General features: G+C 35.3%; 3 protein-coding genes and 1 long non-coding RNA gene across 4 annotated transcripts; all 4 read left to right on the forward strand.

Annotated features, from left to right (window-relative positions):
• Positions 1–4,550: 4,550 nt before the first annotated feature.
• On the forward strand, positions 4,551–9,667 carry LOC111987408 (UDP-glycosyltransferase 87A1). The gene is made up of 2 exons (XM_024019124.2): positions 4,551–5,167; positions 8,647–9,667. Exons 1-2 carry the CDS (start codon positions 4,675–4,677, stop codon positions 9,537–9,539), a joined length of 1,386 nt encoding a protein of 461 aa, XP_023874892.1. The 5' UTR covers positions 4,551–4,674; the 3' UTR covers positions 9,540–9,667.
• Positions 9,668–20,246: 10,579 nt separating this feature from the next.
• Positions 20,247–23,008, forward strand: LOC111987445 (UDP-glycosyltransferase 87A1). The gene is made up of 2 exons (XM_024019158.2): positions 20,247–20,745; positions 21,972–23,008. The coding sequence occupies exons 1-2, from the start codon at positions 20,253–20,255 to the stop codon at positions 22,862–22,864; spliced, it is 1,386 nt and encodes a 461-aa protein (XP_023874926.1). The 5' UTR covers positions 20,247–20,252; the 3' UTR covers positions 22,865–23,008.
• A 110-nt stretch (positions 23,009–23,118) lies between these two features.
• Positions 23,119–24,721, forward strand: LOC111987446 (auxin-binding protein ABP19a). The gene has a single exon (XM_024019159.2). It carries the CDS (start codon positions 23,771–23,773, stop codon positions 24,407–24,409), a length of 639 nt encoding a protein of 212 aa, XP_023874927.1. The 5' UTR covers positions 23,119–23,770; the 3' UTR covers positions 24,410–24,721.
• A 15,361-nt stretch (positions 24,722–40,082) lies between these two features.
• On the forward strand, positions 40,083–43,810 carry LOC111987423 (uncharacterized). The gene is made up of 2 exons (XR_010624558.1): positions 40,083–40,231; positions 42,823–43,810. It is a non-coding gene; the product is annotated as an uncharacterized LOC111987423 (long non-coding RNA).
• Positions 43,811–72,089: the final 28,279 nt, after the last annotated feature.

Below are 72,089 nucleotides of genomic sequence, written 5' to 3' on the forward strand. Positions count from 1 at the left end.
TGCTACAGTGCACATCTAAAAATAGATGTGCACTGTAGCTCACATCTAAAAAAAAATGTTATTTTATTTTGTGTTCACACTAGGATTAGAATTTTTTATTTATTTTTTCTTCCTCCTTCTTCCCCACTTCAACCCGTTGCTCCTCTCCTCCTTTGCCATTTTTTTTTCTTTTTCCTCCTTCCTCCACTCGCCGCCGACCCAAGCGCTTGCCCAACGCCAATTGCCTCAGACCCAAGCGTCGACCCAAGCCCCTGCCCAACGACGATCACCTCAGACCCAAGCCCCTACCCAGCGCTAATCGCCTCAAACCCACGCCGCCGATCGCCTCCAGCCTCGTGGATCGAAGTGGCTTCCCTTACCTCCACTCCACTGCTGGGTCGTGGTTGTGCTCTGGTGTGCATTGGCTGTGGCTGATGGTAGAGTGGGTTTGTTTTATGGTGCTGTGAGTTTTTTTTTTTTTTTTTTTTCCTGCTGTGGACTGGTGGTGGTGGTGTGGTTGTGGGTGTGGCTGATGGTAGAGTGGGTTTGTTTTGTGGTGTTGTGTTGGCGGTGGTTGTGTCGTGTTTTGTGGTGCTGTGGGTTTTTTTTTTTTTTTTTTCTTGCTGTGGTGTGTGGTGGTGGTGGTGTGTGGTGTTGTGGTTGTGGCTGTGGCTGTGCTGATGAGGTGGTTGTGGTTGGTCTTGTGGTTGTTTTTTTTGGGTAGGGATATATTATTTTATATTGTAGTAGTTATATTATTTTATTGTGTTAAAAGTTAAAATAGATCCATTACTGTATGTGTGTAGCTAAAATAGATAAAGTGACTTTTTGTGTAGCTAAATAGCTAAAATTTTGCCTTCGCTGCTATGAATGCTCTTATAAACATATAAGATGGTTCATCTCTAACTAATGTGGGATAAACAACATAAGGCAAAGTATTTTCGACACACGCACCCACACCAACAAGCTACACTGGTCACCTCCTCCTAACCATTTTTTATGTTACCAAAAAAAAGAAAAAAAGAAAAAACCAATTAGAATCAATGTAGAAAATGGATGATAAAATAGTGCTTGCTGAGAGACTTTTCTTTTTTTGGTTTAATGTCAAAACTTTCCCTTTATCCCAATTCGACATTTAACGTTTGTCCCATGGTATTTATGCATTTCCTAATTACTAATATAGCTAAGAGTGTGATGATACCTAGCACCGCACACATACACACAAATTAATGATTTCAATACTTTTTTTTTTGTGTGTGTGTGTGTGTGTGTGTGTGTGTGTGCGCTAGGTATCGTTACATCCCTAGCTATGTTGGTGACTTGGCAAATACACAAATATCATTGGATAAATGAATAAGCTTCAAATTGGGATGATGGGAAAGTTTTAACGTTAAACCAAAAAAAAAAAAAAAAACCTCTAAGCATGTGCATGTGCGTGAATGAGTTAGTATATAAATTAATTTCTTCATGTGCATTTTCGCCAAAAGTTTACTTCAATTTTATTCTAAAACTAAATAATATATATAAATTAATGTCATACATGTGCAAGGAGAATTTTGTCATATAGCCTCATCGTACGCACTATGCGTGTGCTTAGAAGTTTTTCAGTGCTTTCATTTGGTAAATCCTAAATTAGCACTAGTCTTAGGTTTATCAAGGTCACTTTATTTCTTAGCATTTTCAGTTCTTTTAGTTGAAACACACACACACACACACATATATATATATGCAAACAACAATGTGAAAGGATGTTATTGTCTTTATAGAGAGTTTTTGGTCCAAACAAAGTACTAGAAAATTTTTGATAGAAAAGTTGAACGGATTGACGAAAAGTGGAACATGGGGAAGTAGAGGAAGTTTGAATAAGAGAGAATTCTTTTTGTTTTTATTTTTATTTTTATAAGTAATAAGAAAGAATCATAAGCATTTTTAGACTTTTATTTAAATGAAAAAGAAAAAAGAAAAAAGAGAAGAAGGTAAGATAAGAATAAGAAGTTAAGAGCAATTAAAGTTGAATTGAAGTTGAAAAAAAAAAAAAAAAAAAAAAGAAGAAGTTTGAATTCATATGGAAGAACATGTGTTTTTGTGGTGGGAAGTTTGTGTTTACAAGGTAAGCTAAGTGTGGGTTTGGATTCACGTCCACAGCCACATTTTGCTTCTTTGCGCGTTTTCAACTTCTTTTTTATTTTTTATTTATTTTATTTTTTGTTTTCACGCGTTATGCGGCTACTGTTCATGCACTATTCATGAACAGGAGCCGCAAAGGTTGACTTTTCAACTGTGAATAGTGATCCGTGCACTGTTCACGGACCCACAAATATCAATTTTCAAACTTTTTCATTAAAAATGGATCCACAATACTATTCACACATTTAAAAATTATTTACTATAGTGTTTTCAGTTTTCAGTTTTAGCAAAATAAGTTCAATCCAAACGGACCCTAAATATTAGAAAAATGAGGCCAATTTTGTATTTTAATTTTACACAGAATTTTTAAATGACTTTTATATCCTCACTTATTTATTTTTTGAAATAATGTTAGCTAACTATTAAGAATGGTTTAGAGAATTCAAACATGTTCAATTCTCTTAATATATAAAATAATTTTTTATTTTTTTGAGAAAACTAAGTTTTTTTTTTTTTAAAAAAATGAGAAACCTAAGTGTATATTTGTTATTTTGTTTGGAGGTGAAATAGGGTGGATAGAAAATTTTGGAGAAAAAATAGGAGAGAAAACTTTTTTGGAGTGTATTTATTGGGTGGAAAGGAAGAAAATAAATAGTGGGGCTTAGAATTTTCTCCCGGGCCCACCAAAATGTTTTCTTGCCAAAATAAGAGAAAACTGAGTAAGAATGAATTTTTTTTTATTGACAAAAATGCTATGTGCATATGCACATGGACTTCTTCAAGTTGTCTTTATTATTATTTTTTTCTTCTTCTCATCAATAACGTTGCCTTTGGCTTATGTTTTTTTCTTTTTTTTTTTTTTTTTTCCTTTTTTGGGCAACGTTGCCTCTTTTTTTTCCTTTTTTCTTTTTTTTTGATTTTCTAAGCCTGCCTTTTTTCTTCTTCTGGGCAGCAACATTGTCTTTTTTCTTTTTTTTCTTTTTTTTTTTTTTTTTTTTTTTTTTTTTTAATTTTAGGCCTGGGCGTGCCATTTTTTTTATTTTTTTTTTCAGGGTAGTAATGTTGCCTTTTCTTTTCTTTTTTTCCCATTTTTTTTCTTTTGATTTTCTAGGGCCCGAGCATGTTTTTTAACTAGACGTGATTTTTTTTTTTGGAATATAATTTTTTTTTTAATAGATTTGGGTGATTTCTCTTTTTTTGTGGTTATTTATCACTTTTTTGTTTTAATTGGGCATTATTTTTTAACAAGAGTATATGAGTAAATTTATTTTTTCCATCCCTCCGCCTTTCTACTTTAAACCAAACAAATAGAAGAAAAAATAAAATCTTTTATATCCTCTTACCTTCCCATCCTCCCACCAATTTCCATCTTCCAATTTTTCCACTCTTCCAACCAAACCAATCAGATTTTAAATATTTTAACACACACAGGATGGGAGAAAAAGTCTTCTAGAAATAATACTTATTATTTAGGGTCCGTTTGACCCCACGTTTTAAAAATAAAAATGGGAATTGCAGCCCGTTTGGCTATGCATGTTCTAACTTTTGTGATTTTAAAATGCACAATTTCAAAGCAAAACTATTTATAGCAAATTTGAAAACACCATTCTAAGGGGTTGTAAAACGCATTTTTAAAAATACAATTTACCACAAATACCCCCATCAAACTTGGACAAAGAACGCAGATAAATTTTTCTCATTTTTTCCTCCATCATACCTTCGCTTCTGCTTCGTCTTCCATTTTGTTTTCGCCCTTCTCTTACTCTTGCCATAGGGCCTGCTAAATCTTCAATAAGCTGGAGCACTCATATTCACCTTCTTTCTTTTCTTCAAGACTCAAATGGAAAGTATCATGGACAACAAAAGAATGGGTATTTGATCATTGAGGATAGCTGCTAGTGTTACTGGAGGATAAGTGCAGAAGTAGGACTATAAGAGTAAAATGAAATTGGTAAAGTGAAAGGTGCGCAGGTAATAGGGAATCTTTGTTGGGTGAAGTACTTCACGTGAAGTGGTGTCTTCACCCTCCACGTGTAGTTTATTTATTTATTTTATAAATAGAATACTTTATTTATTTATTTATTTATTTATTTTTGAGAACTGAATACTTTAGTTTTATATATAAGATTGAATTTAATAAATGGAATACTTTAATTTTATGTATAAGATTGAATTTTAAAATGTTGGTGTATATAGGTCTTTTTGGTAATTTGTAGTTAAAACAACAATTGAAAATCACACTTTTACAAATTTTGTCGGACACTCTAAAATTGCATTTTCAAAACGCATGTTTTAAGACTATAACTTTTTCAAAAACGCATTTTTACAAATAGTTTATCCAAACAAACTCTTAATTTCAATACGTCACAGACTCATACATGTTTAACGAGAATTTCGTCATATACCTTTCGAAAAATGAAATTTGTCATATAGGCTGCTGTAAATATAAATGAAGTAGCATTGTAGAAGTGTTATCTTAATACCAGCAGCTTGTCAACTCGTTGACTTCCTGTTCTTCAATCTTAGGCGAAAGATTAAACCGGATTCATCAAAATACATCCATTCAGTATGGATCCCACCGGTGCTGAACTAACCTCCGTACACCACGTGGTGGCGATGCCTTTCCCATTACAAGGCCACATCAACGCCATGATGAGCTTGTGCAAGTTATTATCTTCAAGAAAACACAACCTTCTCATCACCTTCGTTGTCACTGAAGAGTGGCTACACTGCATCGGCTCCGAGCCCAAGCCAGATAAGATCCGCTTCGCCTCTATCCCTACAGTCATCGAGCGTGCAAAAGCCGTTGACTTTTGTGGCTTCTACGAAGTGATCAAGACCAAGATGGAAGCTCCCTTTGAGCAGCTCCTCGATCAGCTTCAGCCACCGGTGGATAGAATCATAGCTGACTTTGAGCTGCAGTGGCCATTCGGCTTCAGAACTCGAAGGAATATTCCATTGGCCTCGCTTTGGACCATGTCTGCATCTTTTTTCTCAGCGCTCCATCATTATCATGTTTTCACACAAGCTCAACCTGAACATTTGCCGCTTCACCTTATAGGTTAGCACACTGCTACTACTAGTATTTTTTTTATCTGCTACTACTAGTAATAAATTTGTTTTCCTTCAATTATTGACTACATATTATTGAACTTGTTTTGGGAGAAAAGCCATATCATGGCTTCAAAAATAAATAAATACTTATAATTAATATATACACACACGTGTGTGTGTGTGTGTGGGAGTTCCAAGTTACATGTAACTTTGCAAAATTTGCACATTTTTTAGGCATTAATTTTTATTACATCCAATGGTTAAAAACACACTAGTAACCATGTTATGATCAGTTTTCTTGAAATAAGTAACAGCATTAAATGAGTCTTTCCACTCTCCTATTCCAACTTGTCTTTTTTACTTAACTCAAATATGATAGATTGTAAATAGTAAAAAAAAGAAAAATATAAATTCATATGAAAGTAATAATCCACTGCATATAGTTGATAACTTTAACAATTTATGATAGAGGTTGCGGCAATGACTATGATAGATGGAATATTTGACTTTCTTAATAGTGATAAACAATGATGGCATCAAAGATCCAATTTTGATCCTTAAGAATATTCATTTAGCACTCACATATATAATAATGATATCCTATGGATAACATATGACTACTTCAAAATGATTATAATGCAATGTGAACTTTATTAAATTAATAAGAGTATTAGTATCCGGTTCTTAAAAAATATCTCATTTTACCATCTCAAAAGTTACTTTATCTATTATACAATCTCATTTTACAATTTACCCAACATCCTAACTTTTATTTTCCTATATAACACATTAAAATAATATATCTACACAATAAAATATATAACCCAAAACCATCTCTCTCCTCTCATTAATTTCTCTCTCTCTCTCTCTCTCTCTCTCTCTCTCTCTCTCCACTGTGAACAAACCCAAAGCTCAACACAACCACCATCCAAATCCAACCACCCCACCATTGCTGCACCACCTACCAATCATCAACAACACAACCTACCACCACCATTGATAGGCTACAAACTGAATTGACCTCTTGTGATAGAAATTAATTAATTAATTAGTCAAATTATTAATTAATCAATTTAACATGCAAACGCGTGGTAGCACAAACAAATCACCAAATAACTAAATATGCAGCGGAAATTAAATGACATGGTGATTTGTTTACGAATTGGGAAAAACCTGTGGGCAAAAATCCCACCGGGTGATTTTCAGGTCACCACTCCCGAAACTTCACTATTATCATGACAAGTGGTTACAAGTAAGAGAATCCCAAGTACCTTACCAACCTACAGTTGAGCATTTACCCCAATACCCAATTGGACTTGTTCTGTAGTGACAGTTCCTACCTTTTGATGCACGGCTCCTAAGTACGTGACTAACTAATTGCGCAGATCCCAGTACGCGACTTCAACACCAACTTGAAGGAGAGGTTGGCTGGAAAGTTCTTCAGTTCATCCTACACGATGAAGATCAAGAAGATGTTTAGTCACAAAACCCTTTGGTGCAAATACACAACAACTTCTTCAGAAGAGATGAACTAGAGCAAGAACTTCGTCTTTGATCATAAGTTGCTTGAACAAAGTTTGCTCAATGCTTGTGCAACTTGTGTCTACTTTGACGGCCCTAAAAACTATCTTTTTTTATTTCTAGGGTTAGGAGAAAAGAAGGTCCAAAGACACATTCACGGATCCCAAGAAATCAGATCAGAAAATTGATTTTATAAATCTCGACAAATAGCAAGGTGTCGAGGAGCTATCGAGCAGGTGTCGAGTTTTAATGAATTTGAACTTTTTCAGCTTGTTTCTTGGATAGACTTGATGACTTCAACACTTGATCTTGAAATCTTATTTCTTGAAGTATTAAAAACACCTAGAACTACCCAATTACAAATAAAGTGCGTTTTGTCAAAGTATTAGCCAATATACATAAAAGAATGACATGTGTTCTTTAACAAGTGAAACCACATATGTCCTAACAACCATTATCAACAACATAACCCACCACCATCATCAACAACACATCATGCGACCACCATCATCAACAACATAACCACCACCCAAACCCAAAACTTTTAAATCACTTTTCGCAACATCATCTCAGCTAAACCCACAACCCCACCATTGCTACACCACCCACAACACCACCAGCAACCCACATCAATAGAAATCATATCAAACCCATAAACTCGTATCAATAGAAATCAGATCAAACCAAACACATAAACACAAATCAAATCATAAACCCATAAAACCAACAAAAACCCACCAAATCTAAATATGAAAATGGAGCTATCCATGGCCACTCAAGTGATTGGTTGGAGGAGAGAGCAATGAGTCCAGCCATCGTGGCTTAGTGATGGTGGGTCTAGCCATGGTGGCTATGAAGAGAAGAGAGACAATTTAGGGGTTGGAGAAAACAAGCAAGCCACCACCATGAGTGGTGGTGGCGACAAAGAGAGCAATGAGTCCAGCCTGGCTTGGTGATGGTGGGTCTGTCCATGGTGGCTTTGAAGAGAGGAGAGAGAGTTTAGGGGTTGGTGAGAACAAGCAAGCCACCATTGTGAGTGGTGGTGGCGACAGAGATAAAGCAACGAGTTCAGCTTGGCTTGGTGATGGTGGTCCAACCACGGTGACTTTGAAGAGAGAGAGAGAGAGAGAAAGAGAGAGAGAGATATGAGAGATTGAAGAGAGAGAAAAATGCATATATTTTAGAAAATAAAATATATTATTTAGGTTAAAACATTGTTACAATACCATCATAAATTTAGGATGGTACTGTACGTAGCAAATTTGTAAATTTATTTAGAATTGCAAGTTTGGATAATGCATCTTTTATGGGGTTTGATGCTTAATTTTAATATATCTGGATTTTTACAACTCCAGGCGCTGATGCTCAATTGTAGAATAGATCTACACAGCCTGATTGAATTATTGCTTATGTTACAAGGACATTAGATCTTGTCTATCTTTTTCTTCTCTTTCTGTGGTGGTAATAGTACCGAGGAAAAAATAAAATAAAATAAACAAAACAAAACAAACTCTATGTCTATACATATCAACCACAATTTTAATTCATCTGTGTTGTGTGCTATGGAATTCTCTCACAATTTGATTTAGTAACAAATGCCCCAATAATTGAAGGTGGGTTGAATTAATGCGGTTCTATATATGCATGTTAAAGTAAGAAAATATATGCATGAATGTATAACTATCATGAATCACGGTTCCCTACTGGACTAATAGTATATAAGCTTGTTGGAATCCTCTATTGAGTTGTCAAATTGTTTTTACCAACACTTCAAACATTGGTAAATTTGAATATAGTATATATATATATATATATACGTACACACACACACATGGGAGCAACTCTCAATCTAATTTCATGTTTTCCTAACTAACCACTCTTTGTTTTTTCACTAAGCTAACCTATATATGAAATGCAAACAATTGATTTGCGATTGGTGCATATTTGCTTAATTTGGTGTGATAGATCACGGAGACGACATACCAGGAATTCCTTCAACACATGTAGAAGACCTGCGAACTGTGTTTCATGAAAATGACCCACGGGGAATGGAAATGGTCCTGGAATGCATTTCAAAGGGGTCCAAAGCACAATATCTTCTAATTAATTCTGTTTATGAGCTTGAACCTCATGCCTTCAACTCTTTGAAAGCAAAATTCCCTTTCCCTGTGTACCCTATAGGCCCTGCCATACGTTACTTGGAATTTAAAGTTGAACATAGTTCCTCTACAACTACAACTGGTGACAACAGACCTGACTATTTAAAATGGTTGGATCTGCAGTCTGCAGGCTCTGTCTTGTATATTTCATTGGGAAGTTTTTTTGTGGTCTCCAACACCCAAATGGATGAGTTTGCAACTGCACTTCGTATTAGTGGTGTTCGGTTCTTGTGGGTGGCTCGTGGAGAAGCTTCTTGGCTAAAAGAAAATTGTGGTGATAAAGGGTTGGTATTGCCTTGGTGTGACCAATTGAAAGTCTTGTGCCATCCTTCTCTAGGGGGGTTTTGGTCCCATTGCGGTTGGAATTCCACTCAAGAAGCTGTTTATGCAGGCATTCCTATGCTTACTTTCCCCTTATTTTTGGATCAAGTTCCTAATAGTAGGCAAATTGTGGAAGATTGGAAGATTGGGTGGACGGTAAAGAGATCAGAATTGGGAAATGAAATTTTGGTGGCAAAAGAAGATATATTACAACTCATAAAAAGATTTATGGATCTTGAAAGCTTTGAAGTAAAAAATGCTAGGAAAAGAGCAGGAGAACTAAAAGACATTTGTCATCAAGCGATTACTGAAGGTGGATCATCTCATTCTCACTTGGATGCATTTGTTAATGACTTTTTAAAAGGCAATAACCATTAAAAAGTTTCGTTATTTGTTGTTAGTGACTAAACGAGTTGTAGTCATTGAACGATTGTTCTTAATTTATGTTCATTAATGCCTGTTTGAATATTTGGATTAATTTTTTATGAAAGTTTTTGCTTGTTGAACATGTGGAATATTATTAATTTTTATTGGGTTATTTCTTTGAGTTTTTTTTTAATTTTTTTATTATATATATATATATATATATATATTTGTTTATACCAATTTAATTTTGTTTGTGTTTTACTTTTGCTGGATTCGCTTTAAATTTTCAGCAGCCAATTTTAAATTTTAAATGAAAATTCTAAAATTTCAAGGGGGGCAGTGAATATATTTTTGTATAATTTATATTAAAAAAAAATTACTAGGTTCTAAAGGAAAAATTAAAATGCTAAGTGGGCCGTGGCTCTCCGGCCCCCTAGCCCTGCCTCTGCCTGTGATGCCCCACTAGCCTCCACTCCTTGGGTATTATAATTTTGGGCTTGACTTCTCCCATTATCATCACACTTATTGAACTTGAGGGGATGTTTGGGCTTATTTTCTCTATTTTAGCCATTTCACAAGTCATCTCAACATTTTTTATTCTTAAAGGCCGTCTAGGGTTTGCCCACACAATTTCTATAACAGGGCAACGTGCAAAGTTGTGGTGATAAAGGGTTGGTATAATGGTATTGGCTTGGTATTGAGTATTGACATACCAAGCATCATTGCTCTTGTACCTATATCTCTGTAGTAGCCCTTCTCTCTCGTCCAAAATTTCTTGATTTTTTTCTTTTTGTCAAGGTCTAAAATCTTCTAATTCAAGAATTCAGGGTCATCCCATATGTTGAAGTGTCACCACTCCCCACTTTATAACAAATTTCCCTTTTTAACCTCAAATACTTATGCTCCATTTATTTTGAAATAAAATATTTTCAAATGTAAAATTTTACATGTAAAAACATTTTCAGATGTTTGGTATGACAAATAAAATTTCTCAAGCAAACCACTAAAACCAATAATTCAACACCAAAGTTGTTGGTGCCAGAAGTTTGATGAACGAACCGCTGGTACTAGTAGCCAAAAGTAGCTTCGGTGACTGGAATGCTGGAACCAGCAGTTAGAGTGGTGGCTCTGACAACTAGATTGCCGACGATTACCATTAAAGTGATATCTTCAGTGACCAGACCACCAACACCAGTCAACATTACAAAACGATGTTTTCAGTTATCGAACCTCCGACACCAGTTGTGATATAGTGTCTCTGGCCACCGAACCGCTAACTCTGGTCACCGGTGGTGTGTCTCTGACCATTGAAACCACCAACACCGATTACCGATGAGATGTCTTTGTTAGGAACCTAGTGGTTCCTAAAGGGGATTGATAGGAATTGTAAGGGAATGAATGGGAATGGTGGGAAAATTGACTTAATTCGAGGTAGTCACTCTCTATAGAGAAAGAAAGAGATAAAGAGAGAAAGATGCACCGATGCTCTAAGCAATTGGTTTATTCTTCAATGATGAAAATGTGATTACAAGTAGGTATTTATAAAATCATAAAACTATTTTATTGGCCCACATGATCTTATCCTAGTGGTCCTATTATTTCCCATGTGCATTAATAATTCTAACATTTGTTAAATGTGATGAATATACTTGGAATTGTGACTAACTAAATGGAATATTACAACAATTATTATCTATATACCTATAGGAGTTCCTAATAGTTTCCTACCACTAGACTATTAAGACTGGTCATCGGAGTTAAGCCTCTAAACATCAAACCGCTAGCCTGATCACCAGAACAAAGTCTCTGACCACCAAATCACTAGAGTGATGTCTCTGGCCACCGGATTAATGACCTTGCAACTAGATGGGAGAATTGAAGCCACTATATGCTTTTGAAAAATGTTTTACCAAATTTTTTAAGATAAAACATTTTACAACTTTTTATAAATGATTTTACGGATAACGAAAAATATTTTACAAGTTTGACTATATTACCCATAAACAAGCACTTGAAAATGAGGAAAAATTTTCTAAATAATATTTTACTTCAAAACAAACAGAATATATAAATATATATATGTCATGTCATCATCCTAGAAATAGTGGCTTCATAGCATTGTCATGGCAAATTAATTAAATAACTCAATGTCTCTCTCTTCCTTACGATGTCACTCTTCTTATTAAAAAAAAAAAAAAGTAATGTTACGGCTACAAACTATTTTACAACATTTTTACAAATTATTGATGTGATAAATTCTTATTAATTCTAATATGAGTCCACTACTAACATCACATTTATATTTACTAATAATTATTGTGTATGTAGCGTTACTAAAAAAAAAGTGACACCTTCAGTTCCTTAGTGCCATCAAACCATGTAGAAAGTCCAGCCGAGATAAAACATTTATATAATAATGAAAGGTCTCCGGTAAACCATGGTGGAAGATAAAGTTTGAAAATAAAAAGGAAAAACTGAATAAAATCGCAAAGGGTGAAAGAAACAAATTTACAGAAAAATAGCAGGCACTCTATGGAGTAGTCTGCTGGTGATTGAAAAGAACTTAGGTTTTAAGGAAGCTAATGTGTGGGATGATTTCTGATTTGCATATATAATAAATAAAGCAGTAAAGATGGTTACCATGGGTTTTGGAGTTTAGGACTAGAAGTTAAGAAATTAACTTAATTACATTCAAATCCAGAACTTTTTGATCCCCAAAACTCTATTTTTTAAAGACATCCAGGAACTTCTCTTATGCCAATTGCCAAGTCTAAATTGTTGAAAAATACGAAAGCAAATACTAACTTTGAGCCTTTAACAAAAGACAAGGTGACTGCAGTGTGGACCTAGAGCACAATACAAGCTGGAAATTTGGTTTGATACACGTAGAGAAGTTTGAATTTTTTTTTTTTAATTTTTTTATTTTAGAAGTTTGAATTCTATTCCTTAGTAAAACTAGCCAGCTCATCTCATGGATGTATGCCATTTGAGAATTTAGTTAAAAATTGATAGAGGTTTTAATTAGGAGAAAAAAAAAAAACGAATGGTTGAGGCAACAGTAGAGAGTGGAAGAAACAGTAGCTGTTCTTCCTAGTTCGAGTTTATGTTAATAAAATAGCAATGGTTCACTTGGGTGATGGACTATTAGTTCAGATGGTTATTATTATTGGGTTTGTCTTTTTTCCTATTGTTAAAATAAAATTTTAAATAATTTTTTTTTTGATAATTAATAAAATTTTAAATAAGAAACAAGAAAAAAGAAGCAATCGGGTTGTACAATGTCTACACGTGTGTGATATTGTGGGTGTAGCTTAACCAAACCAGTTGACCCGGTGTGAGTAACTCACACCAGAACAAACAATCAATAATTTTTTTTTTTTTTTTTTTAAGGAGTTTCAATTTATGAGGTTCATTCTTAATGATATCTCTTTATCATCAGATCAAAACACTAATTGGTTTTTTGTGTAGGCGGGAATTAAATCATAAATCTCTTATTCAACTATAAGAGATTTTACCAATAATTTAAACTAAACAAATAAATTAAGCACTCAGTAACTCACATACTGATACCTCACATAGCAAAACCAGAAAAGAGAGAGAGAGAGAGAGAGAGAGAGAGAGAGAACAGGTCATGTCAGAGAAGTAAATAAAGATCTATAACTATATGTCAATCAGATTGATTTATGTATGAGTGTGGACGGTGGACAAGACCAGAGAGGTGGTGATAAGGACGGACTCAGGTGAAAGCCCAAGGGGCCCAGCCACCCTTGGTTCAATTTAATAAGTCTTTTAATTGGATACTTGCTAGTTGCAGAGAGCTAAGGTTTCGGAAGGGAGGCAATTACAAAAATAATATATATATATATATATATTATTTGGTGGATTCTACTTTATCACCTCGTGGATTCAAGAAACTCCTCATAGATTTGAGATTTACTATCAAAGAGTATCGTATGTGCTTTCTTTAGAGCATCGCGAAAGTATGAAGAAAGCACACGATACTCTCTTAATGAAATAGAAACTAAACTGTTAATTTCTAGTAGTAAACCTCAAATACATGAAAAGTTCCTTCAATCTACAAGGTAATAAATTGGAATCCGCGAAAAGAAGAATTCAACAAAAAGTTTGTATTTTTAATAATTATTTAGAGGCCTATTTAAGAGCTCCGTAAAACTTGACAGACAACAAAAACATATTATAAAATAAGTCCTAATTAATACCTAACCATAACATAAATCAAATTTGACCTAAAAAGTATTAAAAAAAAAACCTAAAAACAAGAAAATAAATGCCCTAAACCTAAAAGAACAAAAATTACATAAAAATACCAAAAATAATAAATTACAGAAATTAATTTGAAGATTGTGTCCTACATCATATAAACTTATCAATTTGAGCTAAGGTACGGAACTAAATCCGCTATCCTAAAGAAGCAATTTCATCAGACCAAAACACCAATTAGTTTTTTGTGTAGGCGGGAATTAAACCATAAATCTCTTATTCAACTATAAGAGATTTTACCAATAATTTAAACTAAACAAATAAATTAAGCACTCAGTAACTCACATACCGATACCTCACATAGCAAAACCAAAAGAGAGAGAGAGAGAGAGAGAACAGCTCATGTCAGAGAAGTAAATAAAGATCTATAACCATATGTCAATCAGTTTGATTTATGTATGAGTGTGGACAGTGGACAAGATCGGAGATGTGGAGATAAGGACGGACTCAGGTGAAAGCCCAAGGGGCCCAGCCACCCATGGTTCAATTTAATAAGTTTTTTAATTGGATAGTTGCTAGTTGCAAAGAGCTAAGGTTTCGGAAGGGAGGCAATTACAAAAATAATATACATATATATATATATATATGTATATTATTTGGTGGATTCCACTTTATCACTTTGGGGATTCAAGAAACTCCTCATAGATTCGAGATTTACTACCGAAGAGTATCGTATGTGCTTTCTTTAGAGCATCGCAAAAGCATGAAGAAAGCACATATGATACTCTTCGGTAGTAAAAGAAAGCACACGATACTCTCTTAATGGAATAGAAACTAAACTGTTAGTTTCTAGTAGTAAACTTCAAATCCACAAGAAGTTCCTTGAATCTCCAAGGTAATAAATTGGAATCCACGAAAGAAAGAATTCGACAAAACGTTTGTATTTTTAATAATTATTTAGAGGCCTATTTAAGAACTCCGTAAAACTTGACAGACAAGAAAAACATATTATAAAATAAGTTCTAATTAATACCTAACTGTAACAGAAATCAAATTTGACCTAAGCATTAAAACAAACCTAAAAACAAGAAAATAAATGCCCTAAACCTAAAATAACAAAAATTACATAAAAATACCAAAAAAAATAAATTACAAAAATTAATTTGAAGATTGTATCGTACATCATATAAACTTATCGATTTGAGCTGAGGTACGGAACTAAATCCGCTATCCTAAAGAAGCAATTTCACCCCACTGGAACGACTCTGTCAGTGCAAATGACGCAGGTGGTTGCTATCCAAGATATAACGGCAGCTCTATTAGTGTGCATTCACAAACAGAACTTCAAACTTGTCATTGAATGCTCAATATAAAGATTAAAGAAAGATAGAGGAAATAGTGTATTAGAATAAACTTATCGATTTGAGCTGAGGTACGGAACTAAATCCGCTATCCTAAAGAAGCAATTTCACCCCACTGGAACGACTCTGTCAGTGCAAATGACGCAGGTGGTTGCTATCCAAGATATAACGGCAGCTCTATTAGTGTGCATTCACAAACAGAACTTCAAACTTGTCATTGAATGCTCAATATAAAGATTAAAGAAAGATAGAGGAAATAGTGTATTAGATAAACTCTTTTTCCCCCTATTTTTCACATACTTGAAAGAAGAATAAGCTTTTGTTTATATAGAAGAGTCAGTGGAATATTTTTCATGAAAGAGTTGAAAAAATCCAACACAAAGTTTAAGAATCTGTCGTGATATGAACTAGATTTTCACGGACACTTCATTTAGAGTGCCATACTCGTGTTGTATCCATGTCATAACGGTATTTAATATGCCGTATCATGTTATAATTTTTCAAAAATTACTCGTGCCGCAATTTCATACCATACCCGTATCCGTATCCGTGTCCATGTCCACGCCCGTGCATCCTAAGATATGAGCACTCCATAATTATCCCTTAGATTTCCTTCAACATGTACTAATATTATAAAGATATTTGCTAGGGATTTGAACTGGTTAAGGCAAGATAGGTGTAAGTAAGAAAGGAAGTGATGATATTGTGGAGAAGTCGATTTTTTTTTTTTTTTTTTAAATGGGGTGGAGAGGCTGATTTTGTTTATGAATAAAGAGAGAACCGTGAGTATGGGGTAATCTAATGTTGGGGTTGGTGAGCTTAATTCTCACCAACAAGGTTTTCAAACCCAGATCGGACTGTACGGTCCGACCCGGATAACCAGGAACCTCTCACTAACACAGTTCTTTTAACCACCAGAACTGTTCTATGCACAAAAAGCACAAAACCGTTCAAGCCGCGATTGAACCACTCAAATTTGAGAACCATGAACTGTTCTCACAGTTCAGATCAACGCTTTAAAAAAAAAATTAAAAAAAATTAGAAGCTCATATCACCTTATCACCATGGTTGAAGCTTCAACCACTATGAGATGCTGTCAAATATTGAAAATATTGAGATCCCATCATCTTTATCTCGCTAGCTCTGTCTCTCGTTTGTTCTCTGTCCAGAACTTTTTTTCTTAATCTTCTTCTCGTTCTCTCCCTGTCTTGTTTTCCTACCTCTACTCCATCTAGATGTTGCATAAACTAGTTTAAGAAAACTAAAGAAATGTAAAAAAAAGAAAAGGTATGAACTGGGAAGTTAGAGCATCCACAGCAGCTGTGGCATAATTTATGTCATTTTGCCACACCAGAAGCCTACTTTATTATTTTACCACATCATTTTACAACATCCCATTTATCAGATGTTTTATCATTCAATTCTATACATTAAAATAAAATTTACTACACATTAAAATAATATTTATAACTCATCAAACACAATCAACAGCCACCATAGTGCTGCCAACAACCAACAGCCACCACCACACAACCACCGTCTTCATCCACAACCCAAAACACAATTCAAAACAAACCCATAGCCCACCAACACCAAATCGGAAGCCCCACCACCACCTCAACCATAAACCCCGTCAAACCCACCGCCTCCACACCCTCACCCACACCCACACCCGTACCCACACCCACTTCCAAACCCAAAACCTTCATAATCCAAGTCAACCCAGACTCCAAACCCACCATCTTCATCGCCGTCATCGACACTGACATTACTCCTAACCACAAAAGCTTCAACGACCAACATAACAGACCCATACCCACCCACCGTCGACCCATCCATCTGAACCCATAGCATAGCCCATTCGAACCCACCCACCTCTGTTGGAACCGAACCCAGCCAACACAATCTAAACCCACACATCACTATCTAAACCCACCCATCGCCTAACCCACCCATCAAACCACAACTTTAAAAAAAAAAAAAAAAAAAAAAAAAATTAAATGCTGGATGTGGATGGTGAGCAAAGTTTTCAGGCCCAGACAGTTCATTAAATAGTAAAACTGAGAGGTTCAAGGTTTCTAAGGCCGAACCGAATTCAAACCGAGGTCATGATGATTCATAATTAATTTAATAATTATTTTAAATATGTATAAAAACATTAAATTAATAAAAAAATAGAAAAATTAACTAAAATAGTCTAATTCATTTAGAGAATTAAAATTACTTTAAATATTAATCTAATACAAGAATTTATTGCATAAATATCATAAAAATATTAAGTAAAAATATCATTACGTTAATTTCTAATCGAGAATATCTACATCCGTAATATTTTTACAACAAATTATAAGTTGGTTCAAATTTAAACGTATTATTAGGATTATTTTTTTGTTCTAAAAATAATAACCAATAAAACCCACCACTTAAAATTTATTGTAAAAATATCGTACGCATAACCTTTATCTTTCTAACCTAATACAAATTTAAAATATTTTTCTTTTTATTCCCTCCATTCACCTACCACTCCATGACAACACATCACGTATGGATCAGGACATCAACTTTACCTTATTTATTTATTTATTTGATTTCCCCAAGGCTTCCATTTCCCAAGGTTTAATCTACACCATACCTTTAAAAAAAAAACAAAGCCTTTACTTCAACATATTTTTCCCTTTGTTTGTCTTCTTAAGAGATCTGCACTAAATGTGCTAATGTGCCAAATGCCAAATATTTGGCACATTAGCAATCAAACACCAAAAACCCCTTTTTACCAGATGTTCCAAATCCTATAAAATTTGGACATGCTACAATATCCTCACAAATTTCCACGGTACGGACAGATGTGGCATATGCTTTTATTATTATTTTTTATTCCTCTTTCTCTCTCATCTCTTTGTCAATCTCACCCTAAACCCCAATCCTCTCCTCTTCTCACCCTAATCCTCTCCTCTCAAACCCTAACCCTCACAACTCTTCCACGCCCATGCACACGCCGACGATCACTTCCATGTCGATCTTCATGTCGATCTTCTTTGCAATGGNGGTTCAGTTTTGGCAGCCTCCATTTCTCGGAATTTGATGGAAACTTTTTTTTTTTTTTAATATAAAAAGTGAATTATATTGAATGAAGATCAGAGATAGATGAGGGATAAGCCAGAATTAGGGCTTGATCCAGCAAAATTTACATTAACAAATGAAGGAAGAGACCATTTTGAAGGAATCTGATCAGGGCCGGCTCTTCTATTGAAGCAAATGATGCCGTGTCTGAGGCCCCAACTAGAAAAAGATTCCCAAATTTTAACCAATAGTTGAATTTTCTTTATTGTAAAAGTGTTAATTAAACTCAAATGGCTAATAAATAAAATAATAATTTTTTATCAAATGAAAAACAAGGAAAGAAAAGAGAAATGCTACAAACACAATATTTTTCATAATAAATTTTAAGTGATAAATTGTTATTAGTTGCTATATTTTTTTGTTATTGATTTTTTTTTTTTTCTAAGAACTGTTATTGGCTATTTTTGGTTAGTAAAAAAGTAATTTTAGTAGTAAGTTAAAATTAGTACTAGTAATAACTTAATAGGAGTACTTAGGATTTGTTGTGAAAATATTGTAAAAAAAGGAGCAATACACAAAAAATTTTACAATATTTTTCACAACAGTTGAGTTGACAAATTTTTACTAGTTTTCATCTAAACTTACCACAAATATCATCTTTTTACTTAACACTACCAATCTGTTACATCAACAATTGTGAAAATTTTTGTCAATTTTTGTGTCTATAGATTTTTTGAAGAAAAGAAATTTATGTGGTTAATTAATAGTTATGCATCTAAAACAAGATAATAGAATTTAAGTAATATTAAAAAAATTTCTTAAAAAAATTCATATTTAAATATATAAAAAGCCTTAAATCAGTTTTCGCCTAAGGCTTCCAAATGCATTAAGCCACCCCTGAATCTGATTAAGTGTGAGTGTGAAAGGACTTGTAAACTTAAATGTTAACACGCAAAAGTGACAAAAAAATATATATTATAAATATACATTAATTTTATTAAATGCTGGATGTGGATGGTGAGCAAAGTTTTCAGGCCCAGACAGTTCATTAAATAGTAAAACTGAGAGGTTCAAGGTTTCTAAGGCCGAACCGAATTCAAACCGAGGTCATGATGATATCATAATTAATTTAATAATTATTTTAAATATGTATAAAAACATTAAACTAATAAAAAAATAGAAAAATTAACTAAAATAGTCTAATTCATTTAGAGAATTAAAATTACTTTAAATATTAATCTAATACAAGAATTTATTGCATAAATATCATAAAAATATTAAGTAAAAATATCATTACGTTAATTTCTAATCGAGAATGTGGGGGATAAAAGGATCAAGCCAAATTAACGGGCCGAACACCCACGAGAGAACTGTTTCACATCCGAAGAGAAGGATGAGTAGAATGCAAGGTCCAGATTGGAGCGGAATCCTCTGGGCAGAGGGTCATTGCTTTCCGAGGAGGATGTCTCCAGTCCGAGGAGGACATCTTCTGTCCGAGAAGGAAGTTTTACCCTGGTATGATAGCGGAGACTAATTGAGCCGGAGAAAGGCCTGGTTGATCGTCCGAGGAGCCCACCTGATCAAGATAAGCTCAAAGCACACTCAAAAACGATAAGGATGAAGAAATATCTGAGGGAAAGGCTGCTGCCACCGTATTCAATGCATTGCAACAGCTTTTCTGGCCGCATTATGAGAGACACCTGAACAGTGTTTCACTGACTCACCAACAAGATGAAAAGCAGCTGCTGACGTGACAGGTACTTGAGCACGTCCACGGATGGGGAGCAGTGGACGGTAGGGATGAGAGTGAGAGTGGCTATATAATAGAGGGTGAGGGTATGAAACGGGGCATGAAATGGGCGAAGCTGATCAAGAAATAAGAAAAGAAGGATAATCTTTTGCGGAAAAACTCTGTCACTATTCTAGTTCTTAACCCATACTCTACAAATTAATTGTCTTTGGGTTTACGTAGAGAAACGAGACCCTACAATGCGCCGTCTGTGGGAAGAGCTTGAGAGTAAGTTGGGGAACAGAGGTATGGAGTCAAAAAAATCATGGTACGGCCTCGCAGAAATCTGGAGAAATGGAGGCTGCCAAAACTGAACCAACCGCCGTCTGCCACGTGGTGGCGCTGCCCTATCCCGGTCGAGGCCACATCAACCCCATGATGAACCTTTGCAAGCAAGTGGTTTCAAAAGCCCCCGATATTCTCATCACCTTCATCATTACTGAAGAATGGCTCAGCTTCATCGGCTCAGACCCAAAGCCAAGTAATATAAGCTATGCCACCATACCAAACGTTATACCTTCGGAGCTGATTCGTGGTAAAGATTTTCCTGGGTTCGTAGAAGCCGTGGGTTCGAAGATGGGAGCGCCCGTTGAGGATGTTCTGGATCGGCTTGAGCCGCCGGTGACAGCCATCGTCATTGATCCTTTCCTTGTTTGGGCTGTCGGTTTGGGGAACCGAAGAAATATTCCGGTGGCCTCACTTTGGACTATGTCGCCCTCGGTGTTCTCAGTGTTTCATCATTTTGAGCTGCTCCATCAGAACGGCCAATTCCTTCTTGATTTTTCTGGTGCGTTACTCAAACCCTTCAACTTCAATCCTGTTTTTTCTTCATTTCAATCCTTTATTTTTTTTCCCCCTAGAAACAGTACTTTTTTTAAAATTTTTTTTATTATTAAGAAAGTAGAAACAATACCTTTAGTTGTAGAAATTTATTAATCTTCTAGACTTAGTATCTATAAAGAGCAAAACGGTGGAAGTACTAGAGAGTTTTAAGGAATTCTAGTTTAACTTGTCTATTTTTTAGTTTTGAGGGTTGTTTCATTGCTTCCTCACAAAATATATTACCTCCAACTAGCTTTGCGGCTTTGCCAAGACTTAATGTATTTTTTAATATTTCTGTATACTCAAGTTTTGGGATATAACATATAAGCTTGAGTATTTGTAATTATATTTTGTTGTATTAGATTGATCAAATTGGTCATGCGATTTTTCTTTGCACAATAGAGGGGTTTTCTCATAAATTTGATGTGTTCTTTTGTAGCTATTTTCAGTTTTTAGTGGAGAACTAGGATTTAACTAGGCAGAAATTTTATAACTAGCATAAGTTAGCCTCCATACATACATACATATGTAGATTTACACGTGCGCAGCACGCACACATTTGATATGTACATGTATACTAATTCATAAAACTAATATAGTTTCACCCTAAATATTTAATGAAGTGCTAATGTGTTATCCGACTTGGATCAAACTAATTTATTCTTAAAATTATAAGCACATGGAATACAATGATTGGCACAATAAATGTAAAATGGCCCAAAATTTCAGCCAACTAACCCAAAAAATTATCCACATCAATTTGTTTAAAATTGTGCATATTTTATCCACAACTACAGTACGTAGGTAAATTAAAAGATTATTTTTCATGTGTAAAAGTATATTTTATTTATTTCTTAATTCACTTTTTCAGTTGGTGTGTGTGAGAGTGATATGGGTTTTTAAAAAAAAGTGATTATGTGAATGATAAATGAATATTTTATTGAAATAACTTCTAAAATCAATAATGTGGGTGTTTTTGAAAATAATTGTGTGAAAAAAAAATAGGCTCTTATGTTAAAATAGATGAAAATTTTTGTATGAGCTGATCTAAATGCTCTTAAGTGTGAGTCCCAAAAATGATAAGATAGTGCGACCAAAAACAAAATTGTTTTAATAAATTGGAATAGTTCCAATGCAAAATTTTCACATACTTTGCTTTTAAAATTTGTCTTTGCCATGTGGGTGACAAAGAACGAGGAGATGAGCTCGTGGAATACATCCCCGGAGTTTCTGCCACACGTATTGCAGATCTTCCCATCTCTACTCAAGGAGATAATCTAAAAACTTTGCATCGAGCTCTGGAATGTGTTTCATTGGTGTCGAAAGGGCAGTATCTTCTCTTCACTACGTTTCACGAACTTGAAGCTCAAGCCATTGATGCTTTAAAAGCCAACTTTCCTTTTCCTGTCTACCCTATTGGCCCTGCCATACCTTACTTAGAACTTAAAAACAATCCCTCTATAACTAATGCTAACAATGGGGTCAACTATTTCCAGTGGCTAGATTGTCAACCTCCATCTTCGGTCTTGTATATCACAATGGGAAGTTTCCTATCGGTTTCAAATGCCCAAATGGATGAAATTGTTGGTGGGGTGAGGGATAGTGGTGTTCGGTGCTTGTGGGTGTCACGTGGGGAAATTGGTCGGTTTAATGATGTTTTTGATGATATGAGCTTGGTTGTGCCTTGGTGTGACCAATTGAAGGTGTTGTGCCACTCCTCAATAGGAGGGTTTTGGACACATTGTGGATTGAATTCCACTCTTGAGGCTATTTTTGCTGGTGTTCCAATGCTTACTTTCCCTATTGTTTGGGATCAAATCTTAAACTGTAAACAAATTGTGGAGGATTGGAAGATCGGCTGGAGAGCTAAGAAGGGCGTGGGAGCTGGAAATTTTGTGACAAGAGGGGAAATTTCAGAGCTCGTGAGAAGGTTCATGGATCAAAAAAGCGAACAAGGGAATGAAATGAGGAAAAGAGCGAAAGAACTTCAAGAGATCAGTCGACAAGCAATTGCTAAAGGTGGATCATCAGAAACAAATCTTGATGCTTTTATTAGAAATATTTCAAAAGGCCAGAGTCATTAAGTAGATTGTTGCACCTTGTATGAATTGTATCCAGTTATTAATTGAATTGTATGCTGAGTACTGTGCCATTAAGTTCATGTGGATTCGAATTGCTTGATTTTGGGAAAGTTCGTGAAAAGTAAAATTGAAGCTGTCAGCCTATCATACATATGCACACAAATTTATTTGCATAATCAGAAGAGATTATGTTGCATCTCGTAATTTTTAATTATTTGCTAATTAAGAATTTACTATCGAAAGTAATACTTTTCATTTTCATTTGGTCCATTTAGAAGGTAGAGACTCCGGAAACCTTCAGTCAGGAAGTGTGCAGTAGTAGGCTAGCAATCTTTTAATCGAAGTTACAATTTTTATTATTATTTTCATGTGTAGTAATTCACTACAAATCGAGCTAAAAGTTTCATATGATGACATCATGATAAAATTACCAGCTGGTGTAAGATGTCCGTAGCTGAAGTAACTGGCATATATATGTAATAAATTGCATAATGTCTTTTTTGTGGATATTTTCCTCAAGAATGGCTGTGTAGGTTCGATATTGTTCACGTTAAAATTTAGACTATGAACAGTGTCTTTCAGTTTGAGGTACCACATCATGCGTATTATGTCTTTATTTGTGGTATTATTTTTTCACAAAAAAACGGTGACAGTCTGTTTCTTGCGCTGTTGTTGCCCGTGTAATCTTGGCATGTCCCAAGCAACTAACTTTTGAACAGATATTTTCTACATAGAAACAATATTTTCCACGTATGAAATAGTCTGTTTCTTCCTGTTGTTGTTGCATGGGCATATTCCAAAGATTGAATTCCTATGGCCTAAGAATCCATGTATCCGAGGTTCTATATATATAAAAGACACCAAGACCAACATCAAACACAGCCTAAAAAGCTATCTTAATTTGTGAGGATGATACTTCCCTTATTCTTCATCTCTTGTCTCCTCCTTTCCTCCAGCAGTAGCTCCCATGCTGCTGTACAAGACTTCTGTGTAGGTGACCTCACAGCTCCTCAAGGCCCTGCAGGCTACTCTTGCAAGAACCCTTCAACTGTCACAGTGAATGATTTTGTTTCCTCTGCCCTAGACGTTGCCGTTAACACCTCAAATCTTATTAAAGCCGCAGTGACACCAGCATTCGCTGCACAATTTCCTGGTCTCAATGGCCTTGGAATTTCTTCTGCTCGTATAGACTTCGCTCCTGGCGGAGTTGTGCCATTTCATACACATCCTGGAGGTTCCGAAATCTTAATTGTTTTACAAGGAACAATCTCTGCCGGGTTTGTTTCCTCAGCTAATACTGTTTACTTTAAAACCCTCAAGGTGGCTGACATTATGGTTTTCCCTCAAGGATTACTTCACTTCCAAGTAAATGCCGGAAACACTGTCGCCCAAGCATATGTTAGCTTTAGTAGTTCAAGCCCAGGTCTCCAACTTCTGGACTATGCTTTGTTTGGAAACAATTTACCTACCGAATTGATAGCAGCAACAACTTTCCTTGACTCTGCTCAGATTAAGAAGCTTAAAGCTGTTCTTGGCGGCACTGGTTAAGGTCTTCATGTGTAGTTCATCAACCAATAAAAATGTTTCCAGAGATTCTCTTGCTTAATATTATTTTGGTTTGTGTCTTCGTGATTGAGCCTGTAAGAGTAGGATTCTTCAAAGTCTGTGGCAGTCTATAGCTAGCTAGGTTTATTAATAAAAATAAGTGTCTAGTGAGTGGTTTTTGTGTTGCTTTTGGAATTTGATTGTACGCTTTTTAATGAGTGCATGTATGAATAATACGCAATATTCTGTTGAAGGCAAATGCCTATGCCTATGCTTTCGACAAAGCAAGATGAATAAATTAATGCTTGATCTTTATTTTGTGTGTTCTAAATGGGATAAAGACTTATCCAACAAGCTCTCAGATAATAGATGGCAAATTCTACAGGAGGAGACCATCAAATCATCAGTTATATATGTGGAATTGCATTTTAAATTATCCACCATCAAATTCCATAACCTTATTAACTGTTTTGTGTGGTATAAAGTTCTTGATGGGTCACGTGTGCCAAGACTAGAGTCATTTTCTTGTACCTTTTTATTTAGATTCAGAAGTTCTGCTTCAACTGGGTCAAGAGTTGAGCAGAGACAAAAGCCTATCACGATTAATTTAATCACATTGTCACAACCCAATCTACTCTAAACTCTTTCAAGGTATCCCCATTAGAAGCATGTCGACATTAACAGACAACCCAACTGGTCCACATGAATAAAGTCAGTGGTAGCTCCACATCTAAGCTTGACCACCTGACTTGCAAAAAAAACTATATTTATAGTTGCAAAAAAAAAAAAATTAATTAAATTAAATGTTAAACTAATTTATTGTGATCACCCTAATAAGAATCTTAAATACCTTAACTTGAAAATCAAAAGAATTTGGGTTAAATAAAAATAAGAGTAATATTATTTCCACAACATTTTTATAATAATTTCACAAGAGATCCTATGTAGCAAGTTGTTACTAAACCTAATTTAGGCTCAATATTAACATCACTTTTACAATAATTTCACAAGAAATACTATATAATAAGTTGTTACTGATTCTAATTTAGGCTCAAACAAGATCACTTTTAAATCTACCAATAATAACTTGTTGCATAAGATTTGTTGTGAAAACGTAACATTACTTCAAAAATAATTCTAGCCTCCCAAACATAATCCTTAACCCCTTAAAAAAACTTAAATAATAACAACAAAAATTAACCAAAATAACAACAAAAATAACCCAAACAAAAACAAGACGAAACTAAATGACAACAAGTGTACAATTATTCAACAAAAAAAAACCTATTAAGAAACAAAAATAAAATAAAAATCTTTAATCATTCAAATTTGTAATTCATTCAACTCATTACATAAAAATAAAAAATCTATAATTCCAATTTTTTTTCTTAATAAATGGTACCAAGAGAAATAATGCCACTACAACAAACAAGACCTATGGTGACAAACACTTTTCATCATTAAATACCCTTATTTTGTCACCTATGACATATGGTGATGAAACGTAATTTGTTGTGTAATCTCAGTCACAGAAAGTCGTGGTGACGAAAATTTTTGTCACTAAATTGTTTTAATTGTTTTAATAAAAAGAATTATAGGTGATGAAAAAAATTTTGTCACCTAATATTTTCCTCACTAAACATTATGTTTAGACACGAAATAAATTCATCAGAAATTATTTTTAATTTTTAATTCTTTTTATTTCACCATATTCTGTTACGAAATATTTTGTCACTAATTGTATTTTTGTATTTTTAATTTTCCATTTTTAATGGATTCGGTGACGAATTATTTCTTCACCAATTTTTGTGCATACTCAGAGTTCAACCTGTTAGTGACAAAACATTTTGTCACCAATTACATTAACCTGTTCTTTCCATTAAATTTCCATTACATTATACATTAACCTATTTATTTCCAATCACATTCATAAAGAACTCATTCATACAATCTTTTCCAACCACATTCAAAAACAAATCATCCATACAATCTAAAAAGTAAACAAAAATGTGTTATACTATTAAACCCATTAAAGTAAGTAGTTTACAAAATAATTACAACAATATATATAAATGAGATATGTCTCCCATACATTACAAAAACAAAAATGGGTTCAAGTAGCACCACAAAAAAAAAAAAAAATGTATTCTTGCCACCAATCTTTATGTGCACAAATATAAATAAAATACATCAATACCGTCAAGCACAAACATTAATTATGTTAATAATATAAGATACATTTTTAGAAATGTGTTAAAAGTAATAACAACCTTGCATATAAGTCACAAAAATTTATAAAGCAAAGATATATTTTCAAGTATTGTGTAATGCAGATCCTCAAAAAAAAAAAAAAAAAGTATTGTGTAATGCACACTTACACCTAGTTCTATAACCGTGAGTCCTATTGGTGTGCCTAAGTTTGTACATGTTTATATGTTATATTGGACCAACAAATTTCTCATTAAAAGCCATGTTGTAAGATCTATATCCGCTGCTTATAAAAATAAATGGACCCAATATGTTAAATATACCCAAGTTTTGAATTGACTTAACTACCACATTGATAGCTTAAAAGTTAGCTCCATATACAAATGCAATCATAATGAATCCAAATCTTCTGTCCCATTTTTCCTATTTCATGTTATACTCCACCAATAAATATTTGCCACATGTTTACCTAATTAATTAAATACTATCATTATTGACTTTTTAATAATACAGTTATTAATTAATAGTAGTATTTAATTAATTAGGTGAACACGTGACAAATATTTATTGGTGAAGTATACAGTGAAGCTGGAAAAATAGAATAGAAGATTTGGACTCAATTATAATATATGCTTGTTAACTACCGCGCTTCGTTGGCACGATGATCACTTCACAAGTATAAGTGTTTGTGAGGTGTGGGGGGTAAGGGCCGGGATTCAAGTCTTTAGGAGAGAATTTCGCACACATATACACTTAGATTAAGCTAGATTAGAATTTTTATCTTGTATCAGAAAAAAATAATAATAATAATAATATATGCTTGTTAGTAACTATCATAGTATTAAAATTGTATGTAATTATATATTTGAACTCGTAATTCCATATTTATTACTAGTTAGTAACTGCGGAAAGATTTTAATATATATATATCTTAAAAGTTTTGTAACTTAATTAGTTGACACATCTTAATATTTTTAAAATATACATTTAGAATTTAAATCTCTCCTCCCCCAACTATTGAATTTAAAAAAAAAAAAATCATATTTAGACCCAAAAAAAAAAAAAAGGAAAAGATTATATTATATTAATGGGTACGGCCCACCTCCCGTTGAAAAACTCTCTCATTCCTCCCATTTTTAAACAGATTTAAGACACTTGGCGAGCATTAAATCTATCAGTCAAGAAAGAAACTTGTCCAAATCTAATCTCTTGTAACATGCGCTTACCCAAAATAAAAAGTTACCACTGAAGGTAAATTCTTAACCTACACTTGTACAAATTCTTATCTCACTAAAAGTCAATTCAATGTCTATTACCCAACAACACACACTGCGCCTCCCATTCGGTGCTCCCTCTCTCTTATATTTATGCTAAAAGCTTCTAGCCCTCTATATTCTCACCTGAATAAAGAGAGTAATATTATGGTAATTTTGCTACAAAAATTCAAGTATTCTTTCTACTTCCTTCATTTTGTCAGTAATGTTATGGGAACTTCTTCTACTCTGCAATATTTTGGGTTGTTATCTAGCACACAACAAATGTAATCTTTGTTGCTTTGATCAAATGGGATATCCAAGGGGACTAACTTGGGCAACTTGTGATGAAAAGTATTGCTGACCCTTGAAAAGATTAGAAGTAGTGGAGATGTTTGTAAAAATACCTCACAAAAGGCATCAATTTGACAGCAACCACATCAATATGATCTTTTGCTTGCAATGAATCTAGTGGATCATCCTCAAGGAGGAGGTGAGGGGCACACAAAAGGAGGGGGCCATGGGAGTTAAACCTAATTCTATGCTATGAACCCGAACTCAAGAATGCGATAACAAAGGAATGAGCTTTCCTGGGTTTGATTATTAGGCTTGTTTCAGTATCTTCTCCTTATGTAACCGTTATACTTTATATTGATTAATGAAAATTTTTGTTCATCAAAAGCTTTGTGCCCCACAAAGACTAGTTAATCAAGTGGCAATGTAAATGTAATATATCTCCTATTTCTTTTACCGATATATATATATATATATATCTCCCATTTCAGTCTGACAAAGCAATTTCAAATAATATACTTGTTGCCTATGAAACTCTTCACCACATGAAAACAAAGAAATCTGGAAAAATAGGCTCTATGACACTCAAGCTCAACGTGAGTAAGGCCTATGATAGAGTGGAATGGGCTTTCCTGTTGAAGTTGATGGAAAAAATGGGGTTTAATAACAAGTGGATAAATTTGATCTCGAAGTGTATTAGCACTGTTTCCTACTCCATACTAGTGAATGGCGAACCTAAGGGTAATATTTCTCCTACAAGAGGTATTCGGCAAGGCGACCCTTTGTCACCCTACCTCTTCCTCCTTTGCTCTAAGGGTCTTAATGCCCTAATCCAAAAAGCAATGAATGAAGATAAGATAAGGGGTTACTCCCTTTGCTGGTATGGGCCCAAAATCCCTCACTTATTTTTTGCTGATGATAGTTTACTTTTATGTCGTGCTCATATTAGTGACATTCAAACTATCCAAGAAATTTTAGATTTATATGGGAAAGCATTAGGGCAGCGGATAAACAAGGAAAAAACAACTTTTTTTTTTTTTTTTTGGTTTCCCAACCGGTATCCGAACCCACTGGGCCGACTAATCCGGTTTCGGAGCGGGTCCCGGGGTTAAGGTTTTAAACTCCTCCCAACGGGCTTGCGGGGGATCGAACCGTAGTTCTCCCTACCAAGTCTAGCCCCTGGCACCACTAGACCAAGACACCGTTGGTGGAAAAAAACAACTTTGTTCTTTAACAAATCTGTCTCTTTGGAGGTTAAAAAATCTATAAAAATTTATCTTGGGGTCCTCGAGATAAAAGAATACGAAAAATATTTGGGCCTTCCTGCAATGGTCGATCGGAATAGAAGGGCAAGATTAAACTTTATCAAGGAAAGGGTGTGGGGGGAAAATTCAAGGGTGGAAGGAGAAGCTATTATCACAAGCAGAGAAGGAATTTCTTCTTAAGGTAGTAGCACAAGCAATCCCCACTTTCGCTATGAGTTGCTTAAGCTTACCAATGGCCCTTTGTAAAGACATTGAGATGATGATTCAAAAAATTTGGTGGGGACAACAGGGTGATCGACGGAAAGTATATTGGAAAAAGTGGGAAATTTTATGCAAGCCAAAAATGGAGGGAGGTATGGGTTTTAAAGAATTATGCACGTTCAATGAAGCTGTGTTAGCTAAACAAGTTTGGAGACTAGTTCAAGACACTAAATCACTCTTTTATAAGGTGTTCAAAGCAAAATATTTTCCGAATGGTTCTATGTTTGACACAAAGGTTTCTTCAGGTTCATTTGCATGGAAAAGTATCCTCCATGCTAGGAGAATTATCTCATAGGGAGCAAAATGGAGGATAGACGATGGGACTCAAATCATGATCTATGAGTCCAATTGGCTGCTTGGGGAGTCACAAGGCCAAGTCCTATCACCCCCCCTTCCCCTGCTTTCAGAAATGCCACTGTCTCGGCCCTTATTGACCCACAAAAAAATGGATGGAATGACAGCCTCATTGATAGCATTTTCTTGCCCTTTAAAGCCTAGAAAATAAAAGCTATCCCATTGTGCACCACCAGACAACTCGACTGTATGTTCTGGGTGAAAAGCAGTGATGGATCCTATGTGGTAAGCTTAGGTTATCAATGGTTGTGCAGTGAGGAAAATTTTGATATAGCATCAGTTTCAAATCCTAAGAGGTCCAGAGGTTTCTAGAAAAAAATCTAGAAAGCAAATGTGCCTGGAAAGATAAAACAGTTATTGTGGAGAGCCTGTACTAATGCACTGCCAACAAAGGAGAATTTGAAGAAAAGAAGAATTATTGATGAGGACACCTGCCACCAATGTTCTACTCAGTCCGAGTCTTGTCTTCATGCACTATGGGATTGTGAGCCACTTCGCCAGGTCTGGGATGCAAATTTCAACTGGATTAATCGGCATTATGCTTCTAATGGTACCTTTGAAAACCTAGTAGAGATAGTCCTTGAGAAGCCACACTTGTTGGAACTGCTTTCAGTCATTGCATGGTTCTTATGGTTGCGCCGAAAAAAACTCAGGTTGAAGGAGGATGGCCTTCCATTGAATTGGGTTGTATTGGAAGCAAAGAGATTTTTATCTCTCCACAATTCGGTTAGGATGACAAAGCTGAAGTTGCCCAGGCCCAGAAGAGTGAAATGGAGACCACTAGATTAGTGTGAGTATAAAACAAACTTTGATGGCACCATGTTCCATGATACAGGTGAGGCTGGTTTAGTTGTGGTAATTCAGAATCATGAAGGTGAAATGATGGCAGCCTTGTCAGAAAAAATACCACAGCCCTCTTTGGCCATCCTCTTGGAATTATTAGCAGCTAGGAGAGCTACCATTTTTTTCCATAAAGTAGGTCTTCATAATTCCATTTTGAAAGGAGACTCGAAAACTGTCATCAAAGCTTTTCAAAAAGGTGATATGTTTCAATATGCTTTTGGCCATCTTTTTCAGGACACTTTGTTGTATGCAAAATCTCTACAAAGTTTTAGTTTTTCTCATACTTATAGGCAAGGTAATTGTGTTGCGGATGCCTTGGCTAAAAAGGCTAGATATTGTTCATCCTTAACTGTTTGGATGTAGTCTGTTCCTCCAGATATTAGTGGTCTTGTTTTGGTGGATAAGCCTTTTTCTTGATTAATAAAAACTCCCATGGAATGGATTCTAAAAAAAAAAACTTCTATTTCTTGGCTGGTCTATATTTTCTTGTTAAACTGTGTTATAATTTATTTTGATGTACTAATGCTACTACATGTAGGAGAAGCACTAAACTTTGACAAAATAGTTTATTTCTTCGGTTTCTTGGTTGGTCTATATATTTCATGGACAAAGTTTAGTTACAAAATTGTTTGTAACTTAAGGCTACAATCTTACTTAATATCATTAACATTACTATATATTTCGAAAATCTAACCGTTAGATTATACTTTCTTTACACTCTTAATACACATGTCAAATTCTGTGCAAATCGGATGTTATTTACTATATGATCTATAAGATTATATTTTATACATAATTTTAAACTACAAAAATTTCAATTTAAACAATTTATTGATGATATAGCTATTGATTTTTAATTTTTTAGAAATTTTGCAAACATGGAGGATATACGAAGAAAATGTAATCCAATAGTGGATTTGTCAAAATTCATCTTTAATAAAAAGATATTGAGTAAAGTTGTAATTTTGTAATTAAACTTTGTCCATTTTTCATTATAATCATTTGTTGAGATCAAATCGAACAACTGGAACACTGCAATTTTTTACATAGTTGCTTTGCTTCACTCATCTTGGTTGAGAAAAGCAATTGTGCAAAAAATAGCTTAAAGAAATATAACTAGTACTACATTATTGCCAATAAAGCATAAGAAAAGGAAAACTTGATTGAAAGTTTAAAAGAAATTTGTCTCAAAAAAGGGGAAAAAAGAACATTTGATTTTGACATCTTCAACCTGGAAGCTACACTACTAAGAGCATCCACAATAGTGGAGCTAAAAATTTAGCTATTTGGCACCACAAAAAGTTACTTTATCTATTTTACCTACTCACTTTACAAAACATGCTGCAGCAATGGATCTATTTTAGCTTTCAATACAATAAAATAATATAAACATCACAATAAAGTAATATATCTACTACAACAAAATAATATATCCATTAAAATAAATAACAATCACAACCACCCGCAACCGCTACTGCTACCACTACCGCTGCCACCACCGCTGCCGCCATGAACTCTTCTACCACCACCGCAATCGCTACCCAAAAAATTTACCAACTGTGAACAGCGAGTCAGAGGATACTGAACAAAAGATTAATATTTTATTCTCACTCACTCTCTCTCTCAATAAATAAAACAAAAAAAAAACCCTATTCTCTTTCCTCAGTCTCTATCATCTCTCTCTCTCTCTCTTTAGTCACCGGTCTCAACTCTCAACCTTTCTCCCTCTCTTAGATCAGCTCTCTCTTTCTCCTTCTCTCATATCAGCTCTCTCAAACCTTGCTCTGTGTAGATCAACAATTGTGATGCCCCAATTTGATTGATTGTGTGATGTGTGTGGGTGTGTAATGAGTCCCATATCGGGTATTTACTATGTTGAACTATGCTTTATTAACAACTACAAGGAGTCTTAATTGTAACTAGTCCTTTTGAGGTATAGCGCAGATGTGGCTAGTGCTTTTCCTTGAATTGCTACATATTGTAATGTCCCAATTTGATTGATTATGTGAATGAGTCCCACATCGAGTATTTACTGGGTTGAACTGGGTTTTATTAATAACTACAAGAAGCCTCAATTGTGACTAGTCCTTTTGAGGTATAGCGCAGATGTGGCTAGTGCTTTTCTTTAGGTTGTTACATATGGTATTAGAGCCGACTCAATAACCCCATGTGGGCTCGGACACTACCCACAAAGTGGGCCCTAACGAGAACATTAGGGATTTAAGTGGGGGAGATTGTGATGTCCCAATTTGATTGATTGTGATGTGTATGGGTGTGTGATGAGTCTCACATTGGGTATTTACCAGGTAGATCTGGGCTATTGTGATACCCCAATTTGATTAATTGTGTGATATGTGTAGATGTGTGATGAGTCCCACATCGGGTATTTACTAAATTGAATTGGGCTTTATTAACAACTGTAAGGAGCCTCAATTGTTACTAGTCCTTTTGATGTATAGCGCAGATGTGACTAGCGCTTTTTCTTGGGTTGTTACAGCAATGGCTGAGCATGGTGGATCTGTGGAGGTGACCATGCTCTGTGTAGATTGGTAATGGTTGAGCATGGTGGGTCCGTAGAGGTGCTATGGTTTAGGTTCGTGCGTTTGGGTCTATGGATTTGGTTCGTAAAATGGGTCTAGATCGGTGGTGGTGGTGGGTTTGCTCATCGGTGGGTTTTTCTTTTCTTTTTTTTTTTTTTTTTTTTTTTAACTCCTTTTTCATTTCAGTCGTTTAACTTTCAGTTTTGTCATTTCAGCCTTCAAACTTTCAATTGTTGTCAATTTGGTATTCCGTTAAACTTTAGTTATGTCTTGCCATTAATTGAACAAAAACAAAGTCGTTTTGGTTTTTTTTTTTTTTAATAAATAAATTTCGAAATTAAAANTTTTCTTTTTTTCTTTTTTTTTTTTAGAGATGGGTTTGGTGATTGGTGGTAGTGGGTTGATGGTTGATGGTGTTGGTTTTGGTTTGGTTGTGTTGATGGTGGTGTGGGTTTAATTGGTTTTTGGGGTTGCTTTGGTTGTTGTTGGTGGTGGTTCATGGTGGATTTATGGGTTTAGTGGTGGTGGATTTGTGGGTTTTGGGTGTTAGAGGTGGTGGTGGTGGTGGTATTGTGTTGGAGAGGTTGCTGATTTTTTTTTTTTTTTTTGGTGTGTGTGGTGGTGAGGTGGTGGGTGGCTGAGCTCCTCTTTCTCATGTAGTGGTTGCTGGAGAAATAGAGGCAAAGAAAGAGGAAGAGAGAGATGGGAGAAGATGTGGTGGTGGTGGTGGTGGTGGGGGTTGCCATGGTTGGAATTGGGTTTGTGGCGGCGTGGGTCAGGGAGCGATGGTGTGAGAGGTCTGAAAGTTGAGAGAGAGTGTTGAGAGATTGTGAGAATTCTGAGAAGAAAAGAAAAAGAAAAAAAAAAAGGAAAAAATAATTTTTAATCGGGTTGGGAATAAAATAATTTTTTTTTTTTTTTTTGTTTAGCTCTCATAAACAGTGCACATCTAAATCATGCTTTAACAGTGGAGCTAAATCTATTTTTTTTTAACTCCATTGCTACAGTGCACATCTATAAATAGATGTGCACTGTAGCAATGGAGTTAAAAAAAAATAGATTTAGCTCACTGCTAAAGCATGATTTTGGTGTTTGAGGAGCTAAAATATAGCAATATACCAATATAGCATCATTGCTATGAGTGCTCTAAGCACCATTGATTGCAAAATTATCATACAATTTAGATGCAATACATAGGGTCTTACTTTTATATAAGTAAAAAATTAAATAAAGAGAAAGCTAAGAGAGGCAAATGATGCACAAACTTCATTAGCATAGGTATCATCAACATTCAACAGCCCTTTCAAAATGTTTGAAAAATTGTAATAAGTTAAAATCAAACTTCAAATAATTTTTTAAAGGAAAAAATGTAAAACTGACCCTCTAACTTTCAATCTTTTTCATTTCAGTCGTTTAACTTTCAGTTTTGTCATTTCAGCCTTCAAACTTTCAATTGTTGTCAATTTGGTATTCCGTTAAACTTTAGTTATGTCTTGCCATTAATTGAACAAAAACAAAGTCGTTTTGGTTTTTTTTTTTTTTAATAAATAAATTTCGAAATTAAAAAAAAAAAACTGATATTAAAATAAAAAATAAAAAAAAACTGGGGAATCATTCCACACCAAATCACCCACTGAAAAGCTTAAAAAAAAAAACTGATATTAAAAAAAAAAAGAAAAAAACTGGGGAATCATTCCACACCAAATCACCCACTGAAAAAGCTTGTAAATTTCCTCCACACTTCTCTAACCAAATCATTTAAGCTTGGCCACTGCATCCCCTGATTCATAAAAAAATCAATGACGTGAACTCGTTTCTTGCCTTCGAACGCTTCTAAAATGGCTTGGTTGGCGGTGAAGTGAGCGAATTTGAGGTAAGGGCAGGTTTCGTAGAAGTGCATCTGAAGAATATCGAATAGCGACTTGTTCAATGGGTTCTGAGGGTACAACCCGTAAATTCGACGAGCTAAGTTGATGGATGATAACTTGAGGCTCCCTAATGCTGCTACAGAACTATCAACTAGCAACGAATTGCTGACATCTATCCTAATGGTAAAAACTCAACCTCACATTCATTTAGTAGAAAAGAGTACAAGGCATTATCTCAGACCTTACACAAATGAGTAACAGCATCGTTTCTCCATTACATGGAAAAAAAAAATAGATTCCTCTCAAAAATTATCAATCAATTATCTTACATTAAACAAAATATTGAATCAATCGTGGGTTAGCTTGTAAAACCATCATTTCAACAAAGTGATGCGGAGATACAATATTAGGATCTATGTTTAGTAAAAGAAGATATCAAAGGACACCCATTTCACAAATAGCACAAGCTCAAATGGGTCAACGTCATTATCGACACAAAGCACAAAATCGAAGCAGACCCATTTCGCATAAACCAATCTATAACAGAACAAAACCCAACAATTTTAGAGATTTCAGACCCATTTTTCCAAAACCGGTCATTATACAAGAAACCCATTTCACCAAAAAACATAAGCTCAAATGATTCGACGTGCAGGCCCATTTCACAAAAACCAATTTTTTACAGAACAAACACCTAAACAATTTCAGGGGTTTGAGACCCAATTCGCCAAAACCAATCACAATACAGGAAACCCATTTCACCAAAAAGCATAAGCTCAAATGGGTCGGTGTCAAAATCAACATAAAGTAGAGGGATGGGGACTGACCTCAGTGAGAAGCAGCAGCAGTAGATTGATGGTGGTGAGAAAATTTACAAGCTTTTTCAGTAAGTGATTTGGGTGTGGAATGATTCCTCGGTCTTTATTTATTTATTTATTTTTTTAATATCAGTTTCTTTTTTAATTTTCTTTAAATTCCGAAATTTATTATAAAAAAAAACAAATCGACATGGTTTTGGCTCAATTAACGGCAGTACATAACTTGAGTTTAACAGAATACCAAATTAACAACAATTGAAAGTTTAGATGTCTGAAATGACAAAATTAAAAATTAAAAAATTGAAATGAAAAAGACTAAAAATTAGAGGACAAATTTTACATTTTTGCCTTTTCTAAATGACTGAGTACTTTTCTTACTTGCAAAAAAGTATTTCTCTCGTACAGCCCACTTTTCTCACACTTTGAACGAATCTTGTAACCATTCATTTTCCTAAAGATCATGATATTTTCCAACATATTCTCCCAGGCACCAATAAGGTCCTCTTCATACTCACCATCCAATGACTAAAATTAGCACTAAAGGTTTTCTGGGTCTTAAACATATGATTAAGATTTTTAAGAGCATTTTAATAAATACGTCATACAGTATCCGGCATCACTAAAGATATTGCCTTTATCATTGGAAATTCTCGATTAGTAAGGTTGCGTTTGTTTTGTATGAAAATGATTTTAGGAAATCATTTTCCGTAAAATAGGCTGTTTGGTTGGTTTTGAAAATAGCATTTTCTGGAAATCAATTTCCTTTGACCGTGTAAAATATGGCTTTGACCCGGAAATGGTTTTACAGTTTTATTTTCCCTTCAAACCATTTCCGGAAAACGCAAAAGAGGGAGAGAACGAGAGAAAGAAGAGAGAAGGGGAGCTCGCCATCGCACTGGTCCAACGATCGCACCGGTCTTGCGCAGATCCTCGATCTCGCCATCGCACCGATCTCGCGCCGATCGCAGCACCTTGCCATCGCACCTCGCCATCACCTCCGCTCGATCTCGCGATCTAGCCTTCGATCTTGCGATCTCGCCTTCGCACCACGCCATTACCTCCGCTCGATCTCGCGATCTAGCCTTCGATCTTGCGATCTCGCCTTCGTTCTCGCACCGGCGAACCCAGAAGCCATCGTCGATCCAACCTCGAGCACCGCGCCAATTGAACCCAGAAGCCGTCGCCTTCAATCGTCTTCGATGCGAGCCCAGAACCCAGAAGCGTCTGACCAGATTTGATATTTTTTTTTCTTTGGTTTTGTTTTTGCTTTTGATTGCCTTGCTGTGATTTTGAAAATTTTTGTGATAAAATTTGTTTGGATTGTGAGAAAATGGTTGAGAAATTGTGAAAAAATTGTAGGAAAATAGTATTTTCAGAATAGAACCAAACACATAAAAATATTTTCTACACACAATTTTCATAATACAACCAAACACTTAAAACTATTTTTCTTTCTTGAAAATAACATTTCTAAAAAATAACCTATTTTCCAAAAATTATTTTACGCAAACCAAACTGACCCTAAGGCTGCGTTTGAATCGGTGGTAAATGATTTCAGGAAATCATTTACCACCTGACCCATGTGTTTGGCTGGCAAAGGAAAATTCATTTTCCGGAAAATATGCTTAAAGTTTGACCAAATTTTCACCCTTGACCCGGAAATCATTTGAAGCCCTTATTTTACCTTCAAATGATTTCCGGAAAAGAGAGAGCTAAAGCCGAACCAAACCGAGCGAGAGAGAGAGCGAGAGCGAGAGAGAGAACGAGCCTTCGACTTCGACAACGCCGGCGTTCACGAGCCTTCGACTTCGCCGGCGCCACGAACTGACGAACTCACGAACCGCGCCATCGCACCGGTCTCGCGCCGATCGCAGCACCTCGCCATCGCACCGCGCCGATCGCGCCATCGCACCATCGCCGTCGCACCTCGATCGCGCCATCGCACCATCGCCGTCGCACCTCGATCGCGCCATAGCCGTCGCACCTCGAGCTCTCTCTTCCTCGATCTCCCAGTTTTTTTTTTTTTTTTTTTTTAATTTGTAAACCGGTCATTATACAAGAAACCCATTTCACCAAAAAACATAAGCTCAAATGATTCGACGTGCAGGCCCATTTCACAAAAACCAATTTTTTACAGAACAAACACCTAAACAATTTCAGGGGTTTGAGACCCAATTCGCCAAAACCAATCACAATACAGGAAACCCATTTCACCAAAAAGCATAAGCTCAAATGGGTCGGTGTCAAAATCAACATAAAGTAGAGGGATGGGGACTGACCTCAGTGAGAAGCAGCAGCAGTAGATTGATGGTGGTGAGAAAATTTACAAGCTTTTTCAGTAAGTGATTTGGGTGTGGAATGATTCCTCGGTCTTTATTTATTTATTTATTTTTTTAATATCAGTTTCTTTTTTAATTTTCTTTAAATTCCGAAATTTATTATAAAAAAAAACAAATCGACATGGTTTTGGCTCAATTAATGGCAGTACATAACTTGAGTTTAACGAAATACCAAATTGACAACAATTGAAAGTTTAGATGACTGAAATGACAAAATTAAAAATTAAAAAATTGAAATGAAAAAGACTAAAAATTAGGGGACAAATTTTACATTTTTGCCTTTTCTAAATGACTGAGTACTTTTCTTACTTGCAAAAAAGTATTTCTCTCGTACAGCCCACTTTTCTCACACTTTGAACGAATCTTGTAACCATTCATTTTCCTAAAGATCATGATATTTTCCAACATATTCTCCCAGGCACCAATGAGGTCCTCTTCATACTCACCATCCAATGACTAAAATTAGCACTAAAGGTTTTCTGGGTCTTAAACATATGATTAAGATTTTTAAGAGCATTTTAATAAATACGTCATACAGTATCAGGCATCACTAAAGATATTGCCTTTATCATTAGAAATTCTCGATTAGTAAGGCTACGTTTGTTTTGTATGAAAATGATTTTAGGAAATCATTTTCCGTAAAATAGGCTGTTTGGTTGGTTTTGAAAATAGCATTTTTTGGAAATCAATTTCCTTTGACCGTGTAAAATATGGCTTTGACCCGGAAATAGTTTTACAGTTTTATTTTCCCTTCAAACCATTTCCGGAAAACGCAAAAGAGGGAGAGAACGAGAGAAAGAAGAGAGAAGGAGAGCTCGCCATCGCACTGGTCCAACGATCGCACCGGTCTTGCGCAGATCCTCGATCTCGCCATCGCACCGGTCTCGCGCCGATCGCAGCACCTTGCCATCGCACCTCGCCTTCGCCTCCGCTCGATCTCGCGATCTAGCCTTCGATCTTGCGATCTCGCCTTCGCACCACGCCATTACCTCCGCTCGATCTCACGATCTAGCCTTCGATCTTGCGATCTCGCCTTCGTTCTCGCACCGGCGAACCCAGAAGCCATCGTCGATCCAACCTCGAGCACCGCGCCAATTGAACCCAGAAGCTGTCGCCTTCGATCGTCTTCGATGCGAACCCAGAACCCAGAAGCGTCTGACCAGATTTGATATTTTTTTTCTTTGGTTTTGTTTTTGCTTTTGATTGCCTTACTGTGATTTTGAAAATTTTTGTGATAAAATTTGTTTGGATTGTGAGAAAATGGTTGAGAAATTGTGAAAAAATTGTAGGAAAATAGTATTTTCAGAATAGAACCAAACACATAAAAATATTTTCTACACACAATTTTCATAATGCAACCAAGCACTTAAAACTATTTTCCTTTCTTGAAAATAACATTTCTGAAAAATAACCTATTTTCCAAAAATTATTTTACGCAAACCAAACTGACCCTAAATTTCAATCACATATTTTCCCCTCACAATCAAAACTCTGCATGAGTGGGGTTCATTCTATTGTACCCCTTCTCTTTTTATGGAGAGTGCGGTACCCACGCAAAAATTTAGTGGATACCGAATACGGTAAGGCAAGTTAACGTATAAAAGCAAAAAATTAAAATAAAATAAATAATAGTACCAGATCTTTCCCAGTTCTGAAGGGATTGGTTCGCTCTTTCTAAGAAAATTGCCACCGGAGCTCCGCCCAACGAGGACCGAAAATGGCCTTGGCAGAGCACTTAGTGCTTGATCTCCGATAGAATTATCTTCTTGGACTCTCTCTAAGGTATAAAAATCGCAAAGCCTTCGTTATTATCTTCTTCTTCTTCTTCTTCTTTTTGAAAGATGATTGCTTTATCATATGACATATTGCTTATTAAAATTAGGTCTTCGTGTTTATTTTGTGTGTTTGCAAATGTGGGAGTTAGGGTTTTTGATTGTTTCAACATGGATTTTGGTTTTGAAGGTTTAGTAGAGGGGAAACAAAAATGGGGGATTGATGTTAATTAGCTTTCTTCGACTGACCTGTGTTTGGTTGCTGGGAAACCTGATCGATACAATAGAAAAGAAAGTGAATTTTTTATATTTGATTCCAATTGAGAAGATCGCCTTGGTTAGGTTAAATAATTGCATTGAGAGTGAAGTTTAATCTCTCAAGGGATAAAGAAGGAGGGGGTTCAAATCAAAGTTTCTTTAGGAAAATTTATATTTTTTCTTGGTTACAAAATTGGGTATTTGCTAAGAGATGAAATGTTTGGAGTTCTGTAATAACCTTGTTTCAGTGTTGTTTTCATCTGGAGTCGCTTCATGCAAATCTAACAAGCTGCCAACAAGCCCAAGCCTACAACAGGGAACATGCAACCAGCAATACTACATCAGATCAGAATAACAATGGAAAAACACCTGAACAAACAAGTCAAGGGCAAACCACAACCCAAACTCAAAGAACACAGCTAGGTTCAGGTTTACATGTTACAATCTATTTACAAATTTTTTACAGACATACTACACAGCTAACTAGGACTAATCTACCAGCAAGCAATAAAGTGCTAGCCCGGAATTCTTCCTTTCCAATCAAATCCTTAGACTTGAACACAACATCAGAAATACCCCACCTGATGCATATTTTGGTGTTGATACTAGACCTAGGATATGGTCCTTTACTTTCAATCCTTGCCTTCACCTATTTCCTTATAATACCAGCAATTTGACTCTCTGTTTTAACAGTTCCCAAATGCTTTATAGCATTTCTTTGTGCCCATATGTGGTATATACATGCACTAAAACCCAATCTGCACTCAATTCGGGTATTCACTCCTCACCCCTCAATTCTGAAAAAGATAAAGGATGTTGTTATCTCTTCAATAGCTTAAACTTTAAAACTTGTCTCCTTAACTTGAATGTGCCTAGAGACATTTGTAATTTGCTATGAATATTGGGGTAAATTTACCTAGTAGTTTGATAGTACACTGCAAGAGATTTTGATATTGAGATTATGTATCCGTTTGTTTCAACTTTTGAAGCCCAAAAGTTTCCTTTTCAAAAAAGCCAGCCCAAAAATAGTGTTTGGTGAGTATAAAATACAACTTTTTGGAAAAAGTTGCGTTTTATATTTGTGAAGAAATGCGCGTTTGAGTTTTGGAATAGCTTCAATCCATTTTGTAAAAGTTGGTATGGGCGTTTGATATATATCCGTTGGGGGTGAGTTCAATTACCAAAATTTCCCTTCAATAAAGGGCAAGGTGTCTTCTTCAGTGTCTCATGCACAGCCTCATTCCTTTCATCTCATCTCTTTGCTCTGTGCAAGCTAGCTCCCTCACGCCTCTCATCTCCTCTCAGCTCTGCCCTCTCCATGTCTCCTTGCGCGTAAGTCTCTCTTTTCTTTTGTCACTCGTTGAAAATCTTCTTCATCTTCTTCTTTTTTCTTCGTCTTCTTCAGCGGGCCTTCCTCTGTAATTTTTTTTTTTTTTTTTTTTATTTGTCTAATCTGATCTGAGAAATACATTTTGGAGGTAGAGTTTTGATCAACAAAATACCAAGCAACACCGATTTGCTACCAAAAACCACTAGGTACCAACACTGATCTGAATTTTTTTTTTTTTTTTTTACCTATCAAAATTTTTTTTCAGATCTTGTGTGCTTTGTTCTTGCTAAAGATCTATTTGTTCTCTTGCGGGTATAAAAAAATTTGTGGGTACATGCTTTGTAATTTTTTTTTTTTATTTTGTGGATGCTGTCTTAAGTTATGGATATCTTATTTGGGTATTTTAGAAATATAAAGAATGAGAAAGAAAGAAGAATTTTTAGAAGAAATATAAATATTTTTCATGCTAGTTGTCGTGGTTCTTGAGTATATGTGACATTCTGGAATATTGGGCTTGTTTGGTTGCTGCATGGTGAGGTGCTGTAGGTGTGCGGTGCGTGCTCTGCTGATGGGGCATGCATGTGTAGCTGCACACGCATGTCCCATCAGCAGCAGACACACCCCACATCAGCAGCCCACCACACCCCATCAGCACCCCACACAAGTTTTTGTGTTTTAATATTGATTATTAGTTATTTAATTATTTGGATTTATAAGGTTGTGGTTGAAAGTATTTTGCTTGATATGAATTTTCAAGTTTTAGTTATGTTATGAGGTTATATTTATTTTTATGTTTTCTAGTATTGAGTGGTTTTTAGTGTTTTTATATTTTTATATTTTTATATTTTTATATGTTTTTATATTTTTAAAAATCTGGGTCTATATTTTTATTTTTATGTTGCCTGCCACAAGTTTTTATATTTTTATGGGTTTTTAATGTTTTCAAGTTTTAGTCTTTCTAGTATTAAAAGGTGATTGGAGAGTGTGGGAACAATTGAGGAATCTTGACACAGGTTTAGGTTGGGATGCAGTGAAGGGAATGATTGCTGCTCCTGATGATTGGTGGAAGCGGAAGTTGAAGGTGAGTTGAGTATTTTATTAATATGTAGTTAGTTGGAGATTTTTTTTTTTTTAATATTATTGTTATATGAGTATATTACAATTACATTTTGTAGGAATTACCCAAAACTAAAAAATTTCGAGAGAAAGGTCCACAAAATCTAGAACAACTTGAAATAATGTTTAGGGATGTTGCAGCAACTGGGGTAACTACATGGACCCCTTCTTCAAATACACTCCCTCCAACAATGCCAAAAGAGGGTGTTGGTGATTCAGATGGTAGCTCCGAATTTAAGGATAACCAATGTGACATGAGTTTAGGCATTGATAATTTGCAGCAAGGACATACTAGTCAATCATGTAGTTCAGGACAAAAGCGAACTAGTGAATCAATACCCTTACAGAAGAAAAAGAAGAAGATAGGAGGAGCTGCAATGTTGGACAATCATATTAGTCAATTAATAACTGTATGTCAAAATAGGCATGAAGGTACTTCTCGAGAGTCACCAAGTTCAATTGATAATGTCATGGCGATTGTGAGAGCACTTCCTGGAGTGGATAGTAAGTTTGCAATTCAAGCTTCCATTATCTTACTAAAAAGGTCATATAGGGAGATGTTCCTAACTTTCAAGGGGCCAGAGTCACAGCTGGAGTGGCTACAAAAAATGATTTGTTTGAACCAAAAGAAGTGACCAACTTTATGTAGTACTCTGTATTAGCTCAGGACTAATATTAACTTTATGTTGTATTAGCTTACAACTAATATTAGTTTTATGTTGTATTAGTTATGTTGTATTAACTTTAAACTAAGTTATGTGATATTTAGTATTAGCTTTGGACTAATATATGTGTAATGTAAACATATTTGAAGCAACTGTTACAGTGTTATGTACTTGATGTTGAATTGTTTGATGTAGAGTTTGTTGATTATTATGTTGATTATATTAAGTATTAGCAATGGTTGATTATTTGTTACTTGTTGTGTAACTTAAACCAATATAGATGATTATAATGGTACTTATAAGAGTGACAATTTTATGGAACTATTAATGGATGGGGATTACAGAAATTACTATGATTATCATGATGGTGGTGATTATAACAATACTGACAATAATAATGATGGTGATAACAATGATGATGATGGTGGTGAGAGTAGTTACAGTGATGATGACAGTGACAGTGATTCTAATGATGATGATAATAATGAGGATTTTGATGAGGAGTTTAACTAGCTTGTGGCAGTTACCTGTGAAGCAGTTGTGACATATTTCAATAAATACATTAATAAGACTCCTTGTTATAATTCTGAATAAACATGGTGGGTTTGGGTGAGACGCTGCATGAAAGGTAATAAGAAATTGTGTTACATCATGTTTAGAATGAAAAAGGAAGTGTTTAGTAATTTGTGTCAAGTTTTATAACGTGACTATGGATTTCAACATTCAAGGAATATAAGGTTAGAAGAGTCAGTGGCAATCTGTTTATTGATACTTGGTCATGGAACATGTAGCCGAATGGTTCAAGAAATATTTTAGCATTTGGGTGAAACCATAAGTAGACATTTTGAGAAGATGATTACTCTGTTGGGTGCTCGCTTTTGCAGCTGCATATGTAAAGCCTTCTGATCCAACTTTTAGTGAAGTTCCAACCAAAATACGAGACCATCCAATTTATTGGCCACATTTCAAAGTATGTGTACTGTTGTATATTTGAATAAGTGTTATTGTCTTCAAGATAATACAATGCATGTGAAACTGAAAATTATTAATGTTTTTATTAGGATTGTATCGGTGTGATTGATGGCACACATATGACAGCGGTTGTACCTACTGAGAAGTCTATGCCATACTTTGGAAGAAAGGGATATCCAACCCAAAATGTGATGGTTGCATATGACTTTGATATGTTATTCACATTTGTTTTGCCTGGATGGGAAGGTGTAGCACACAACACTCACATTTTTCTTGATACTATTCGTAAAAGAAGTAACAACTTTCCGCACCCACCACTAGGTTTGTAATTGGTTAATCAATTGTTTATTATAATGACATATTGTGTGAGTGTGTTAATGCAATTGAATTTTTTTTTTCTAGGGAAATATTATGTAGTTGATTCTGGATACCCAATGGTGAAAGGCTATTTGGCACCATACAAAGGGATATCATACCATCTTCAAGACTTTTGAAGGAGAGGTGGAAGCCCTAGAACTGGAAATGAAAAATTTAATCATGCTCACTCATCTCTTCGATGTGTGATTGAGTGCACTTTTGGTGTGTGGAAGAATAAATAGAGAATTATCAGAAACATACCATCTTTTCCATTCCATATCCAAATACTTATTGTTTCTGCTCATATGGCTCTTCATAATTTTGTTAAACTAAATGATAGGGATGATAGGGGCTTCATAAACGGCAATCGAGATTCAATTTCTACAAGAGAACATAATAGTGAAGTAGGTAGCAGTTATGAGCAGAACTCAAGATCTTTAACAGGCCCTGCGATGGTGGTTTTTCGTGATTCTATTGCTAATTCCATTTGGGAGGATAATAATTAGTAGTTATCTTCTTTTTTTTTTTATAATATCATGTAGTAGAATTTAAACTTGGGTTATTGGTATGTATTTTATTACATTTTTTACATTTTTGTGTTGTACAATTTAAACTTGGATTATTGCTTCATGACGATGAAAATTATTTAGATTTAATTAATATTAATAAGAAGTCATTAATGGTAATAACAAATAATTATGACACTAAAAAAGAAAAATTGCCCAAACATTATTAAAATAATACCAATAATATATATTTATTATTATTATTTTAGTAAGTATATGAAGTAGTTGATTTTTAATAAGTATGAAATAAACTCTCTTATATATACAATGTTCTTTTTCGTAATTTATTTCTCAAACTGCCACTTTTATAAGTGCTAGCTAAACACTCAGTTTTTTCAAAAAACACTTTTTAACAGCTTTTACCAGACATTCAGCTTTTTGAAACTCCACTTTTTCATTATGCACTTTTTGAAAACTTCACTTTTTTCATTTTGCACTTTTACAAAAAGCTGAACCAAACTCACCCTACCTCTGAACCTGTGCTTCTACAAGAAGATTTCATATTTCTTTAGCCCAAAAGAAAAATTTTGGACTTTATTCTCTCTCTCTCAAATTTTCTTATTTCATAGAGCTACTCAAAAATTTTAATTTTTAATTTTTTTTAATGAAACAATTTTGATTTTGTTAATTTTTAATAGTGAGCAATTTATTGGGTTTAGTATAGAAGTTTTTGCTTCAATTCTCCTTCTTCCCTTGATATTTTTATACTTCGTCTTTTTGTTTGATTTGTTATTTTAATCATGCCATTTGTTGATTACGGGTTTGACTTTTGGGATATGTTTATAACATAAAAAGACCCCTTAAATAATTTTATTGATACTCCAGAGGAATGTTTCTAATTAAAAAGCTAGCTAAGTAAGATTTGATAACTTAAAATTTCCTCTACATCTGCATACAAGGCACCGTCACACTGGCACAGAGACACAAGTTCACCTGTGAGGCAGACTATTTTTGTGCCTTTGATTTTAGAATGCATTATATTTTTGTGCCTTTGATTTTAGAATGCATTATAATTAAATCGTCCGTATTTCAGTGATATCCATATACATCCAAATAAGATTGATACATGAATAGAATAACTTGCAAAAAAGGATTTGAGTTGATTCATATTCTATATATCTATCCAAACATCAGGTACTTGGAAGAAATATTGAGATAAGAGAAATGAGTTATTGAAAGTAGAAGTATGACATAGAAGCCTAAAAAATCAGTATAACTGTACAAGCAGAGATGAATGGTAGCAAGTTGCCTACAACTGAAACAAGAACAATTGGAATTACTTCAAAATGCCAAAAGCCTGATTTTTTTTTACTGAAAGGTATTAAATTATGTTGTTTCCCTTGTATTTTGACATTCCAACATTGGTAAATGTACTATTTAGTAGGAATCTTATGCTAAATGCTGTTGACAAGGGTGAAGTTACCTATGTATATTGTTCTGTGATCAGTGCTTCTTTCCCTTTTATGTTTTTTTTTTTTTTTTTTGCTCAATTCCCTTTATGTATTTATTACGGGGCTGGATGATATAGAGGGTTTTTTTTTTTTTTTTTTTCTTTTCTTAATTGTACTTATCAAAAAAAATTTCTGAAAAAGCTAGCAGTTGAAACAAGGTATGTCAAAATATTAAGTTGCAGGCCATTGACCAAAAGCAGTCAGGCGGATGATCAAAGCTCTAATAGTGTAGAGACTCTTAATTTGTAACTTTTTGTGTTTATTCAAAGTGATGCTCATGAGTCTTGCCTAGTTCTTGATTTATGTGTGTACTAAAGATTTAATGTGCCTTTTCTATTCAATGATAGACAATTCTATAATGTTTTAGAGGTGTTTTAATGGTAAAATAAAATCTCCAAATTTTCTGCCCCCTTCGTAATGCTAAAATTGTTTAAATTTTCATTTGAAGATGAGTTATGATGCGTCAAAAAGTTCAGTTATTTAGTCAAGTAGGCATTTAAGTTATGCATCATACCTTTGCAAGCTTGACTAAAATATAACTTGGTTTGACTTCAATGCATTATTGTGTCAACTATGCAAACTGAAGCCGATAACAACTGTAGGACAGGAGTATGCATGGGTTGTAGTTGACTTGTCGCACTCGAGGCTCTATTCAACAGCAATTATGGCTGGTCTTATAATGTTGACAATAGGATGGTTTTCTAATGGTCTATTTAGGAGTATATATTTGTTAGTATTGTTATCTTTTTAGTCAACAATGCTTCTTATTCACCACCCCCCCCCCCCCCCCCACCTCACATCGCCTTAAATCTAGTCATCATTATTGTAGCTAATTTGGCTGGATACAGTATGTTAGAGCCTCAGTTTGTTTTTTCCAAGTACAACTATAATTTTAGTCCTTATTTTTTAGAAGAGTAAAGTTCATCTTAAATTGGGTTTGACTTCTAAATGAAAAAAAAAAAATATATATATATATATACACACACATATGTAGCAAGGCCAGGGTTGTTCCCTTCAAGGGAATATTCAGTTGGAGAAGTTATGCTTCAATGTAAAATTATGCATCAGGCTATATTTGGTGCAACGTGCTTTGTTTTTATGCTGGTCAATGAAATGAATTTCTTTGGGTAATGATTGTTTATTAACAACTTGAATCTAGTCTATAAAGAACCTAGTTTAATCTTTTGGATCTTATTTGATAAAAATAGGTTTTTTTTTGGCTTGAACATCTTGTCCATATATGCTATTGAATTCTTGATAATTAAGTAGGTGGCAGAACAATTGATGATTATGCATGAAGAATACTTGCATATAAATCAATAGCTATTATAATATGTAAAGGAGTCTCAGGTGTAAGTTAAAAGCTTTTTTTCTCAAAGCAAAGAGGTAACCAGAGTTATAGCCATCATACTGAAATATTCTTTACTTCATGTCTTTGCTATGCATCTTCTAATGTCATATGGAGCAACATTTCATTCTTTAAGGTTTCTTTTTGTTGAAAATTAAAAAAGTTTTGATGCCATGTTAGAAGATTCAAGTTACAATGTAAAATAAGAGGTTGAGACTGATTAAGTTTTGAAAGTATTGAATTTCTTATGGAAACAAGGTCAATTGGGTTACACACGTGTTTGGCCGGTAAGTCCAACTTTTTTGATTTCTTAACGATTAATTACATGTGTTTCTTGATTAATTGTCCTAGTTTAGTTGATGTGTTTTTTTATCATCCTCTCATTCAAAAAAAAAAAAATTTCTCTGCATTGTATATCATTTTCATTAGACAACACTAGTATTTATAGAGGTAGAGAGTTAATAGGCACTATAGTTTCATATTGTTCAACCAATTTTTGGGTTCATTTTGATGATAGTACGTTCTAAAATAAATTTGCTATAGGCCACCTTTAGTGCATAATTTGGTATATCCTATGTCACTATGAAACCTGCATATTGGAAGGCCTAAGTTAAGTTTTACTTTGTGTTTTTGTTCTTGCAAATAAACTAGGTATACTATTGTTTTTTTTTTTTTTTTTAAGAAAAGAAAAGGGGGCCAGTTAAAAATTTATTGCGTGAGTGGAAGTGTGATGTAATCGGCCTTCAAGAGACTAAGCTTACTAGCTTGGACAGACAAATGGTTGGCAGCTCTTGGAGTTGTCCTTATGTGGATTGGGTGGCTTTAGATGCTGTTCAGACGGCTGGTGGGGTTTTGATGATGTGGGATATGAGGGTCTTAGAGAGGTTGGAGTTTATGATGGGTTCCTTTTCTGTGTCTATTCGATGGAAAGGGGTGGGGGATGGCTTTAGTTGGGCGTGTTCTAGGGTTTATGGCCCAATTGACAATAATGTGAGGGGGCTAATATGGGACGAGTTGGTTGGTATTCAGCAATACTGGAACGTCTCATGGTGTTGCATTAGGGATTTTAATATTATCCATTTCCCGAGTGAAAGATCGGGTAATTCTCGTCTCACTCCGGCCATGGAACTTTTTTTGGAGTTCATTGAGGACCTTAATTTGATAGATTTGCCTCTGGAGGGAGGGAGATATGCCTAGTCTAGCAGCTTAAATCAGCCTTCGATGTCTAGGATAAATAGAGTTTTGGTGTCTCGCGATTGGGAGGAGCATTATCCGGATGTGATCCAGCAGATTTTACCTCGCCCTGTTTCAGACCATTTCCCAATTCTAGTGGAGGTAGGGGGAATGGCGAGGGGGAAAACTCCGTTTAGGTTTGAGAATATGTGGTTAAAGACGGATGGGTTCACTGATAGAGTTCATTCTTGGTGGAATCGACATTCTTTCTCTGGTACTCCTAGTTTTGTGTTTGCCAAAAAATTGAAGGCCTTGAAAGAAGATATCATTCAATGGAACTGTTCAGAGTTTGGTCATGTCAGGCAAAAGTCACAATTACTAGAGGCAATGAAATTGCTAGGCCAAGGAAGGGGAGTTTGGCCTCTCTGATGCTGAGTCTTGTGAGAGAGTTGTGATGAGATCTGAAGTAAAGAATCTTCTCTCTTTGGAAGAAATCTCATGGAGACAGAAATCAAGAATGTTATGGATTAAGGAAGGAGACAATAATACTAAATTCTTCCATAAGGTGGCTAATTCCCATAGAAGGCTTAACCATCTTAGTTTTTTGGAGGTGGATAAGGTGATTTATGAGGAGGAGTCCGAGGTGGCTACCCAAGTGGTACAATTTTATAAAAATTTGTATCAGGAGACAGAGGAGTGGAGGCCTTTTGTGGAAGGTTTGGAATTTGATTAGATAGACGGGTCGGAGAGGGGCTGGCTTGAAAGGAGGTTTGAGAGGGAGGAGATTCTTCTAGCTGTCAATGAGTTGGCTGGAAATAAAGCTCTAGGTCCAGATGATTTCTCTATGGCCTTTTTTTACCATTGTTAGAGAGTGGTGGAAAGAGATGTTCTAGCAGTTTTTGAGGAGTTTTATCTCCACCGTAAGTTTGAGAAATCTTTGAACGCTACTTTCATAGCATTAAAGAAGAATGATACTTCCAATATTCGAGATTTCAGGCCTATTAGCTTGGTGGGGAGCTTGTACAAGATCTTGTCTAAGGTTTTGGTAAATCGTTTGAAGCTGGTTTTAGATCAACTAATCTCTGAGTTTCAGAATAGTTTTGTGGGAGGTAGACAGATTCTTGACTCAGTTCTTATTGCCAATGAGTGTGTTGATAGTTAATTGAAGAGTAAGACTCCGGGGGTTATTTGTAAGCTAGACATTGAGAAAGCTTATGATCACATGAATTAGGAGGCTCTTCTAGATCTATTGAAGAGAATGGGCTTTAGGGAGAAGTGGTGTAGATGGATTCGCACTTATATTTCAACTGTCCAGTTCTCTATTTTGGTTAATAGGGAGAAGTGGTGGGGAGCTTGTACAAGATCTTGTCTAAGGTTTTGGTAAATCGTTTGAAGCTGGTTTTAGATCAACTAATCTGTGAGTTTCAGAATAGTTTTGTGGGAGGTAGACAGATTCTTGACTCAGTTCTTATTGCCAATGAGTGTATTGATAGTTAATTGAAGAGTAAGACTCCGGGGGTTATTTGTAAGCTAGACATTGAGAAAGCTTATGATCACATGAATTAGGAGGCTCTTCTAGATCTATTGAAGAGAATGGGCTTTAGGGAGAAGTGGTGTAGATGGATTCGCACTTATATTTCAACTGTCCAGTTCTCTATTTTGGTTAATAGGGCTCCAACTGACTTTTTTAGGAGCACAAGGGGTTTAAGACAAGGGGACCCGTTATCTCCTATGCTGTTTTTGGTTATAATGGAGGTTTTAAGCAGGATGTTGAAAAGAGTTGAAGATGCTGGCTTGATCAGGGGTTTTAAGGCTGATGGTAGATGAGGGGAAGGGGAATGTGTCTCGCATCTCTTGTTTGTGGATGATACTATTCTGTTTTATGGTGCGGAAGTGGAGCAAATCCTTCATGTTCGAATGCTTCTCCTTTGTTTTCAGGCTGTGACAGCTTTGAAGGTTAATGTCTTGAAGAGCGAGATGGTTCCAATTGGGGAGGTTAATAATTTGCATGCATTGGCAGAGATTCTAGGTTGTAGGATTGGGACTTTGCCTATGACCTATCTTGATATGTCGTTGGGGGCTTTCCATAAGTCCCCCTCTATTTGGAATCCTATCTTGGAGAAAATTAAGCAGAAATTGGCTGGGTGGAAGAAGTTGTATTTGTCAAAAGGTAGAAGACTGATGTTGCTTAAGAGTACGCTAGCTAGCCCCCCTACTTATTATTTATCTCTTTTTACCATCCCTTCGCATGTGGCTAATAAGATTGAAAAGATGCAAAGGGACTTCTTATGGGGGGATTCGAAGGCTCATTTGGTGGGGGTGGGATAAGGTGTGTGCTCCTAAGGCAAATGGTGGTTTGGGAGTAAGGAAAATAACTACTTTTAATAAAGCCTTACTAGGAAAATGGTTATGGCAGTTTGGGGTTGAGGAGACTCGTCTTTGGAGGAGGGTTGTAGCTTTGAAGTTTGGAGAAGAGTGGGGGGGATGGTCTTCTAAGCTGGGTAGGGGTGTCCACGGGTGTGGTTTATGGAGAAGTGTCCGAAAAGGTTAGGAGGTGTTTAGTAAATGCATTCAATTTGAGGTAGGGGTGGGAGATAGAGTGACGTTTTGGACAGATAGGTGGTGTGGGGAATTTCCATTCCATCCATCCTTCCTAGTAGTGTATGGGATTACTTATAATAAAGAGGCATCTGTGGCCTCGTCTCTCGAAAGGTTGGGGACTGAGGCTCGAGAAGCTGGAATGTTCGTTTACTTAAGGATCCAAATGATTGGGAGTTGGGTGAGGTGGAGGAATTCCTTCATACCTTGGGCTCTAATTTACCTCAATCTAAACATGGAGACCATATGAGGTGGAAGTTGTCGAAGAAGGGGGATTTTGACATCCGCTCGTTCTATAATAAGCTTCGTAGTCGCTCACCTATTATCTTCCCTTGGAAAGGTATTTGGAAGGTTAAGGCTCCTCCGTGCGTCTCTTTCTTTGTTTGGACTACAACTTGGGAGAAGATTCTTACAGGGAACAATCTACGGGGTAGAGGCTTTGATTTTGTTGATTGGTGCATTATGTGTCGTTGTAATGGGGAGACAATGAATCATTTGCTACTCCATTGTGAAAAAGCTTATCAGCTGTGGAGCTTGATTTTTAGATCTTTTGGGATTTCTTGGGCTTTGCCAAGATCGGTTGCAGATATGCTTTTTGGTTGGTGGAATTGGTTGGGAAAGCACTCTTCTAGCATTTCGAATTTAGTTCCATTGTGCCTTATGTGGTGTATTTGGAGGGAGCGAAACTGGCGAACTTTTGAGGACATGGACAAATCCGATGACCAGTTGATCGCTTTTTTTGTGGCTCTCTTTTTGATTGGTCTAGGGCTTAGGGACTCACCTCTAGTGATTCTCTCCCTTTGTTCCTTAATTCTCTCCTTTGTTCTTAGTTCTTTGCTAGTTGTTGTTTGTTTTGTTGTTTTTTTTTCATGTTTGTTTCCTTCTCTGTACTCCTAGTTTTGCCTTATGTTTTTTTCATGAGGTAGCTTCTTGAATATACATCTTTCTTACTTATCAAAAAAAATATATATATATATATATATTTGTCCTCTATGGCAAGAGAGGTAAGTTTGATTTTTTATTCTTCTATGTTGTTTATTGTTTGTGCATGTGTGGGCTGCTCTTAATGTATCTTGACTTCATGCACTTTTTTTCAGGTTCAGTATCAGTTAAATCAACTTTCAGACAAAAACAAAGACTACGTTGTTGCTAAACATCAAAATTTGTTGAGTTCTTCCAATTTTCTATTTGTAGTAGGCCTTTTCCTTCTCCTTCTGAAGAGGCAACCAAATCATCCAAATTCCAACAATAGGATTTAGTAACTTGAACTTCAAAAAATAAGCTTCTGGTGTTTAATGATTGTCTTGGTTGTTTTAATAATTGGTCTTTGCAAGGATCACTCTATGTAGGGTTTAAAAAGAAGGCATGGCAAGTGCTTGAGGAAATTCCTTGTAGAATTTCAAATGGGGGTTTCTCAATTCAATTTTCAATTAGTTATATGATAAATTCATATTTTGCAAGTCCAAGTTATGACTAATAGCAAATTATTAGTTGGCTATGATGATAGATTTTTAGTCATCATCTTGTTAATTGGATTATCAATGGCTTTTTCATTATCTCGTGTATTTCATAAAAATGTTACTAAAATTAAAATGCAGAAAGTATAAGAAAAATAATAATTGGAAAAAATATTTTATGATCTTAAATCCAAATCTAAATCTAAATTCAAATTTGGGTATTCAAATAATGAATTTCAAATCATTTGTTGTATAAAAAGACTCAAACAAGGAATTTTAAAATCAATGGATTTCAAATCAAGACATTTTAAATCCATTGATTTAAAATCCAAATTCAAACCCAAATATTGTCATCCAAACACAACTTTATTTTATTATATATATATATATATATATATATATATTTTTTTTTTTTGGTGGGAATTTCAAAATAAAACTTAAAAAATTTTAAAATCATAAGGTTTGGGTCAACACTAGGGCATTAAGTTGTGGTACTATCTACTAAATATATTCGTTAAGACAAACCTCCCACATGCATGTATAAATACATGCATGTGTGTGTGCGCGCTAGATATTTAAAAAAAGAAAAAGAAAAAAAGAAACATATCATATTTTAAATTTCAATGAGTATACAACAAAATACAACTTAAAGACAAAAGAAAAATTTATAGGTTCCACCGAGACTTTTGAGGGGGGAAAGCAAGTAAAGTGATTATATAAAATTTTATTGTCATTTTGGTCTTGCAAATAAAGGCTTTAAGGGGTATTTTAGTCATTTTTTAAATTTCAAAGGTCTTTTGGTTATTTTTTAGGTTTCAGTGATATTTTGGTAATTTTCTAGGCTTAAGGGTATTACTACGCTCATTTTTTAGGTTTTGGGGGCATTACAAACATTTTTAGGTTCTAAGGGTCTTTTAGTTATTTTTTAGGTTTTAGAGTTATTTTGGTCATTTTTTAGGTTTCAGGGTCATTTCTGTCATTTTTTTTAGCTTCTAAAGGTATTTTAGTAATTTTAGAAGGTTTCAGGGGGTATTTTGGTCATTTTTTAGGTTTCAAGAGTATTTCAGTCATTTTTTAGATTTCAAGTATATTACGGTCATTTTTTAGGTTTCAGGGCCATTTTGGTCATTTTTAGGTTCTAAGGGTATTTTGGTCAGTTTCTAGGTTTCCAGCTTATTTCGGTCATTTTTTAAGTTCTGTGGGTATTTCGGTCAATTTTTAAGTTTCAGGTGCATTACGATTGCTCTTTAAGTTCTAAGGGTATTTTAGTCACTTTTTAGGTTACGTTACAAGGTCATTTTGGTCATTTTCTAAGTTTTAGGGTCATTTATGTCATTTTTTAAGTTCTAAGGGTATTAGAGGGTATTTTGGTCATTTTATAGGTTCTAAGGGTATATCAGTCATTTTATAGGTTTTAAAGGTATCCTGGTCATTTTTGAGAGTTTCGAGGGTATTTTTGTTACATGTGATGTTGGTACTACCTAATATGACAATGAAACCATCAAATGTGAAGAAAAAATAAATAAATAAAAAAGGAACCATTGAATGTGATAAAAGTATGGTCACATGTAATGTTAATACTGCCCAATGTGATGATGGAACTATAGAGACAAAAAAATAAGGGTATAATTGAATGTGGTAAAAGTATAGTCATATGTGATGTTGATACTGCCTAATGTGATAATGGAACCATCAAATGTGACAAAAATAAGAGAACCATCGAATATGCCTTTTGGTAAATTTCTTATTAGTTTATTATTGGGCCTACCATTGATGTCATTTTTTTTACTTACTAATAACCACTTATCACAATAGCAATTTGTAAAAAAATTTGTAACTCTATCATTTTTTCCTCTTTCAAAAGCTATAATTTTTTTTAAAAGATCTAAAATCTAAAACAAAAAAAAAAAAAAAAAATCCAAAAAATTAGCTCAACAACAAAAATTACCAAAAGGCATATTCGATGGTTCTCTTATTTTTGTCACATTTGATGGTTCCATTATCACATTAGGCAGTATGAACATCACATATGACTATACTTTTACCACATTCAATTATACCCTTATTTTTTTGTCTCTATAGTTCCATCATCACATTGGGCAGTATTAACATTACATGTGACCATACTTTTATCACATTCAATGGTTCCTTTTTTATTTATTTATTTTTTCTTCACATTTGATGGTTTCATTGTCATATTAGGTAGTACCAACATCACATGTAACAAAAATACCCTCGAAACTCTCAAAAATGACCAGGATACCTTTAAAACCTATAAAATGACTGATATACCCTTAGAACCTATAAAATGACCAAAATACCCTCTAATACCCTTAGAACTTAAAAAATGACATAAATGACCCTAAAACTTAGAAAATGACCAAAATGACCTTGTAACGTAACCTAAAAAGTGACTAAAATACCCTTAGAACTTAAAGAGCAATCGTAATGCACCTGAAACTTAAAAATTGACCGAAATACCCACAGAACTTAAAAAATGACCGAAATAAGCTGGAAACCTAGAAACTGACCAAAATACCCTTAGAACCTAAAAATGACCAAAATGGCCCTGAAACCTAAAAAATGACCGTAATATACTTGAAATCTAAAAAATGACTGAAATACTCTTGAAACCTAAAAAATGACCAAAATACCCCCTGAAACCTTCTAAAATTACTAAAATACCTTTAGAAGCTAAAAAAAATGACAGAAATGACCCTGAAACCTAAAAAATGNTTAACAATTCCATTGCATTGGTTAAAGATAACTTATATTCGTATTTGGCGCTATATTTTAAATTTATTTTTTGTGGTTGATACTTTGACTCAACCAAACTAATTTAATTTTCTTTAATTTGGTTTGTAAATTTCAATTTAGCTGTTCTCTTCTCTAATAAATTAGTAAGTTCAAATTGCTATAGACAATGATGAACGAATACATACTTAAGGTGATAAAGACAAGGATGACATTCATGCTGGGTAATTCTAGGTTACTCCTTTTTTTTTTTTTTTTTTTTTTGGGTTCGGTACCTATTAGTAGGCAACTAGCTATACCAGGTTATCAAAATATCACATTTGAGTTGCCTACTAATAGGTACCGAACCCAAAAAAAAAAAAAAAAAAAAAAGGAGTAACCTAGAATTACCCAGCATGAATGTCATCCTTGTCTTTATCACCTTAAGTATGTATTCGTTCATCATTGTCTATAGCAATTTGAACTTACTAATTTATTAGAGAAGAGAACAGCTAAATTGAAATTTACAAACCAAATTAAAGAAAATTAAATTAGTTTGGTTGAGTCAAAGTATCAACCACAAAAAATAAATTTAAAATATAGCGCCAAATACGAATATAAGTTATCTTTAACCAATGCAATGGAATTGTTAACATTGTGACTTAATTCATAGAATTTTATTGACAAGCAATATCAGGTATACACGAATACCCAATCAAAGCCCCAATCATATTATCCATAGAATTGCATTGATAAGCAATAGCAGCTATACAAAGTACAAACACTCGACCAAAGCACCAAACATAAAAAAGGAATTATTTTGGAGTTTTAGCTATTGCAGGGTTTTGGGTGAATGTTCAGCTATGCTTTAATGCTGTTAATATTAACCATGGAAATGCTGCTACATGATTTTTTTTTTTTTTTTGCCACTTGCAAACGAGTGGGGGATGGGGGTTTTGAACTTAGGTTCTCCTTGTGAAAATATCCACAGCTTTTTCACTGCTCAAGTGTTCCCATAGACCATCTGATGCAAATATAAGGAAAGAATCATTTGGTTGGAGTTGATGCGAAATAATAGTTGGGGTGGCAGACATGATTGGCATGTCCATTGGCTCAGGAAGTCTAAATTTTGCATTAGTAAATCAGTATATGTAGAAGCAAGAAGCAATAAATATGTAGTGGTTTCTCCAATCCTCAAGTATTCGTCTATGAAATCAGCCGACACTCCATAAGTAAGCATTGGGTTTAAAGTTAAAAAAATATGACTTTTAGGTTTGAATTTACCATTGGGTTTAAAGTTTAAAAATACGGTGGTCGGAGACATCGATTCGGCGGCGATTGTCGGAGCCACTATTACAACAATTGGCCCATCGGTGATGGCGGTACAATGGTCAAAGACACCAATCCGGTGGGCGGTCACCAAAGCCACTATTTTGGTAGTTTGGGCATCGGCGGCGTTTGTCGAAGCCACTATTTTAATAATGCTGCTACATGATATTTGTTTTATTTATTTATTTATTTTGCCACTTGCAAACGAGTGGGGGATGGGGTTTTTGAACTTAGGTTCTCCTTGTGAAAATATCCACAGCTTTTTCATTGCTCAAGTGTTCCCATAGACCATCTGATGCAAATATAAGGAAAGAATCATTTGGTTGGAGTTGATGCGAAATAATAGTTGGGGTGGCAGACATGATTGGCATGTCCATTGGCTCAGGAAGTCTAAATTTTGCATTAGTAAATCAGTATATGTAGAAGCAAGAAGCAAGAAATATGTAGTGGTTTCTCCAATCCTCAAGTATTCGTCTATGAAATCAGTCGACACTCCATAAGTAAGCATTGGATTTAAAGTTAAAAAAATATGACTTTTAGGTTTGAATTTACCATTGGGTTTAAAGTTTAAAAATACGGTGGTTGGAGACATCGATTCGGCGGCGGTCGTCGGAGCCACTATTACAACAATTGGCCCATCGATGATGGCGGTACAATGGTCAAAGACACCAATCCGGTGGGCGGTCACCAAAGCCACTATTTTGGTAGTTTGGGCATCAGCGGCGTTCGTCGAAGCCACTATTTTAATAATCCACCCACCAGTGGGTCACTATTCGGCGGTACGGTGGACGGCGAGACCAATCCGACGGTGTTCGCCGGAGCCACTATTTTGGCGGTTTTGGCCATCGGACCTCCACTACAAGCGGCTCCATTGCCGAGCCACTGATGTTGGTAGTTTATTTAAAATATAAGTTTAAATTAAAAAAGTATGATGATTAGGGAAAATAATAAAAAATTGATGAAGAATGAATATTTTATTGAAAAGTCATGTAAAATAAATAAACTGATGTGGGTATTTTGTAAAAGTGATAGTGTAAAATAGAAAAAGTAAGTTTTTTTTTTGTGTGTAAAGTAGACGGAATCTTTTTCACGAGCTAATGTGGTTGCTCTAATACTGGGCACTTTAAATCAAATAGAGTACTAAAATAACAGTGAAGCATAAGGAAAAAGGTAAACAAAATTCCAAATCAAATAAGTAACTCATGATTTATTTGGATATCATTTAAACACTTAGCATAGCAACTTTAAAAAAGAAGAAAAATAAAAACACAAAATTAGAACGATGATAAGGAACGACTTACTAATGAAGCACCTTTTCAATTCCTTCTAGAACCTTGGATCTCCAGTCAAATCATAATATCATAGGTTCTAGCAGCTAAAAAATGTTCATAAGCTTGGATTTAAAAACAATGACAAGGATTTGCCACACACAAGTGTACAGGAATTGCTGCAAACAGGATTAGGTGGCAACAATTCATGGTGACACTTGTCCTAGTATCATGTGAAACACAAATGATCAGTTTTAGTTTGTTTTGTCCGTTAAGTTGCGACGTTTCTCACTCTCTAAACGTCAAACATGCATATCCATATCTCTTTCTCTCTCTGAAACTATCACACTCTCTCCTCTCTCTTCGAAATCATTAGACTCTCTCCGTCTTTCTTCCTCACTCTTCCTCCTTTTTCGTTCTGATCTATGCATAGTGAGGATTTTAAAATCACTCTCTTCTTTACTCATCAAGCCATCAGGATCCATTTTCTATCTTCTTCACCTCCTTCGTCCATCCCTTCTCTCTCTTTGCCATCTCACACATTTAAAAAAAAAAAAAAAAAAAAAAAAAAAAATTTTTTTTTTTTTTTTTTTTTTGCCACTTGCAAACGAGTGGGGGATGGGGGTTTTGAACTTAGGTTCTCCTTGTGAAAATATCCACAGCTTTTTCATTGCTCAAGTGTTCCCATAGACCATCTGATGCAAATATAAGGAAAGAATCATTTGGTTGGAGTTGATGCGAAATAATAGTTGGGGTGGCAGACATGATTGGCATGTCCATTGGCTCAGGAAGTCTAAATTTTGCATTAGTAAATCAGTATATGTAGAAGCAAGAAGCAAGAAATATGACTTTTAGGTTTGAATTTACCATTGGGTTTAAAGTTTAAAAATACGGTAGTTGGAGACATCGATTCGGCAGCGGTCGTCGGAGCCACTATTACAACAATTGGCCCATCGATGATGGTGGTACAATGGTCAGAGACACCAATTCGGTGGGCGGTCACCAAAGCCACTATTTTGGTAGTTTGGGCATCAGCGGCGTTTGTCGAAGCCATTATTTTAATAATCCACCCACCAGTGGGTCACTATTCGGCGGTACGGTGGATGGCGAGACCATCCGACAGTGTTCGCCGGAGCTACTATTTTGGCGGTTTTGGCCATTGGACCTCCACCACAAGCGGCTCCATTGCCGAGCCACTGATGTTGATAGTTTATTTAAAATATAAGTTTAAATTAAAAAAGTATGACCATTAGGGAAAATAATAAAAAATTGATGAAGAATGAATATTTTATTGAAAAGTCTTGTAAAATAAATAAACTGATGTTGGTGTTTTGTAAAAGTGATAGTGTAAAATAGAAAAAGTAGGTTTTTTTTTTTGTGTAAAATAGACGGAATCTTTTTCACGAGCTGATGTGGTTGCTCTAATACTGGGCACTTTAAATCAAATAGAGTACTAAAATAACAGTGAAGCATAAGGAAAAAGGTAAACAAAATTCGAAATCAAATAAGTAACTCATGATTTATTTGGATATCATTTAAACACTTAGCATAGCAACTTTAAAAAAGAAGAAAAATAAAAACACAAAATTAGAACGATGATAAGGAACGACTTACTAATGAAGCACCTTTTCAATTCCTTCTAGAACCTTGGATCTCCAGTCAAATCATAATATCATAGGTTCTAGCAGCTAAAAAATGTTAATAAGCTTGGATTTAAAAATAATGACAAGGATTTGCCACACACAAGTGTACAGGAATTGCTGCAAACAGTATTAGGTGGCAACAATTCATAGTGACACTTGTCCTAGTATCATGTGAAACACACATGATCAGTTTTAGTTTGTTTTGGCCGTTAAGTTGCGACGTTTCTCACTCTCTAAACGTCAAACACGCATATCCATATCTCTTTCTCTCTCTGAAACTATCACACTCTCTCCTCTCTCTTCGAAATCATTAGACTCTCTCCGTCTTTCTTCCTCACTCTTCCTCCTTTTTCGTTCTGATCTATGCATAGTGAGGATTTTAAAATCACTCTCTTCTTTACTCATCAAGCCATCAGGATCCATTTTCTATCTTCTTCACCTCCTTCGTCCATCCCTTCTCTCTCTTTGCCATCTCACACATTAAAAAATAAAAATAAATAAATAAATAAAAAACCAACCATCTCAAGCATTAAAACTAGCCAAAGCCTGCGTTTGGATTGCACGGTAAGTTGCGGCATGTTTTCGTTTCACTGTGCATGTATTGTGCGTGTACTGTTTGGATTGCACGGTAAGTTGCGGCACGTTTTCGTTTCACTGTGCATGTACTGTGCGTGTACTGTTTACGCACTGTTCATACACTGTTCACACAATATTTAATATTAAAAGTGAGTTCCACAACACTATTCACACATTTAAAAATTATTTTGCTACAGTGTTTTCAGCAACAATCAGTTTTTAGCAACTTTCAGCAACAATAAGTGCTATCCAAACGGACCCTAAGATAAATCTACCTTCATCTCAAGAAGCTTTGAATTAGTTTCATTCATCAAAAAGTACATTAATTTCAGTCTTGAATATTTTCTTGGCATCCAAACAGCAAGAATCCAAAATCCCAAAAAAATAAAATAAAAACAAAACAAAATCCCCCATAAAACCCAATTGAACAAATTGTTCATAGCTGGTTAATGTAATGGCCTAGTTTGTCTGGCGGATGATGCTCCCAATGGCGGCCATGTCATTTTTCTAATTCTCTAGAACCCTTCTATTCGTAAAGCCATATCCCTTCTAAGCTCTGTTGTTAATGTCCTAGCTTCTTATAAGCCCATCTTGGGTTTGGCTATGACCCTATAACTGATGATTATAAATTAGTGAGACTTGTGTACCTTCAAGGTTGCTCACATAGAACCAAATCTAAACCCCAATTTCCAAAAAAATTGCAAATATTGGAGCCAAAATCCTCATTGTGCATAGATCGGATCTAAATTTTTGGAGGATTCCTTGTTGCATGTTGGATCTTCAGTTTTAGGAGGGATTAGCAGCAAGATTTTTTTTTTTTTTTTTTTATGGGTTCAGGTGGCTGTGGTTTCTGATGAGAGGAATGAAAAAGGAGGAAGAGTGAGGAAGAAAGATGGAGAGAGAGTCTGATGATTTCAAAGAGAGAGGAGAGAGAGTGACGGTTTCAGAGAGAGAGAGAGATATGGATATGCGTGTTTGACTTTTAGAGAGTAAGAAACGTTGCAAATTAACGGACAATACAAACTAAAACTGATCATGTGCGTTTCACATGATACTAGGACAAGTGTCACCATGAATTGTTGCCACCTAACCCTATTTATAGCAATTCTTGCACACTTGTGTTGCAAATCCTTGTCCTAAAAATAATAATAATTAGAACAAAGTGATATACGTTTTAGTAGAAGTAAAAAAAAAAAAAAAAAATTAATAGGGGCTATAAGGGGGGGAACAAAGATTATGTGGTAACTTTTTGTTTTGGTTAAATGTGGGTTATTAGATTTGGGAAGCTTTCTTTTTTTACCATTAGATTTAATGCTTTCTAGGTGTCTTATATCTGTTTAAAAATGGGACGAATGAGAGAGTTTTTCAATGGGAGGTGAGCTAGACCCTATACTAATACTTTTTTGGTGCATTTACCAACTAGTAAGTGTGTGTTTGGCATCAACTTTAACTTTTTGTTGATTGTTTTTTACTGAAAGTGTTCTATGATATATTTGTATTTTGAAAAAGCTGATGAAAAATAAGATTTTAAAAAGTTGTGCATAAAAGTTAAAACCTAAAAGCTAACAAAATAAATTGGACACAAGTAAACACTATATATATATATATATATTTATATCATACATGTGCAAGAACAATTTCTTCATGCAAGTTCTAATAATAGCATGTAAAAGCATTGACATCAACTATGCAATGCCAAATGTCATTTTAACACACTGAAACTTACTTTATCAATTTTAGAACACCATTTTATAATACACTTTATATCACATCTCCTATTTTAGCATTACATTACATTAAAATAATTTTAAAGAAAAAACTCAACTACATTAAAAAAATTAACACCAAAAAAAAAAAAAAAACCACACCAAACCCAACACATATCCATCAACCCAAAATCCCACCACCACCTAAAAAAAAAAAAAAAACCACACCAAACCCAACACATATCCATCAACCCAAAATCCCACCACCACCGTCCATCACCCCTAAACCTTCCACCACTACCATCTGAACCCATCTCCAGAGACACCAAAACCATCACAAAGCTCATCCCAAAACCAAAACACAAACACCATAAGAAAAATAAGAATAGGAAAACACAAAGAAAATAAGAGAAATAGATAGAAGAGAGAGAGGGCGGCGGCCACTAGTTGTGACTTTGCTAGTGTACTCCATAGCCATTTCAACCATAACCTATATTACAAATCCAAAACCACAGCACAACGTACAACCACCAATTTCAACCTTAAAAACAAATCCAACCACAAATAATCCCCGATCCCAACCATAAATACCCATAGCAAACCTCAACAACCTCCACCACTACAAAAAACACTAATTTTAACCTTAAAAAAAAACACTGATGATTAGGGCTATCCACGGGTCGAGTCAAATCAGATTTAGTCTCGACTTGCATCCAACTCATCCTGATCGAGTGGAGTAGATCTCAACCCACCGTTGATCGAAGTGGTTGATGTTGATTGTGTTGGGTGGATCTGACCTTCAACAGGTGGTGATAAATTCAGTTGGATTTGTAGATCTAAAAAAGGCAAAAATCTGACAAGTTAACGGTAGAAATCAATGAAATTCCAGTGATATTTTCACTGGATCTAGCAAAATCTCCCCATATTTGGCAAAATTTTGCCAAATCCGGTGGAGATCTCATCAAATCTAGTTGAGATCTAGCCAACTCTACTTTCTCTCTCTCCCCTCATAGATCTCTAAGTTCTTCTCTCAAGATTAGATCGCACTCTCTTGCATCTCACTCTCTTTGTAACTAGTTTTATATGAACCTTGTCAAGCAAATACCATCCAAACCAAACTTGGTTTGAAACCAACTTTTTAGCTAGACCAAGTAATAGCCTCTCTTCATAATAGATTACGTAAAAACTTTTGTTGAAACTAACATCAAATTTCTTTCACCCAACATTTGCTTAGCGTTATCTATTCCGTTTGATTAAAAGAAAAAGGCGTAATTGCACTTTTAGTCCCTATATTTTGGCTTTTTTCCATTTTAGTCCCTACATTTTATTTTTTCCACTTTTAGTCCCTAAAACCAATTTACGCGTTCCATTTTGGTCCTTTCCGTCAATCAACCGACGGAAATTGCTGAGGTGGCAGCTAGAAGAATTAAAATATTATAAAAAATGCCACATCACCCTGACACGTCAACATCTATTTTTTTGGTAAATAATTTTTAAATTTTAACTAAATAAAAAAATAAAATTTAAAAATACAAACTCAAATTTAAAAAACAAGAACACAAGAACATAGACACAGAAAATCAAACCAATCACACGAATTCAATCACACAAATTCAATTAAAATATCACTTCTTTCTCTCTCTTCTTTACATCACACGGTGACTCCTCTCTCTCATTTCTCATCTTCCTTTCTCTCTCCCCTCTCTCTGATTCAGTGTCTCTCTCGGATCAGCGTGGACTAGAGATCAAAATCGGCAGCATGGACTGAAGATCGGCGATAGCAGTGTGGTGTTTTGGAGATCGGCGGCTACAGCCTGGTGGTTTGGAGCGGCGGCGATGGTGGATTCTCTCTCTTTCTCTCATTTCGATCCTCTCTCTCTCACTTCGATTCTCTCTCTCTCAGATTGGATGTGGGTTTTGGCTTTTCTATGAATTTTTGTTGTGGGTATTGATGCAAGATTCATGGTGGTGTTTTGGAGATTGGCGACGACGGTGTGGTGGTTTGGAGCGGCGGCGATGGTGGATTCTCTCTCTTTCTCTCATTTTGATCCTCTCTCTCTCTCACTTCGATTCTCTCTCTCTCAGATTGGAAGTGGGTTTTGGCTTTTCTTTGAATTTTTGTTGTGGGTATTGATGCAAGATTCATGGTGGTGTTTTGGAGATCGACAGCAACGACTTGGTGGTTTGGAGTGGCGGCGATGGTGGATTCTCTCTCTTTCTCTCATTCCGATCCTCTCTCTCTCACTTCAATTCTCTCTCTCAGATTGGATGTGGGTTTTGGTTTTTCTTTGAATTTTTGTTGTGGTTATTGATGCAAGATTCATGGTGGCGGCGGTGGAGGATTGTTGTGTTGTTTGTGGGGATGGGTTCACTGTGGGTTTAGGGAGGTTGCTACTGATGTAGGTGTCGATTTGGTGGCAATGGGTCTTTAGGTGTTCTAATTCTCAGCTTCATGGTGGTGGCAGTGGAGGGTTTCACACTTAATCCCTTGAGTTTTTGGGTTTTTGGGATTTTGAGTGTTTGAGATTTCTGGGTTTCTTTGATTTTATGATTTTGGCTATGAATCTTTGGGAAAGAACTAGAAAAATTGATGGGTTTTCAGCATGGGTCTTTCAACATTGGTCTTTGTTCTCTTCTCAAATTTTATTGCATTATTGATTTGATTTTAAGTGGGAAAGGAAGTTGATTCAATGGGTTTAATTTTGAATTCATGTTGTTGGGTCTAATTTTCTGGGTCTCTGTTCTTGTGTTCTTTAAAAAAAAAAAAAAAAAAAACCACACTAAACCCAACACATATCCATCACCCCAAAATCCCACCACCACCGTCCATCACCCCTAAACCCTCCACCACTACCATCTGAACCCATCTCCAGAGACACCAAAACCATCACAAAGCTCATCCCAAAACCAAAACACAAACACCATAAGAAAAATAAGAATAGGAAAACACAAAGAAAATAAGAGAAATAGATAGAAGAGAGAGAGGGCGGCGGCCACTAGTTGTGACTTTGCTAGTGTACTCCATAGCCATTTCAACCATAACCTATATTACAAATCCAAAACCATAGCACAACGTACAACCACCAATTTCAACCTTAAAAACAAATCCAACCACAAATAATCCCCGATCCCAACCATAAATACCCATAGCAAACCTCAACAACCTCCACCACTACAAAAAACACTAATTTTAACCTTAAAAAAAAAACACTGACGATTAGGGCTATCCACGGGTCGAGTCAAATCAGATTTAGTCTCGACTTGCATCCAACTCATCCTGATCGAGTGGAGCAGATCTTAACCCACCGTTGATCGAAGTGGTTGATGTTGATTGTGTTTGGTGGATCTGACCTTCAACAGGTGGTGATAAATTCAGTTGGATTTGTAGATCTAAAAAAGGCAAAAATCCGACAAGTTAACGGTTGAAATCAATGAAATTCCAATGATATTTTCACTGGATCTAGCAAAATCTCCCCATATTTTGGCAAAATTTTGCCAAATCCGGTGGAGATCTCATCAAATCTAGTTGAGATCTAGCCAACTCTACTTTCTCTCTCTCCCCTCATAGATCTCTAAGTTCTTCTCTCAAGATTAGATCGCACTCTCTTGCATCTCACTCTCTTTGTAACTAGTTTTATATGAACCTTGTCAAGCAAATACCATCCAAACCAAACTTGCTTTGAAACCAACTTTTTAGCTAGACCAAGTAATAGCCTCTCTTCATAATAGATTACGTAAAAACTTTTGTTGAAACTAACATCAAATTTCTTTCACCCAACATTTGCTTAGCGTTATCTATTCCGTTTGATTAAAAGAAAAAGGCTTAATTGCACTTTTAGTCCCTATATTTTGGTTTTTTTCCATTTTAGTCCCTACATTTTATTTTTTCCACTTTTAGTTCCTAAAACCAATTTACGCGTTCCATTTTGGTCCTTTCTGTCAATCAACCGACGAAAATTGTTGAGGTGGCAACCGGAAGAATTAAAATATTATAAAAAATGCCACATCACCCTGACACGTCAGCATCTATTTTTTTGATAAATAATTTGTAAATTTTAACTAAATAAAAAAATAAAATTTAAAAATACAAACTCAAATTTAAAAAACAAGAACACAAGAACATAGACACAGAAAATCAAACCAATCACACTGATTCAATCACACAAATTCAATTAAAATATCACTTCTTTCTCTCTCTTCTTTACATCACACGGTGACTCCTCTCTCTCATTTCTCATCTTCCTTTCTCTCTCCCCTCTCTCTGATTCAGTGTCTCTCTTGGATCGGCGTGGACTGGAGATCGAAATCGGCAGCATGGACTGAAGATCGGCGACAGCAGTGTGGTGTTTAGGAGATCGGCGGCTACAGCCTGGTGGTTTGGAGTGGCGGTGATGGTGGATTCTCTCTCTTTCTCTCATTTCGATCCTTTCTCTCTCACTTCGATTCTCTCTCTCTCTCATATTGGATGTGGGTTTTGGCTTTTCTTTGAATTTTTGTTGCGGGTATTGATGCAAGATTCATGGTGGTGTTTTGGAGATGGACAGCGACGACTTGGTGGTTTGGAGCGGCGGCGATGGTGGATTCTCTCTCTTTCTCTCATTCCGATCCTCTCTCTCTCACTTCGATTCTCTCTCTCAGATTGGATGTGGGTTTTGGTTTTTCTTTGAATTTTTGTTGTGGTTATTGATGCAAGATTCATGGTGGATGGTGGCGGCGGTGGAGGATTGCTGTGTTGTTTGTGGGGATGGGTTTGCTGTGGGTTTAGGGAGGTTGCTACTGATGTAGGTGTCAATTTGGTGGCAATGGGTCTTTGGGTGTTCTAATTCTCAGCTTCATGGTGGTGGCAGTGGAGGGTTTCACACTTAATCCCTTGAGTTTTTGGGTTTTTGGGATTTTGAGTGTTTGAGATTTCTGGGTTTCTTTGATTTTATGATTTTGGCTATGAATCTTTGGGAAAGAACTAGAAAAATTTATGGGTTTTCAGCATGGGTCTTTCAACATTGGTCTTTGTTCTCTTCTCAAATTTTATTGCATTATTGATTTGATTTTAAGTGGGAAAGGAAGTTGATTCAATGGGTTTAATTTTGAATTCATGTTGTTGGGTCTAATTTTCTGGGTCTCTGTTCTTGTGTTCTTGTTTTTTAAATTTGAGCTTTTATTTTTAAATTTTATTTTTTTATTTAGTTAAAATTTACAAATTATTTACCCAAAAAAAAAAATGCTGACGTGTAAGGGTGATGTGGCATTTTTTATAATATTTTAATTCTTCCGGCTGCCACCTTAGCAATTTCCGTAGGTTGATTGACGGAAAGGACCAAAATGGAACGCGTAAATTGGTTTTAGGGACTAAAAGTGGAAAAAAAAATGTAGGGACTAAAATGGAAAAAAGCCAAAATATAAGGACTAAAAGTGCATTTACGCCAAAGAAAAATTAATAGGTTTACGGGTTCGAAGTGTTTATAGTTGTGAGTTTCGTTTGGTTTGAGATGGGTTAGTTGTTGGGTTTGCAAGGATAAACTCGTTTCCCTATTCCCTGTTGCTTGTTTTGCATCTAGATTAGAAAAGTGTTGAAGAAAAGTTAAAATTAAATTAAACTAATTTTTTAAATTAGATTTAGCACTTATTTTAATTTTTTTAGAAGATTTTTTTACGTTGTTGTTAGGGGCCGTTTTTTCTTTGCACAACCACGTGTTGTTTGTTGGAGGGGTGACCTTGTTAGACTTGAATATGTTTGGGGAGTTGCATTCGGAACTTGACATTGGATCACATAGTCCAATGGCTTCCAGCATATTTTTAGGCCTATAAAATGGGTAAAGCCCAAAGTCTAACAATCATGATAATGGTTGAATAAATAAATAACATGTTTTTGATATAATAGCTTTGATTAATAGTTGTAATAGTAGTTGAAATAAAGTAATATGTATTTAAAGGTGAAGTAATTATGTATTCAATAATGTAGATTTAGAGATATGGAAATGTAGTGACTTATTTTTGTATGGTTTGTAACTCCAGCTATATAGCATCAGTGAGTTGATAATATTTCAATAGAATGACTTTAGCGATGGAGAGGCAGTTTTTCATGATAACTTCAAGATTGAAGGGGAAAAATGAGTGCAATTGGAGAGAGAGAGAGTATGTCCAACTGTCTGTAGAGGCTGGTTAAGTTTGTCCCTTTTATCATATACTTAAATGAATTTCCCCCTTAGTAATGCTCTTTTAGTTATTAGTGAAGTTTATGAATAGTATTGCCTTCCATGAGAAGGGCTTTTGTAAGATAGATTTGTGCCTTCCATGAGAAGGACTTTAGTATGAGGTCTTTGTGCCTTCTAGGAGAAGGACTTTATGTATTAGAAGTCTATGCCTTCCTTGAGAAGGGCTTTTGTAAGAAGTATTTGTGTCTTCTAAGAGAAGGGCTTTAGTATTAGATGTTTATGCCTTCCATGAGAAGGACTTTTAGTCTGAGTATTTGATATCTCTTGAGAAGTATGGAGATAGTAAATGATATAGATGTTTTGTGGGATGTAGTATTTGTAATATGCATGGGTAATAAGTACGGATATTTGGTAAGAGATGAGTTTGTAATATATATGAGGAATATGTATGGATAATTTGTGAGAGATGTAATTTGTAAGATGTATGAGAGAGATGTATGGGTATTTTGTGAGATGTGTACTTTGTAAGATGCATGAGAGATATGTAAGATAGTAAAGGAATTACGTAAGAGCTGCTGGAAAGATTATAATGATGGCTTGTGTTGCTTTCGAAGAGAAGGGATTTTATAAGAGAAGTGGAGAAGAGTATTGAAATGTGTTTATGGGTAGTAAAATAGTAGAATTTCAAAATGAGAGAGTGTGGGAGTAGAGTTTAGAGGAGTTATGGTGTGTTGTATGTAATGGTCATGGTGTGTATGAGATTGTGTAAGAGAAATGGAAAAAGAGATGTTTAGAGATATGGGCAGCAAGATAGATGTATTTTCCATTGTTATTGATTTTGTTCCATTTCACCCGAAACGACCAAAAAATTTCGTACCAATCACTTCACCGGCATGAAGCAACCCTTTGCTCCACCTTAAGTTGAATTTCGGTTGATTCCGGCCCGTTCTATTCATTCTAGTCGATTTCGGTGAGTTTCGGTTGGTATACCAATTCCAATCGGTATTGAAATCAAACCCGATCAACCCATCTTGTCACAGCGCCAATCACCTGAAGAAATGCATCCCATCACAACAGTCTTCTTTTTCTTCTTCTTTAGTTTTTCTATGCATTTCATCCTCTGCAACTCTTCTTTCTAATTCTTGTTGTGGCTATTTTTTGCCCAGTTCAACTTTTTATTGTGCTTAGTTTTGTTTTTTGTAATATTATTATTTTTAGTTTTGTGAGCCTTCACGTGACTAGCTTGACTAGTATATGAAAGGGAAGCTTTAATTCAGCTTTTTTATGTTGACTTGTTAGCCCCTTGCCCTCCTCCACTCCACGTTGTCATCTAGCTTTTTTATAAAAATAAATTTCAGCTTTTATTTTTTATCTTTCATTATTTATATACATTTTATCTTATAATATTCTAAAAAATTGTTAATATTAGTTTATTTAGGAAGCTGAAAAATGTGAAAAACTGAAAAAGTAGTCAATAGGAAGTTTCTTGGAAGCTCATTTGTGTACAATTACCCAAAATGTGAGTTTTATTTACAAAAAAAAAAAAAAAAAAACTTTTTTCTTGAAAATAATAATCCCATTTTTTTAATAGAAAACTAAATTAAATTCATTATATTATATAATAGTAATAATATATATATATATATATATATTTTAGCTGTAATTCTAAAATGGTTTCCAAAATTGACCGATACCGAAATATTTTATTCCAATTCTAGGGTTAGGATTTGTGGCCCAAGCCCAAAACAATAAATTTGTAGAGTATGGGTGAAAGAGCTAGGTTAAGTATTTGATTGGCAACAACGAATCACAACTTTCAAACATAAGCCAACATGAATTTACACGTAAAGCCTGAAAATCCGAAGAGCTATATTATTATTTATCTGATGAACAAATGTCTTAGGGTTACAGTCAAGTTCTCTCTTTCTTTTTTTTGTTCTTTTTTTTCCTCTCTCCTCTCGTCAGGAGCTTCCTTCCTTTATATAGCCACCCTTCTCTTCATCTCCATCGTCCACTTGTTCCTCATCCATGAGTTTGCTTGAGTACATGTCACGTCAAGCATCTTCTTTTAGCTCTGTGTGAGTGGCGGTAGGTTATGATGCACTGTTCAGGGGTCTTCTCCATATAAATGCGGCCAGAAAAGTTGCTGCAGAGTATTAAATACGGTGGTAGCAGCTTTCCCTTTAGATATATCTCTATCCTTATCGTTTCCCAGCATACTCAGAGCTTATTTTGATCAGGTGGAGTCCTCGGAAGGTCATTTTGGCCTTTTACACACTCAATTGATTTATAATATTTGCGTCAGAGGATTACAACCTCTTCGGACAGGAGATATCCTCTTCGGATTGTAATAATTCTTCCTTCTGAGGGTTCCACTTCCATATGGGCCCTGCCCTTTCCATCTCCTTCTTCTCGGTCGCAAAATAGCTCTCCTATGAGCTTTCGGCCCATTATGTTGGGCTGGGCCCTTTTCCCCCCACAATAGCCCCTCAAAATTTTAATTTTTCCCTCGCATCTGAGGAGAAAAAGTAAGATTTTGATCTGCCACGCAAGGAAAAAGAGATAAAAATAAAGAAAAATAAAGAAATTTAAAAGGGGGAAGTCATAAATACCCCCGTTTACACGCGCGCGGGCATAGAGACGAGCGCTTCATTATTGCCGCTGTCAGTCCCGTATTCCCAAAGCGCTATATTAATTACTCCAGGCGGCGTTTTGTCCTTTGCATCCAACGGTGAATTGTTGATCCAACGGACAGGGTTCTTCTTCGGTATTTGAACGAAATGAATGACATCGCTTCATCTGTCTCCGGAGGTTATTTTTCTTCACTTTACGCATTCTCAGAGTACCCAGAGAGTTCTTTCCTTCAAAACCTTTCAAGCCTCTTTGGATTTTTGTGTTCTTTGCTTCCAGGGTCTACAAAGAATCCATCTCGAATCCAGGGATTGTACTTCAATCTTGTTTGTGTAAGTTTCGGCACCTCTTGATTCTTTACTTTCTTCTCGGCTATCGTTTTCTTCCCTCAACACCCTTTTCCTGTCCATCGCTTTAGTCACTCTGAAAATGGGCAAATTCTAGCATCTCGTCGATAGTCCGTCGTTGATAGAGGAATTTAAGAGAAATTACGGTATCCCAGGGGGGATAAATCTGAGATACTGCCCTCCAGAGCAGAT

Source organism: Quercus suber, unplaced genomic scaffold, assembly GCF_002906115.3.
Source record: "Quercus suber isolate HL8 unplaced genomic scaffold, Cork oak 2.0 scaffold_457, whole genome shotgun sequence".
Classification (NCBI taxonomy): Eukaryota; Viridiplantae; Streptophyta; class Magnoliopsida; order Fagales; family Fagaceae; genus Quercus; species Quercus suber.

Bases quoted from the DNA above. Each gene is read 5' to 3' on its own strand.
- LOC111987446 (XM_024019159.2), top strand. From the start codon at position 23,771: ATGATACTTCCCTTATTCTTCATCTCTTGTCTCCTCCTTTCCTCCAGC.
- LOC111987445 (XM_024019158.2), top strand. From the start codon at position 20,253: ATGGAGGCTGCCAAAACTGAACCAACCGCCGTCTGCCACGTGGTGGCG. The intron at 20,746-21,971 runs GTGCGTTACTCA...TGGGTGACAAAG, and splicing joins ATTCCTTCTTGATTTTTCTG to AACGAGGAGATGAGCTCGTG.
- LOC111987408 (XM_024019124.2), top strand. From the start codon at position 4,675: ATGGATCCCACCGGTGCTGAACTAACCTCCGTACACCACGTGGTGGCG. The intron at 5,168-8,646 runs GTTAGCACACTG...TTGGTGTGATAG, and splicing joins TTTGCCGCTTCACCTTATAG to ATCACGGAGACGACATACCA.